General features: G+C 43.2%; 1 protein-coding gene across 1 annotated transcript; it reads right to left on the bottom strand.

Moving 5' to 3' along the window:
- Positions 1-17,198: 17,198 nt before the first annotated feature.
- LOC135540426 (amphoterin-induced protein 3-like) lies at positions 17,199-64,366 on the bottom strand. Its single transcript, XM_064967053.1, has 2 exons — positions 60,501-64,366; positions 17,199-18,489 (listed from the first exon to the last, which is right to left on the bottom strand). Exons 1-2 carry the CDS (start codon positions 62,415-62,417, stop codon positions 18,412-18,414), a joined length of 1,995 nt encoding a protein of 664 aa, XP_064823125.1. The 5' UTR covers positions 62,418-64,366; the 3' UTR covers positions 17,199-18,411.
- Positions 64,367-72,089: the final 7,723 nt, after the last annotated feature.

Below are 72,089 nucleotides of genomic sequence, written 5' to 3'. Positions count from 1 at the left end.
TAATGTGCAGCTATATACAGGAAGTACCAGATTAATGTGCAGCTATATACAGGGAGTACCAGATTAATGTGCAGCTATATACAGGGAGTACCAGATTAATGTGCAGCTATATACAGTAGTACCAGATTAATGTGCAGCTATATACAGGGAGTACCAGATTAATGTGCAGCTATATACAGGAAGTACCAGATTAATGTGCAGCTATATACAGGGAGTACCAGATTAATGCAGCTATATACACAAGTACCAGATTAATGTGCAGCTATATACAGGGAGTACCAGATTAATGTGCAGCTATATACAGGGAGTACCAGATTAATTGCAGCTATATACAGGGAGTACCAGATTAATGTGCAGCTATATACAGGAAGTACCAGATTTGCAGCTATATACAGGGAGTACCAGATTAATGTGCAGCTATATACAGGGAGTACCAGATTAATGTGCAGCTATATACAGGGAGTACCAGATTAATGTGCAGCTATATACCCTCAGATTAATGTGCAGCTATATACAGGGAGTACCAGATTAATGTGCAGCTATATACAGGGAGTACCAGATTAATGTGCAGCTATATACAGGGAGTCCAGATTAATGTGCAGCTATATACAGGGAGTACCAGATTAATGTGCAGCTAACACGGTACCAGATTAATGTGCAGCTATATACAGGGATTACCAGATTAATGTGCAGCTATATACAGGAGTACCAGATTAATGTGCAGCTATATACAGGGAGTACCAGATTAATGTGCAGCTATATACACGAAGTACCAGATTAATGTGCAGCTATATACAGGGAGTACCAGATTAATGTGCAGCTATATACAGGGAGTACCAGATTAATGTGCAGCTATATACAGGGAGTACCAGATTAATGTGCAGCTATATACACGAAGTACCAGATTAATGTGCAGCTATATACAGGGAGTACCAGATTAATGTGCAGCTATATACAGGGAGTACCAGATTAATGTGCAGCTATATACAGGGAGTACCAGATTAATGTGCAGCTATATACAGGGAGTACCAGATTAATGTGCAGCTATATACACGAAGTACCAGATTAATGTGCAGCTATATACAGGGAGTACCAGATTAATGTGCAGCTATATACAGGGAGTACCAGATTAATGTACAGCTATATACAGGGAGTACCAGATTAATGTGCAGCTATACACATTGAATGATGTTATGATGGACATCTTTTAGAACCAAAACATACACCCTCTGCTCAACAAACGAACTAGAGAAGACAGTTAGCGAACAATATTAAGTCAGAAGTTTTGACAACAGTCAAGCAAATGGACTCATTATTACACAATCATTGCGCCACAACTAGATTTAGTTTCAAATGGTTCAATAAAGAATCTTATTTGCATGAGCTAGCAATCAACAAATGTACGTCTTCCCAGTTCCAACAAGCCCCTCATGTGAACGAATCACTACTATATTTACAGGGTTTTCAGTTCATCGTTCACCAGTAGTGGGTCCTGCGTGCTGTGGGTATTACTGACTCAAACGAATGAAACGAGTCAAATCAAATCAAATCAAATGTTATTTGTCACATACACATGGTTAGCGGATGTTAATGGAGTGTAGCAAAATGTTTGGTAAGAAAAAACATGTAAAAGTCGAAAGATTTGTTATTTTGACTAAACAAATCAGTAAAAATAGAGTTGATAATATCTGAGTCAGTCATTTAGACCACTAGTCACTACTACTGAGTCAGTCATTTAGACCACTACTCACTACTACTGTGTCAGTCATTTAGACCACTACTCACTACTACTGAGTCAGTCATTTAGACCACTACTCACTACTACTGAGTAGTCATTTAGACCACTGCTCACTACTACTGAGTCAGTCATTTAGACCACTACTCACTACTACTGAGTCAGTCATTTATACCACTACTCACTACTACTGAGTCAGTCATTTAGACCACTACTCACTACTACTGAGTCAGTCATTTAGACCACGACTCACTACTACTTCACTACTGAGTAGTCTAAATTAAACACCTCTCCCCTTTCTCCTCTCAACTCAACAACTAAGGAAGGGAAAAGGCTGTGTGAAAAATGGACCCGCCCACCACCATCCTCTTCTTCACCCTCACTGTCATAGATTTTTCTGTTGTGTTATAGACTGTACATTTGTTTATGTGTAACTCTGTTGTTGTTGTTGTTTGTGTCAGACTGCTTTGATTCATCTTGGCCACAATTGTAATTGAGAACTTGTCAACTAACACCTGGTCAAATAAAGGTGAAATTTCCCCATCCCCACCACTAACACTTCAAGCTCCCACCCCTCATATCCTCTAGTGTACGGGAGAAGATCAATGGAGGTAATTGTGTTCCGTTATTGCTGCCTAAAAGGCTTTAGATGCAGCTAACTGAGTGCTAAGCTAATCTTAATGCGTTTAGTGAGGATAGCTGGGGTTAGTTGGGGGATCACATTATGCTATCCCACAGTAGGCTATCCCACAGTGCTAAGCTAATCTTGGTAATGCGTTTAGTGAGGATAGCTGGGGGACCCACTTACATTATGCAAGTAGGCTATCCCACAGTGCTGGCAAATCAGATTGTTCCGCATTTAGTGAATGCAAGTTGGGGGATGTGGATTTTCATTATGCTATCACACAGTAGGTTATCTTGTTATCTCAGTAGGCTATCCCAGTGTGCTATCCCAGTAGACTATCCCACAGTAGGCTATCCCACAGTAGGCTATCCCAGTAGGCTATCACACAGTAGGTTATTACACAGTAGGCTATCCCAGGAGGCTATCCAAGTAGGCTATCACACATTAGGCTATCCCAGTAGACTATCCCACAGTAGGCTATCCCACAGTAGGCTATCCCAAATATCCCACAAGGCTAAGGCTATCAGACGGAGGTTATCACACAGTAGGCTATCCCAGTTATCCAAGTAGGCTATCCCAGGCTATACAGTAGGTACACAGTATTACATTGATATCCGACTGAAAGAAGAGGGGATCCTTCCTATATAAACCTACACTTGTGGGCAGTCAACAGTTCCTGTATTGGCCTAACAATGCAGTAATTCATGTGCAACACGGCATACTATTGTCTCACAACACGGCACACTATTGTCTCCCAACATGGTACACTATTGTCTCCCAAGCATACGATTGTCTCCCAACATGGCACACTATTGCCTCCCAACACGGTACACTATTGTCTCCCAACACGGTTACTATTGTCTCCCAACACGGTGCACTATTGTCTCCCAACACGGTACACTATTGTCTCCCAACACGGTACACTATTGTCTCCCAACACGGTACACTATTGTCTCCCAACATGGCATACTATTGTCTCCCAACACGGCACACTATTGTCTCCCAACACGGTACACTATTGTCTCCCAACACACACTATTGTCTCCCAACACGGCTACATCAACACGGTACACTATTGTCTCCCAAGACAGTACACTATTGTCTCCCAATACAATTGTCTCCCAACACGGCACACTATTGTCTCCCAACACGGTACACTATTGTCTCCCAAGACGGTACACTATTGCCTCCCAACACGGTACACTATTGGTGCATACTATTGTCTCCCAACACACTTACATTGACCTATTGTCTCCCAACAGATTGTCTCCCAAGACAGTACACTATTGTCTCCCAACACGGTACACTATTGTCTCAAACACGGTACACTATTGTCTCCCAACACGGCATACTATTGTCTGGCATACTATTGTCTCACAACATTTATTGTCTCCCAACAATTTGTCTCCCAACACGGCATACTATTGTCTCCCAACAAACTATTGTCTCCCAACCAGCACTATTGTCTCCATTGGGTGCACTATTGTCTAACGGTACACTATTGTCTCCCAACACGGTACACTATTGTCTCCCAACGGGTACACTATTGTCTCCCAACATGGATAAATCACTATTTAGAATATGTCTCCCAACATTCATATTGTCTCCCAACAGTACAATTGTCTCTCAACATGCACATTTTCCCAAGACAGTTATTTCTCCCAACACGGTACACCATTGTCTCCCAACAGGCACACTATTGTCTCCCAAGTTAAGAACAATTGTCTCCCAAGACGTTACACTATTGCCTCCCAACACGGTACACTATTGTCTCCCAACAATACTATTGTCTCCCAAAACATACATCACAACAACAGACACTACAAACACGGTACAATTGTCTCCCAAGACAGACACTATTGTCTCCCAACACGGTACACTATTGTCTCACAACACGGTACACTATTGTCTCCCAACACGGCATACTATTGTCTGGCATACAACAACATGATTGTCTCCCAACATACTATTGCATGGTGGCATACTATTGTCTCCCAACACGGTACACTATTGTCTCCCAACACGGCACACTATTGTCTCCCAACACGGTACACTATTGTCTCCCAACACGGTACACTATTGTCTCCCAACACGGCACACTATTGTCTCCCACGGCACCCTATTGTCTCCCAACACGGCATACTATTGTCTCCCAACACGGCATACTATTGTCTCCCAAAACGGCACACTATTGTCTCCCAACAACACTACACACATACTATTGTCTCCCAACAACATTGTAGCAACACTATTGTCTGACAACAACATTGTCTACGGCACACTATTGTCTCCCAACACAACTATTGTCTCCCAAACGGCATACTATGGTAGCACGGCACCGTCTTCAGTACTCTGACAACAAGAAACGCCTTTCATCGGTGGAGCTTTTCCATTAAAAAAATGTCTGGATATTTGACCTGAAACATTTTAATTGACCGGATATTTGAGAAATGTACCAGACCCATTGGGTGCTTAACCTGATTAGGGCGTCTACCTAACGGTCCTCATAATGATAAATCACATTTAGAATATGGTCATTCATATTAACAGAACATGCACATTTTTGTTATTTTATTTAACTAGGCAAGTCAGTTAAGAACAAATTATTATTTATACCGACGGCCTGGGGGGCTGGGATTAAAAATAAAAACACACATCACAACAAGAGAGACACCACAAACATGGAACTAGACAACATAGCATGGCACAAACATGACAACAAGCATGGTGGCAACACAACATGACAACAACATGGTAGCAACACAACATGACAACAACATGGTAGCAACACAACATGACAACAACATGGTAGCAACACAACATGGGAGTTGCAAAAACATGGGACAAACATTATTGGAAACAGACAACAGCACAAAAGGCAAGAAGGTAGAGACAACAATACATCACGTGAAGCAGCCACAACTGTCAGTAAGAGTGTCCATGATTGAGTCTTTGAATGAAGAGATGGAGATAAAACGGTCCAGTTTGAGTGTTTGTTGCAGCTCGTTCCAGTCGACAGCTGCAGCAAACTGAAAAGAGGAGCGACTCAGGGATGTTTGTGCTTTGGGGACCTTTAACAGAATGTGACTGGCAGAACGGTTGTTGTATGTGGAGGATGAGGGCTGCAGTAGATATCTCAGTTAGGGGGGAGTGAGGCCTAAGAGGGTTTTATGATGACCAGTTTACAGATGAGTATAGGGTGCAATGATGTGTCCTATAAGGAGCATTGGTGACAAATCTGATGGCCGAATGGTAAAGAACATGTAGCCGCTTGAGATCACCCTTACCTGCCGATCTATAAATTACGTCTATCTATCATGGGTAGGATGGTAATCTGAATCAGGGTTAGTTTGGCAGCTGGGGTGAAAGAAGAGCTACTACTATAGAGGAAACAGTGTACCTTCTAGCCATACTCCCAATTACTTATATGAGGTGACTACCTCAAGCTCTAAACCCTCAGAGGTAGTAATCACACCAGTGGGGAGAGGGGAATTCTTCTTACCAAACCACATTACCTTTGTTTTGGAGGTGTTCAGAACAAGGTTAAGGGCAGAGAAAGCTTGTTGGACACTAAGAAAGCTTTGTTGTAGAGCATTTAACACAAAATCCGGGTGGGGGGCAGCTGAGTATTGGACTGTATGATCTGCATATAAATGGTTGTGAGAGCTTCTTACTGCCTGAGCTATGTTGATGGTGTAAATTGAGAAGAGCGTGGGGCGTAGGATCAAGCCTTGGGGTACTCCCTCGGTGACAGGCAGTGGCTGAGACAGCAGACGTTCTGACTTCATACATTGCATTCTTCGAGAGAGGTAGTTAGCAAACCAGGCCAAAGACCCCTCAGAGACACCAATACTCCTTAGCCGGCCCACAGGAATGGAATGGTCTACCATATCAAAAGCTTTGGCAAGTCAATAAAAATAGCAGCACAACATTGCTTAGAATCAAGGGGAATGGTGACAAAATGTTAGACCTTGAAGGTTGCAGTGACACATCCATAACCTGAGCAGGAACAAGATTGCATACCAGAGGGAATACTATAGACATCAAGAAAGCCAGTCAGTTGATTGTTTACATGTTTTTCCAGCACTTTTGATAAACAGGTCAAAATAGAAATAGGCCTATAACAGTTAGGATCAGCCTGATCTCCCCTTTTAAATAAAGTATGCACTGTGGCTGCCTTCCAAGCAATGGAAACCTCCCCAGAGAGGAGAGACAGGCTAAAAAGGTCAGAGGCTCGGTGTTGATAGGGGGCAGCATCTGACCCAGATGTTTTTCTAAGGGTCCATTTTAAAGAGCTCCTTTAACACCTTGGACTCAGTGACCACCTGCACTGTGAAACTTTGTAGCGGGGCAGAGGGAAAAGAGGGAGGAGCATCGGGGCTAGTCGCATTTGAAGGGGTGGGAGATGAGGACACGTTGGACGGGCAAGAAGGCTGGCTGGAGGCAACGATGTCAAGGATGCAACAATGTGTGGCTCTTAAACAGATTCTGATGTGTAATTTGAACATGTTAGAATAACTGTCCACGTTTACATTTCCTCAGCCAACAAGATGAGTAACGAACAGCAAAAATCACTAACCTATATTCATCTACAATAGTATAAAGGTTTAGTCTTCCTATTCTATTGGTCAGCTTGTCGAGAAAGAAATGGCCAAACTGATTGTATGTAACGGCATTCATAGAAAGAAGGTGAGGACCAAGGTGCAGCGTGGTATGTGTTCATATTATTTATTCGAAACTGAACACTAAATAGAAAAATAACAAAATCAATAACCAAAACAGTTCTGACAGGCGATACAAACACTCAACACAAATCAACAACCCACAAAACCCAGGTGGGAAAAGGCTACCTAAGTATGGTTCTCAATCAGAGACGACGATAGACAGCTGCCTCTGATTGAGAACCACACCGGCCAAACAACAAAGAAATCCAAAACATAGAAAATTAACATAGAATGCCCACCCTAGTCACACCCTGGCCTAACGAAAATAGAGAATAAAAGCCTCTCTATGGCCAGGGCGTGACATTGTAGGACAGTTGTGGGACAATAGATCCCAAATTCATACATCCAGTAGGTCTAGGCTACATAAGAAGCAACAAATCTGAACATTTAGCTTAAAATATTGATCAACTCTTATTTCTTCAGATTATATGCGCACATGGCAGTAGGCTACATTTTAGGTTCTCTCAACGTTCTGCTCTAATTACACAATCCAAATTCTTTGAAACCTCTGGAAGTAATTATGGTCCGTCACATGACCCCATTACTGCATCCCAAATGTTGCCCTATTATATATGTTGTGTGCTACCTTTGACCAGAGCAGTAGTGAACAGGGTTCCATTTGACCAGAGCAGTAGTGAACAGGGTTCCATTTGACCAGGGCAGTAGTGAATAGGGTTCCATTTGACCAGGTCAGTAGTGAACAGGGTTCCATTTGACCAGAGCAGTAGTGAACAGGGTTCCATTTGACCAGGTCAGTAGTGAACATGGTTCCATTTGACCAGAGCAGTAGTGAACAGGGTTCCATTTGACCTGGACAGTAGTGAACAGGGTTCCTTTTGACCAGAGCAGTAGTCAACAGGGTTCCATTTGACCAGAGCAGTAGTGAACAGGGTTCCTTTTGACCAGAGCAGTAGTGAACAGGGTTCCATTTGACCAGAGCAGTAGTGAACCGGGTTCCATTTGACCAGAGCAGTAGTGAACAGGGTTCCATTTGACCAGAGCAGTAGTGAACAGGGTTCCATTTGACCAGAGCAGTAGTGAACAGGGTTCCTTTTGACCAGAGCAGTAGTGAACAGGGTTCCATTTGACCAGAGCAGTAGTGAACCGGGTTCCATTTGACCAGAGCAGTAGTGAACAGGGTTCCATTTGATACACAGACCTTGTTATTCCTGACTGCGATGACAAGCCCTCTTCTCTTCGCTACTAGCGGTCACAAAGACATCAGAGAGGCTTTGAATGACACTGACTGTAACTCCAATCCAACGGCATCGTCACTGATCATCTGAAATTAGCCCTCTTATCGGTCTTCATTTCACAGTCGCATCAACCATCACCCCACTGTAATAACCCTGATCTTCTCCCTGTCATCAACCCTCTCTAATGGCAAAGTGTGTGTGTGTGTGTGTCTCTCTCTCTCTCTCTCTAATGGCTATGAGCCTGCTGCCCTATCATCAGTAGAGGCTCAGTCATGTTTTGATGGGAGGTCACCCCAGATGCTAATCCAGTGAGTTAGACACTGACACTGTTATTAATGGAATTATTATCTGGGCCACCTGGGTCTGACACCATTATTAATGGTATTATTATCTGGGCGACCTGGGTCTGACACCGTTATTAATGGAATTATTATCTGGGCGACCTGGGTCTGACACCGTTATTAATGGAATTATTATCTGGGCGACCTGGGTCTGACACCGTTATTAATGGTATTATTATCTGGGCGACCTGGGTCTGACACCGTTATTAATGGAATTATTACACCGTTATTAATGGTATTATTATCTGGACGACCTGGGTCTGACACCGTTATTAATGGTATTATTATCTGGGCGACCTGGGTCTGACACCGTTATTAATGGTATTATTATCTGACCTGGGTCTGACACCGTTATTAATGGCTGGGTGACCTGGGTCTGACACCGTTATTAATGGTATTATTATCTGGCCGACCTGGGTCTGACACCGTTATTAATGGTATTATTATCTGGGTGACCTGGGTCTGACACCGTTATTAATGGTATTATTATCTGGGCGACCTGGGTCTGACACCGTTATTAATGGTATTATTATCTGGCCGACCTGGGTCTGACACCGTTATTAATGGTATTATTATCTGGGCGACCTGGGTCTGACACTGTTATCAATAGTATTAGCTGTGATGTGTTTGATTGAGCCTGTTGCAAAGCAATAAATGCAAGCTCAGAAGTATTTAAAAAAAAGTCAAATACTATGTCACGCCCTGGTCGAAATATATTATGTTTATTCTTCATTTATTCGGTCAGGCCAGGGTGTGACATGAGTTATTGTGGTGTGTTTTTGTCTTGGGGTTTTGTGGGATGGCTAGCATTAGTCTATGGCTGCCTGTGGCGGTTCTCAATCAGAGTCAGGTGATTATCGTTGTCTCTGATTGGGAACCATATTTAGGCAGCCATATTCTTTGAGTGTTTCATGGGTGATTGTTCCTGTCTCTGTGTTTAGTTTCACCAGACAGGCTGTATAGGTTTTCACGTTCCGTTTGTTGTTTTGTATTTTTCATGTCTCGTTCATTTTTTCATTAAAGAACATGAGGAACCACCACGCTGCATTTTGGTCCGCTCCTTCAACAGAAGAAAGCCGTTACATACTATTTGAACCCACGTCTATTAGCTGGTACAGTATCAGTGTGTAATAGAGAATTCAAAAATAAGATGACCTTCACTCCTCGCAGCAGCAGAAGAGAATTGGATTAGATGACATTCATATTGAAGTGACCATTGGTTATGTGTTACCACTCAGTAATACATAGATAGCAGTCATCTCTCTCCTCTCTGTCTCTGTTTCGCACTGTCTCTTCTCTCTACCGTCCCCCTCCCTCTCTCTCTCTATTTTCTCTGTACCCCCATCTCTCGCTCTCTCTCTCTCCCTCTCTCTCTCCCTCTCTCTCTCCCTCTCCTCTCCCTCTCCCTCCTCTCCCCTCCCCCCTCTCTCCCTCTCCCCCTCTCTCCCTCTCTCCCTCTCCCTCTCCCCTCCCTCTCCCTCTCCCCTCTCTCCCTCCTCTCTCTCTCTCTCTCTCTCTCTCCCTCTCTCTCTCTCTCTCTCTCTCTCTCTCATGGCCAGTCAGTAGACCACAGGGGCAAGGGAAAATATGGGCAGCATATGTTGTGCTACAGCATTATGTTGTGTTAAAGCATTATGTGGTGTTATTGCATTATGCAATAACAGGAGGCTGAAGAAATGTGACTTGTCACCTAAAACCCTCACAAACTTTTACAGATGCACAATTGAGAGCATCCTGTCGGGCTGTATCACCACCTGTTACAGATACTGCACAGCCCACAACCACAAGGCTTTCCAGAGAGTGGTGCGGTCTGCACAGCACATCACCGGGGGCAAACTACCTGCCCTCCAGGACACCTACAGCACCCAATGTCACAGGAAGTCACATCAACCACCTGAGCCATTGCCTGTTCACCCCGGGACCATCCAGAAGGCGAGGTCAGTACAGGTACATCAAAACTGTGTCTATCACTGACAGAGGGAGGATGCTGCCTACGTACAGACTTTAAATCATTGGCCACTTTAATAAATGGATCACCATTAAGGACTGTTCAATGTTGATCTGAGAAATTGGAATCTATGCTTCAAGGTTTGTTTTGATCACGCGTACTAGAAAATGTTTTGGGTTTCTTCTGAGTATCAACGTAGACACTGACTCCAGTGGCAGTCGGTCCCGCTCAAGATGAGGGAGGGCTATTATTTTTGTTAATGATCATGGCCTTATTTCTATTACGGCATATTGGATGACTGTCATTCATATTCCATTCTCCCATTTCACGGATCCCTCCGGGCCCCCATTCACACTAATTGTATTCGTATATATGTGCCCTTTGGTTTCCATTGTGCCATCGATTATTGTTACAATGTCCGTTGGTGCGTGTGAGTACCTGTGCTGTGTGTTTTGGGTTTTCGTGCCATTGTGGATTGGGAATTTATTCGAGGTACTCCTCGCACTTTTGTTTGGGTTTCAACCCTGTGTTTTTCTAACGTGTTTGTTTGGTCTTCGTCCCCTTGTCCTTATATGGCACGCCGTAATTTGGGTGAAATAAAAACCCATATTACGCATTGCTGTGCCTGTCTCCCGATCCTTCATACCAACGTGACAACTCAGTCAAATGTAACATCGATAGGTTTTGGCTTCTACATGACACACATATTTTCCCTATACCCATCATGAGGTTGCTACAACCTAGCCTATGAATGACAGTTTCCAAAGTAAGTGCACACAATTCAAGAGAGAATTGAGAATTGAGGAGCCTCCACTGACTGACTCTGTGACTGGGTTTATCAATACGTGCATAGAGGATGTTGTTCCCACTGTGATAATTATAACTTATCCAAACTAAAAACCATTGATAGATTGCAGCATTTGCCCATAACTGTGCAAAACATTGCATTTAACCATGTGACCAGGTGACTGGGAACATGGACGTGTACAAACAGACCACCTTTGCCCTCTGCAAGGCAATCATAAAGGGGACAAAGTGGAACAAAGTGGACAGTGAGAGGAGTGGAGTCGCAATTAAATGGCTCAAACACGAGACGTACAGTTGAAGTTGGAAGTTTACATACACTTAGGTTGGAGTCATTAAAACTTGTTTTTCTAACACTCCACAAATTTCTTGTTAACAAACTACACTTTTGGCAATGACACAAGCATTTTTTTAAACAATTGTTTCAGACAGATTATTTAACTTATAATTCACTGTATCACAATTCCAGTGGGTCAGAAGTTTACATTCACTAAGTTGACTGTGCCCTTAAACAGCTTGGAAAATTCCAGAAAATTATGTCATGGCTTTACAAGCTTCTGATAGGCTAATTGACATCATTTGAGTCAATTGGATGTGTACCTGTGGATGTATTTCAAGGCCTACCTTCAAGCTCAGTGCCTCTTTGCTTGACATTTACATTTACATTTACATTTAAGTCATTTGGCAGACGCTCTTATCCAGAGCGACTTACAAATTGGTGACATCCAGTGGAACAGCCACGTTACAATAGTGCATCTAAATCATAGACCTCCACAATTCTGGTTCATCCTTGGGAGCAATTTCCAAACGCCTGAATGTACCACGTTCATCTGTACAAACAATACTAAGCAAGTATAAACACCATGGGACCATGCAGCAGCCGAAAGGAGACACGTTCTGAGATGAACATACTTTGGTGCGAAATGTGCAAATCAATCCCAGAACAACAGCAAAGGACCTTGTGAAGATTTTGGAGGAAACAGGTACAAAAGTATCTATATCCACAGTAAAACGAGTCCTATATCGACATAGCCTGAAAGGCCGCTCAGCAAGGAAGAAGCCACTGCTCCAAAACCGCCATAAAAAAGCCAGACTACGGTTTGCAACTGCACATGGGGACAAAGATCTTACTTTTCGGGGGAAATGTCCTCTGGTCAGATGAAACCGAAGAACACTTGAACTTGCAAGAACACCATCCCAACCGTGAAGCACGGGGGTGGCAGCATCGTGTTGTGGGGGTGCTTTGCTGCAGGAGGGACTGGTGCACTTCACAAAATAGATGGCATCATGAGTTTGGAAAATGATGTGAATATATTGAAGCAACATCTTAAGACATCAGTCAGTTGAAGCTTCCTGACTCGCAGATGGGTCCAAATGGACAATGACCCCAAGCATACTTCCACAGCTGTGGCAAACTGGCTTAAGGACAACAAAGTGAAGTTATTGGAGTGGCCATCACAAAGCCCTGACCTCAAAAGAAAATTTGTGGTCAGAACTGAAAAACTGAAAAAGCGTGTGTGGGCAAGGCCTGTAAACCTGACTCAGTTACACCAGCTCTGTCAGGAGGCCTGTAAACCTGACTCAGTTACACCAGCTCTGTAAGGAGGCCTGTAAACCTGACTCAGTTACACCAGCTCTGTAAGGAGGCCTGTAAACCTGACTCAGTTACACCAGCTCTGTAAGGAGGCCTGTAAACCTGACTCAGTTACACCAGCTCTGTCATGGAGGCCTGTAAACCGACTCAGCACTTTACACCAGCTCTGCTGTTGGCTGGGCCCTGTAAACCTCCAGACTCAGTTACACCAGCTCTGTAAGGAGGCCTGTAAACCTGACTCAGTTACACCAGCTCTGTAAGGAGGCCTGTAAACCTGACTCAGTTACACCAGCTCTGTAAGGAGGCCTGTAAACCTGACTCAGTTACACCAGCTCTGTCAGGAGGAATGGGACAGAATTCACCCAACTTATTGTGGGAAGCTTGTGGAAGGCTATCTGAAACGTTTGACCTAAGTTAAACAATTTAAAGGCAACTCTACCAAACACTAATTGAGTGTATGTAAACTTCTGACTCACTGGAATGTGATGTAAAAAATAAAAGCTGAAATAAATCATTCTCTCTACTATAATTCTGACAGTTCACATTCTTAAAAAAAAGTGGTGATCCAAACTGACCTAAGACAGGGAACTTTTACTAGGATTAAATGACAGGAATTATGAAAAACTGAGTTGTTTAAATGTATTTGGCTAAGGTGTATGTAAACGTCTGACTTCAACTGTATGTGGCAGGGACTCCAGACAATCACGGACAATAAAGGGAAAACCAGCCACGCCGCAGACTCCTTGCTCATAGATAAACTAAACACCTTCTTTGTGGAAAACAACATTGAGCCACCGACACGGGCCCCCTCCACTCATGAGAACTGTGTGCTCTCGTTCTCCGTGACCAATGTGATTAAGTCATTTAAGCGTTTTAACCCTTGCAAGGCTGCCGGCCCAGACGGCATCCTAAAATGCGTCCTCAGAGTCCAGACCAGCTGGCTGGAGTATTTATGGACATATTAAATCTCTCAATATCCAAGTATGCTGTCCCCACATCCTACAAGATGTCCACCATTGTTCGTGTACCCAAGAAAGTGAAGGTAACTGAACTAAATTACTATCGGCCCGTAGCACTAACTTCTGTCATCATGAAGTGCTTTGAGAGGCTTTAAGGACCATATCACCTCCACCTAGCAACCTAGACCCACTACGATTCGCAAACCGCCCCAACATGTCCACAGTTGAGGCAATCACCATTTCACTGCACACTGCCCTTCATGGACTAAAGCGCAGCCTTCAACACCATAGTGTACTTCCAGCTTATTACTAAGCTCAGCGCCCTGGGTCTGAACTCCTCCCTGTGCAACCATCTTGGTCTCATATGTAACATCTGGAACATATGATACTCTACTTCTACAATATCGGTGGGTCTCCTGTGGGACGGTTGAGCTAACATGGGCTAATGTGATGAGCATGAGGTTGTAAGTAACAAGAAAATTTCCCATGACAAAGACATATCTGATATTGGCAGAAAGCTTAAATTATTGTTAATCTACCTGCACTGTCCAATTTACAGTTGATATTAGAGTGAAATAATACCATGCTATTGTTTGAGGAGACTGCACAGTTATTAACTCGAAAATGTATTCATAAACCAACAAGGCCCATTTGGGCAGTCTTGATACAAAATTCTGAACAGGAATGCAATGGTTCATTGGAAAAGTCTAAAACTTTGCACATACACTGTTGCCATCTAGTGGGTAAAATCTAAATTGCGCTTGAGCTGAAATAATACATTATGGCCTTTCTCTTGCATTTCAAATATGATGGTACAAAGAAAATACAAAAGAACACATGTTTTTTCTTTGTATTATCTTTTACCAGATCTATTGTGTTATATTCTCCTACATTAATTTCACATTTCCTCAAACTTCAAAGTGATTCCTTTGAAATGGTATCAGTAATATGCATATCCTTGCTTCAGGTCCTGAGTTACAGGCAGTTAGATTTGAGTTTGTCATTTTAAGTGAAATTTGAAAAAATGGGCGTATCTTTTTTTACGTTTGGCATGGTTATATAAGACAGAAGGTTACTTAAAGGAACACTCCACCCAAACGTCTGAATGTCTAAGAATGGAATTTTATATACAACAGACTATGGTTGAGTTACAGTAACATGGTGCAGGCCAGACTCCCAGTGGAGAGTTAACATGGTGCAGCCCAGACTCCCAGTGGAGGCTAAGTGGAGACTCCCAGTGGAGAGGATCAGGCCTGTACTAATCAACAACACCAGTGAGAGAGAACGTGAAGGAATCCATCCTAACACCAACGTCCTTGGTCAATCATTCTAACACCAACGTCCATCCTTGACTCGACTTACTTATTACAGAGGCACCTGTGTTGTCGTGAATGATTGAATTACAATCTGCTCAGTAATAGAACATGCTGGGTGATACATTTTTCATTTGTTATTGGCTTTGGTAAGTTAGATGGACACTTGACTCCTGAGATCGGCAGTCAGGATACACATACAAACCTAGGTAACTACACTCTGTCAAAGGGACACTTCAGGTTTTTTGGCAATGGAGTCCTTATACTACTTCGACTTCCCCAGAGAAAGATGATCTTATGTTTCTGCGTTTAATTTGAAGGGAGTTGCAAACTAGCGTTAATTAGTATTAGCAACTAGCGTTAGCGCAATGACTGGAAGTGTATGGTAACTGCTAGCACAAGCTGCGTCACAAATGGCACCCAGTTCTCTAAATTGTGCACTACTTTAGACCAGAGCCCTATGGGTAGTGCACAACTTTAGACCAGAGCCCTATGGGGTAGTAGGGCACTACTTTAGACCAGAGCCCTGGTAGTGCACTACTTTAGACCAGAGCCTTATGGGTAGTGCACTACTTTAGACCAGAGCCCTATGGGTAGTGCACAACTTTAGTCCAGAGCCCTATGAGTAGTGCACTACTTTAGACCAGAGCCCTTGTTTCAAAAAAAAATTAAATGTGAAAACAGAAAAGTGGTGTGTGCATATGTTTTCACCCCCTTTGCTATGAAGCCCCTAAATAAGATCTGGTGCAACCAATTACCTTCAGAAGTCACACAATTAGTTAAATAAAGTCCACCTGTATACAACCTAAGTGTCACATGATCTCAGTATACACACGCACACACACAAAACACACACACTCAAAACACTCACCTTAGTTTATATTGTTGTTTTTCTCCATGTGCCTATCTATTAATCTTCTTTTGCTCGGTTGTCTGAGAAGAATATGATAAGTTGACAGCTTCAGCAGGTAGACACAAGGACATGATAGTGAGAGCATAGTCAGTCAGTCATTCTATCTTCTCAGTGGACAGGTTTTGCCTACCGAAAAGAAGAACTCTGTCCTCTACATTTTTGATACATTTATATTGGGGCTAGAAATACCTGAAATGTGTTGTGTTTCGATCCCTCAAATTCAAATCTGGACCTAGAAGCCAGTTCCACTGCTTTTCCCCCCATCCTTCCCCTTTAATCAGGGATGGATTTAGAACTAGGACACCAGGTGGGTCATTATCAGATGGTGGTTCAGAGAAGATAGAGAGAGAGACGGATAGACAGACAGAGAGAGTGATCGGGTTCAGAAAAGAGAGAGAGAGAGAGAGAGAGAGAGAGAGAGAGAGGGGGGTGGAGAGATAGAGAGAGAGAGAGAGAGAGAGAGAGAGAGAGAGAGATGGGTGTGGATTTTTTTGGGGGGGTTATTACACCCAATAGTTTGGAGAAAATGTCCTTTCTATTTCATTCAGCTGTGTTCAATTGTATTCTTCATACTATAAAATAATATACAATAATGCCATGGAATTCTAAGCTAATCTTGTCTGCTAAATGAACTAGACCACAGCCACATGGTATAGCCAGAACAGGGCCAAACATAAGGACAACTCAGTTTGCTCTTCTGTTCTTCTGAAATAGACCCGTCTAAAATAAACAATGGATTTATTGTAATGGTGTATATTACATGTATTTATGTATATGTTCCTAAGGTCTGCATCAGTGGCTTGTCGGCTGTGTGGAAGGCAGGAGATGATAAATGTGTTTATGTTCATTAAGGGTCCATTACAGAGTTATTTGCTTTTGAAGTCACCGTCTGACAAACAGTCATGACCGCCACAGCCCCAGTTGTGATAGTAAATCGTATGTTTTCTACCACTTAATGCAAGGAGCACATGATCATCATTCATAGTCAGAAAAAAAGGAATATGTAGATGTTAAATATATTTTATTTATCTGATATATTCAAGCAATTTCTCCATTTCATCACATTTATTTATTGCCCATCCCCTGCTCACCCAACCCCATCTTGTCCCAAGTATCTACTGAATCTACAAAGATTCTACACTAACAAATCTGCAAATAACCTACATTAAATTATCTGCAAATAATCTACACTAAATAATCTACAAATAATTTGCACTAAATAATATACACTAAATTATCTGCACTTAATTATCTGCAAATAATCTACACAAAAAATCTGCAAAATCTACACTAAATAATCTACAATTAATCTACACTAAATAATCTACAATTAATCTACACTAAATAATCTACAATTAATCTACACTAAATAATCTACAATTAATCTACACTAAATAATCTACAAATAATTTGCACTAAATAATATACATTAAATTATCTGCACTTAATTATCTGCAAATAATCTACACGAAAAATCTGCAAAATCTACACTAAATAATCTACAATTAATCTACACTAAATAATCTACAAACAATCTGCACTAAATAATCTACAAATAATCTACACTAAATAATCTACAATTAATCTACACTAAATAATCTACTAATAATCTACACTAAATAATCTACAATTAATCTACACTAAATAATCTACAAACAATCTGCACTAAATAATCTACAATTAATCTACACTAAATAATCTACAAATAATCTACACTAAATAATCTACAATTAATCTACACTAAATAATCCACAAACAATCTGCACTAAATAATCTACAAATAATCTGCACTAAATAATCTACAAACAATCTACACTAAATAATCTACAAACAATTTTCAGTAAATAATCTACAAATAATTCTGCACTACTATAGGTCAGTCATTCTATATTGTGTTATTCTAGACTACTTTCACTATCTACATAATAATGTTTCAAATGATTGCTAATAGTGTCCTCTTTGTCACCGTGCTATAGCCTAACAATACTGATATATTTGGCCTAGTGGCTCCGTTAAAAGCATTACAATTCACAGTGATTGAGTGAGATGTGCATAGGTAGTTAGTTGGCTCTTGTTTGTGGTGTACGGAGAAACCGCTCTGTGCCTATACAGGAGACACTGGTCTTTGTTGACGCTGGTTATAGAAGACTATTCAGTCCTACTTTAAAGACTTTAGTCTTCTCTCTTGTTGTTGTTGTTGTTGTGGTTTTTGTGACATCATCCGGAGTCGGCCTCTGTCGGTTGCCCTGCCGTCTGATGTTACCGTGGTGATGGAAGATTGTTCCATGCTCCCAGACGAGGAGTTTGATCGGTGATAGTAAAGGTAGATTCACACATCTGGAGAAAGGGAGAAAGGGAGAAAGGAAGGGAGAGAGAGAGAGAGAGAGAGAGAGAGATGCAGGGAAGATAGAGAGAGAGAGGGAGGGGGATGGTGTAGAGAAGATAGAGAGAGAGAGGGATGGTGCAGAGAAGAGAAGGTGCGAAACAGAGACAGAGAGGAGAGAGATGTCATACTTGGGTGAGAAATGACGGAGACTCTTTGCTACATTTGAACTATATCAGCAGACAGTTTGCAAAGATATGATGTTTTTGGTTTAGCAGACACTTGTCAGTAAAGGATGGTGTTCCACATGGCTCCCTATTCTCTATTAGCCCTGGTCTAAAGTAGTGCACTATATAGGGGATAGGGTCCCATAGGGCTCTGGCCTAAAGTAGTGAACTATATAGGGGATAGGGTCCCACAGGGTTCTGGTCTAAAGTAGTGCACTATATAGGGGATAGGGTCCCATAGGGCTCTGGTCTAAAGTAGTGAACTATATAGGGAATAGGGCTCTGGTCTAAAGTAGTGTACTATATAGGGAATAGGGCTCTGGTCTAAAGTAGTGCACTATATAGGGAATAGGGTGCCATTTGGGATGCAAGGGGTGTTTGGAAAGCATTAGCTTCTTCCCACATTGGTTTACCCTTTATCTAACTAGGCAAGTCAGTTAAGAAGTGAAGAACATTAAGAACACATTGTTATTTACAATGAAGGCCTACTCCCCCCCCCCCGGCCAAACCCGGACGTCGGGGCCGACACACATGGGTAGTTGTTGTTTACCGTGATGCTACTGTTGACATCTCGATCTGGCCTTCCACCCATCTGAGAGAGCGCTCAGTTTGCAGCTTTAAAGCTTATGTTCTGCAATTCTGTACCCTTTGCCATGGGATGTAGAGAACATGTTGCCGTTTAAATTTCCTGCTCTTCTCCAAATTTTGCCATGTCTCATGTGCTATCTGAGAGACCTAAATATCACTACAAAATAAATGTGCTTTAAAAGAAAAACGAGCTAAAATCATAGGCTGACATGGGGCTAGTTCAGGGCCTTGCAAAATGATTCACCCCCTTGGCGTTTTTCCTATTTTGTTACATCACAACTTGTAATATACATTTATTTTTATTTGGATTTCATGTCATGGACATACACAAAATAGTCCAAATTAGTGAAGTGAAATGAAAAAAATAACTTTTTTTAAATGTAAAAAAAAAAAAAAAAAAAAAAATGTTGTGTGCATATGTTTTCACCCCCCTTTGCTATGAAGCCCCTAAATAAGATCTGGTGCAACCAATTACCTTCAGAAGTCACATAATTAGTTAAATAAAGTCCACCTGTGTGCAATCTAAGTGTCACATGATCTAAGTGCATATATACACCTGTCCTGAAAGGCCCCAGCGTCTGCAACACCACCAAGCAAGCGGCACCACCAAGCAAGCGGCACCACCAAGCAAGCGGCACCACCAAGCAAGCGGCAACACCAAGCAAGCGGCAACACCAAGCAAGCGGCAACACCAAGCAAGCGGCACCACGAAGCAAGCGGCACCACGAAGCAAGCGGCAACACCAAGCAGGCGGCAACACCAAGCAGGCGGCAACACCAAGCAGGCGGCAACACCAAGCAAGCGGCAACACCAAGCAAGCGGCAACATGAAGACCGAGGAGCTCTCTAAACAGGTCAGGGACAAAGTTGTGGAGAAGTACAGATCAGGGTTGGGTTATAAAAAAATATCAGAAACTTTGAACATCCCACTGAGCACCATTAAATCCATTATTAAAAAATGGAAAGAATATGGCACCACAACAAACCTGCCAAGAGAGGGCCGCCCACCAAAACTCACAGACCAGGCAAGGAGGGCATTAATCAGAGAGGCAACAACGAGACCAAAGATAACCATGAAGGAACAACAAAATCGGAGAAATGCCAAAGGGGGTGAATACTTTCGCAAGCAACTGTAAATATGGAGAAATATTTATCTTCTGCTCACATTGTGAGTTAGGCTATAGGCCTTTGCCTAGATATTTAATTAGTGGAGTTGCCTGATGACTCACTACGAATTACGTTTTGAAACTGTTTTAATTCGGCTTTAAACTGATTATCCTACATGTCGTTTGTGCTGATGTCAAAATGAGGGGCGTCGTTCAAAGAAACTCTTGGATCGACTCTAACCAATCAGACTTTCAAAAACCAATGACGTGACTCATGATTTGTGTAGGAGGATGTGTGTGTGGTTACAAGAGAAGAGCCCAGTGCAGGCCGACTGTCCATTAGACCAACACAATGACCAACACAAGCTGGTAATTCTTGATGGCTATGGTTTTGCCACTGTTTTTGATATTTTATTTGTTTAAAAATCTAAATGTATTCATCACAGGATACCGGAGCTGTAAAAATGCTACAGTGAAATGCTCTCAACAAAACAAATAGCAATGATGTGACGGAGAAAAAGATAATTTTCTTTTTTTCTTTTTTCTGAAAGCCTCTTTTCGTGATGAGCGTCTAACTGCTAAATTGGATATAAATATATTGTAATTTGCATCAGGATGAGTATGGTAGACCTGAATGATAATCCACTCATAAGTACGGGTCCTATTGCGCACATAGGCAGGTACATACTAGTCCCAGAAACCTGTTAGCGGTTTCTAGATGAATTGACAGGTAAGTCGTGTTACTGTTGGCGTCATGATGGGTGAATTGAACAAATCCGTCTTTGAGATGTTACTCTGGACTTTCTGCTAACAGACCCCGTGTGTACCCAATGATGGCAAAAGGAAGTAATCAGTTTGTTGGACGTATGAGTTTGAATGGTTAGCATTCTCTAGGTGTACACAATGTATAGTGTTCATAGGATTTAGAGGACAATCTATCGCAGACCGCCAGATGTGTCTTGTTTTGATAACGGTCAGAATGAAGAAAATGATCATCAGTCTGTTGGATCACAGATGTATGAAGGCTGTTTATATGATCTGAACATCATGTTTCTAGCCCCCCAGATGCCAGGTTTCAGGTGCCAGGTAAGAGGTGCTAGGTGCCATGTAAAAGGTGCCAGGCAGTGTGTGTTGTTTGGGATTCCCGTGGGGAGAGAACACACAAAGTGTAATTATAGCCCAGGCCAGCTACAGGGACGTCTCCTCTGCCACGTAGTCATTATTAAGTCAACAGGCACAGGTGTCATGGGTCCTCTTTGTGTTCTCTAACTCTGTCACAGATTGGATGTTGGTGTGTGTGTGCTTCGTCAGCAGTCTGCTACATAGGAAATCAGACGTTCTGACTCTTAGACACACCCCGTCTAGCTACCCAGCAACGTGCCAGCCACATAGAAATAGTGACAAAAAGCACACATTTAATGCTAAACCTTTTTTGCTTTTATTTCCTGCTTGTATCCATGGTTACACTCAATACGGCAGTAAGACTTGAGTAAGAACGTCCGTTCTAGTCATTCCACTTCTATGTCCAGCCACAATCAGCCGGTTCCCCCTCACAGGCTTACTGACTGACTGAGCTGGCAGGCTTGACCTGGCCTGAATGACTGGCTCTGACTGGCAGGCTCTATCCAGCCACTACTGACTTGGCAGCTGGTTCAGCCCCTCTGGCAGGCTTGCTGGCTGGCTGGTTGACTGGCTGACTGACTGATGGAATGACAGGCTGGCTGGCTTCCTGGCTGACTGAATGCCTGTCTGACTGCCTGGATGACTGCCTGGCTGAATCTCTGGGTACCTGACAAAATGACTGTCTGACTGAATGCCTGACTGGCTGGCATGCTGAATGACTGGCTGGCATGCTGAATGACTGACTGGTTTGCTGAATGACTGACTGGCTGGCTGGCTTGCAGACTGAGTTACTTAATGCCTGGCTGACACTCTGGGTACCTGACTGAATGACTTGCTGAGTGACCGGTTGACTAACTGACTGGCTGACCTATGTTTCATGTTGAGCCTATTTAGTTTAGTGTAGCCTATTTAGGTTTAGTGTTTATGTCCCAGGCAGGCTGGGGTAGTGTGCTGTGTCTCTGACCTTGGTTTAGTGTTTATGTCCCAGGCAGACTGGGGTAGTGTGCTGTGTCTCTAACCTTGGTTTAGTGTTTATGTCCCAGGCGGGCTGGTGTAGTGTGCTGTGTCTCTGACCTTGGTTTAGTGTTTATGTCCCAGGCAGACTGGGGTAGTGTGCTGTGTCTCTAACCTTGGTTTAGTGTTTATGTCCCAGGCAGACTGGGGTAGTGTGCTGTGTCTCTGACCTTGGTTTAGTGTTTATGTCCCAGGCAGGCTGGGGTAGTGTGCTGTGTCTCTGACCTTGGTTTAGTGTTTATGTCCCAGGCAGACTGGGGTAGTGTGCTGTGTTGACCTTGGTTTAGTGTTTATGTCCCAGGCAGACTGGGGTAGTGTGCTGTGTCTCTGACCTTGGTTTAGTGTTTATGTCCCAGGCAGGCTGGGGTGGTGTGCTGTGTCTTTGACCTTGGTTTAGTGTTTATGTCCCAGGCAGGCTGGGGTAGTGTGCTGTGTCTTTGACCTTGGTTTAGTGTTTATGTCCCAGGCAGGCTGGGGTAGTGTGCTGTGTCTCTGACCTTGGTTTAGTGTTTATGTCCCAGGCAGACTGGGGTAGTGTGCTGTGTCTCTAACCTTGGTTTAGTGTTTATGTTCCAGGCGGGCTGGGGTAGTGTGCTGTGTCTCTGACCTTGGTTTAGTGTTTATGTCCCAGGCGCGCTGGGGTAGTGTGCTGTGTCTCTGACCTTGGTTTAGTGTTTATGTCCCAGGCAGGCTGGGGTGGTGTGCTGTGGGTTTATGTAGTGTGCTGTGTCTCTGACCTTGGTTTAGTGTTTATGTCCCAGGCAGGCTGGGGTAGTGTGCTGTGTCTCTGACCTTGGTTTAGTGTTTATGTCCCAGGGTGGTATGTGCTGTGTCTCTGACCTTGGTTTAGTGTTTATGTCCCAGGCGCGCTGGGGTAGTGTGCTGTGTCTCTGACCTTGGTTTAGTGTTTATGTCCCAGGCAGGCTGGGGTAGTGTGCAGTGTCTCTGACCTTGGTTTAGTGTTTATGTCCCAGGCAGACTGGGGTAGTGTGCTGTGTCTTTGACCTTGGTTTAGTGTTTATGTCCCAGGCAGGCTGGGGTGGTGTGCTGTGTCTTTGACCTTGGTTTAGTGTTTATGTCCCAGGCAGGCTGGGGTGGTGTGCTGTGTCTTTGACCTTGGTTTAGTGTTTATGTCCCAGGCAGGCTGGCGTAGTGTGCTGTGTCTTTGACTTTGATCTATCTGTTCTAGTTGCGTAAGACGAAGAAGCTTTTATTTACTGTAGTCTTTCATGAATCTTTAATGGAAAACACTTTAGATGGCAGAGAGAGGAGAGAACATCTTCCTTTTGGATGGAGTTACATTAGTGTTAGTATTGGGGTGGAGAAGAGGAGCTAACTGTGCCTGTGATCTAACAATACTGTCTACAGTAGAGGTCGACTGATTATGATTTTTCAATGCCGATACCGATTATTGGAGGACCAAAAAAGCTGGTACCGATTAAACGGAAGATTTTTATTTATTTATTTGTAATAATGACAATTACAACAATACTGAATGAACACTTATTTTAACGTGATATAATACATCAATAAAATCAATTTAGCCTCAAATAAATAATGAAACATTTTCAATTTGGTTTAAATAATGCAAAAACAAAGTGTTGGAGAAGAAAGTAAAAGTGCAATATGTGCCATGTAAGAAAGCTAACGTTTCAGTTCCTTGCACAGAACATGAGAACATATGAAAGCTGGTGGTTCCTTCCATGAGTCTTCAATATTCCCAGGTAATATTCCCAGGTAAGAAGTTTTAGGTTGTAGTTATTATAGGACTATTTCTCTCTATACCGTTTGTATTTCATTAACCTTTGACTTTTGGATGTACTTATAGGCACTTTAGTATTGCCAGTGTAACAGTATAGCTTCCATCCCTCTGCTCGCTCCTCCCTAGGCTCGAACCAGCAACACAACGACAACAGCCACCATCGAAGCAGCATTACCCATGAAGAGCAAGGGGAACAACCACCCCAAGGCTCAGAGCGAGTGACGTTTGAAACGATATTAGCGCACTAACTATCTAGCCATTTCACTTTGGTTATACCAGCCTCATCTCGGGAGTTGATAGGCTTGAAGTCATAAACAGCGCAATGCTTGACGCACAACGAAGAGCAGCTGGCAAAACGCACAAAAGTGCTGTTTAAATTAATGTTTACGTGCCTGCTTCTGCCTACCACCGCTCATTCAGATATTTGTATGCTTGTATGCTCAGTCAGATTAAATGCAACGTAGGACACGCTAGATAATATCTAGTAATATCATCAACCAAATAGTGATTGATTGATTGTTTTTTATAAGATAAGTTTAATGCTAGCTAGCAACTTACCCTGGCTTTACTGCATTCGCGTAACAGGCAGCTTCCTTGTGGAGTGCAACGAGAGAGAGGCAGGTCGTTATTGCGTTGGACTAGTTAACTATAAGGTTGCAAGATTGAATCCCCGAGCTGACAAGGTGAAAATCTGTTGTTCTGCCCCTGAACGAGGCAGTTAACCTATTGAATCTATGGGGGCGCTATTTCATTATTGGATAAAAAAAAACGTGCCCGTTTTAAGCGCAATATTTTGTCACAAAAAGATGCTCGACTATGCATATAATTGACAGCTTTGGAAAGAAAACACTCTGACGTTTCCAAAACTGCAAAGATATTATCTGTGAGTGCCCCAGAACTGATGATACAGGCGAAACCAAGATGAAACTTCAAACAGGAAATGAGCAACATTTCTGTTTTCCAATTTTTCCTTATATGGCTGTGAATGTGACAGGAATGAGCCCACAATTTCTGCCGTTTCCCCAAAGTGTCTGCAGCATTGTGACGTATTTGTAGGCATATCATTGGAAGATTGACCATAAGAGACCACATTTACCAGGTGTCCGCCCGGTGTCCTGCGCCGAAATTGGTGCGCAAACCTCAGCTGTAAGTATTTTTCCATGTGATTCAGAGAAGAAAGCAGGCTTCCACGAACAATATATCAATGAAGAGATATGTGAAAAACACCTTGAGGATTGATTCTAAACAACGTTTGCCATGTTTCAGTCGATATTATGGAGTTAATTTGGTGACTGAATTTTCTGGGTTTTTTGGTAGCCAAAAGTGATGTACAAAACGGAGCATTTTTCTCCTACACAAAGAATCTTTCAGGAAAAACTGAACATTTGCTATCTAACTGAGAGTCTCCTCATTGAAAACATGCAAAGTTCTTCAAAGGTAAATTATTTTATTTGAATGCTTTTCTGGTTTTTGTGAAAATGTTGCCCGCTAAATGCTACGCTAGCTATCAATACTCTTACACAAATGTTTGTTTTGCTATGGTTGAAAAGCATATTTTGAAAATCTGAGATGACAGTGTTGTTAAGAAAAGGCTAAGTTTGAGAGATAGCATATTTATTTCATTTCATTTGCGATTTTCATAAATAGTTAACGTTACGTTATGCTAATGAGCTTGAGGCTATAAATAGGATCCCGGATCCGGGATTGCTCGACGCAAGAAGTTAACCCACCGTTCCTAGGCCGTCATTGCAATTAAAATTTGTTTTTAACTAACTTGCCTAGTTAAATAAAGGTATAAAACACTATTTTTTAAATCGGCAAATCGCCGCCCAAAAAATACCGATTTCCGATTGTTAAGAAAAATTGAAATCGGCCCAACTTAATCAGCCATTCCGATGAATCGGTCGACCTCTAGTCTACAGATAGATAATATAACACAATGCAACACAACACAGGCAGACAGACAGGCAGGCAGACAGACAGACTAACAAAATACAGACAGACAGAATAACACAATAGTACACAACACAGACAGACAGAATAACACAATACAGACAGACAGAATAACACAATACAGACAGACTGACAGAATACAGACAGACAGAATAACACAATAGTACACAACACAGACAGACAGAATAACACAATACAGACAGACAGACGCAAATACAGAATATAGTACAGACAGAATAACACAATACAGACAGAAATAACACAATAGTACATAATACAGACAGACAGAATAACACAATACAGACAGACAGACAGAATAACACAATACAGACAGAATAACACAATACAGACAGAATAACACAATAACACAATACAGACAGAATAACACAATACAGACAGAATAACACAATACAGACAGACAGAATAACACAATACAGACAGACAGACAGACAGACAGAATAACACAATAGTACATAATACAGACAGACAGAATAACACAATACAGACAGACAGACAGAATAACACAATACAGACAGAATAACACAATAACACAATACAGACAGAATAACACAATACAGACAGAATAACACAATACAGAATAACACAATACAGACAGAATAACACAATACAGACAGACAGAATAACACAATACAGACAGACAGACAGACAGACAGAATAACACAATACAGACAGAATAACACAATACAGACAGACATAATGTGACTGTTGTTTTCAGAGTAGTAGGTTAATACTCTTTTCCAAACCTCACTGTGAGACAGACAACCTTTCTATGTAATATCACAGCTATGAGGATGAGGATGATGACCCCAGTATATAATCTCAATGAGGATGAAGATGACCCCAGTATATAATCTCAATGAGGATGATGACCCCAGTATATAATCTCAATGAGGATGAAGATGACCCCAGTATATAATCTCAATGAGGATGAAGATGACACCAGTATATAATCTCAATGAGGATGATGACCCCAGTATATAATCTCAATGAGGATGATGACCCCAGTATATAATCTCAATGAGGATGATGACCCCCGTATATAATCTCAATGAGGATGATGACCCCCGTATATAATCTCAATGAGGATGAGGATGATGACCCAGTATATAATCTCAATGAGGATGATGACCCCAGTATATAATCTCAATGAGGATGAAGATGACCCCAGTATATCATCTCAATGAGGATGATGACCCCGTATATAATCTCAATGAGGAATGACCCCAGTATATAATCTCAATGAGGATGATGACCCCAGTATATAATCTCAATGAGGATGATGACCCCAGTATATAATCTCAATGAGGATGATGACCCCAGTATATAATCTCAATGAGGATGAAGATGACCCCAGTATATAATCTCAATGAGGATGAAGATGACCCCAGTATATAATCTCAATGAGGATGATGACCCCAGTATATAATCTCAATGAGGATGAAGATGACCCCAGTATATAATCTCAATGATGAAGATGAAGATGATCCCCAGTATATAATCTCAATGAGGATGATGACCCCAGTATATAATCTCAATGAGGATGATGACCCCGTATATAATCTCAATGAGGATGATGAGATGACTCAATGAGGATGATGACCCCCGTACATAATCTCAATGAGGATGATGACCCTCGTATATAATCTCAATGAGGATGATGACCCCCGTATATAATCTCAATGAGGATGAAGATGACACCAGTATATAATCTCAATGAGGATGAAGATGACCCCAGTATATAATCTCAATGAGGATGAAGATGACCCCAGTATATAATCTCAATGAGGATGATGACCCCAGTATATAATCTCAATGAGGATGAAGATGACACCAGTATATAATCTCAATGAGGATGAAGATGACACCAGTATATAATCTCAATGAGGATGAAGATGACACCAGTATATAATCTCAATGAGGATGGAAGCTCTGAGGATGGAAGCTCTGAGGATGGAAGCTCTGAGGATGGAAGCTCTGAGGATGGAAGCTCTGAGGATGGCTATTAAGGTTATAGAATGTGGTGAAGGCCCTGATTTATTTCCTCTTTGCCTAGTGCCTTCCTCTCTCCTACGTCTCTTCAGAGAGTTTTGAACCACACTTTCCTGTGTTCAATGCTGGCTGAAGACCTAACTAGCCAGTAACTAGCTAACACCAGACACAGATGAAGACCTAGCTAGCTAATAACTTGTTAACACCAGACACAGATGAAGACCTAGCTAGCCAGTAACAAGCTAACACAAATGAAGACCTAGCTAGCCAGTAACTAGATAACATCAGACACAGATGAAGACCTAGCTAGCTAGTAACTAGCTAACACCAGACACAGCTGAAGACCTAGCTAGCCAGTAACTAGCTAACACCAGACCTCTGGATAACAGCGTCTACTAAATTACTAAAATGTGAAAATGTTTGTGCATGTTTTAAACTGTTTGATCAAAGCTCCACAAGACAACTACTTTCCAGCTTCTGTATATGGCATTGGTCAAAACACACACACACACACACACACACACACACACACACACACACACACACACACACACACACACACACACACACACACACACACACACACACACACACACACACAGAGAGTTAGTGGTGACAGACCACTGTAATCAGTCCACTGAGTAGGCAACCAATTAAGTAGACGGAGAATCTAAAGGCTATTTCCTTATTAGTACCGCAATAAAATATACCCCCATAAATCTAGCTGTGTTAAAACACTGTTAGAGCTGGTTAGGCCTAAACACTAAACACACAGGCAGTGAGAAGTGGCAGCGGAGTGTGTATGTGTGTGTGTGTTTGTGTGTGTATAGACAAATGAGAGCAATGGTCTGGCTTAGATCAAACATTTTAGCAAGCACAGATTTTTACTTCGACATTTTAGTGTGTGTGTGTGTGTGTGTGTGTGTGTGTGTGTGATCTAGCAAAATACAGTTCAGCCATCACTCGGTGACAGTGGGACCATTCAGCCATCACTCGGTGACAGTGGGACCATTCAGCCATCACTCGGTGACAGTGGGACCATTCAGCCATCACTCGGTGACAGTGGGACCATTCAGCCATCACTCGGCGACAGTGGGACCATTCAGCCATCACTCGGCGACAGTGGGACCATTCGGCCATCGCTCGGTGACAGTGGGACCATTCAGCCATCACTCGGTGACAGTGGGACCATTCAGCCATCACTCGGTGACAGTGGGACCATTCAGCCATCACTCGGTGATAGTGGGACCATTCAGCCATCACTCGGTGACAGTGGGACCATTCAGCCATCACTCGGTGACAGTGGGACCATTCAGCCATCACTCTGCGACAGTGGGACCATTCAGCCATCACTCTGCGGCAGTGGGACCATTCAGCCATCACTCGGCGACAGTGGGACCATTCAGCCATCACTTGGTGACAGTGGGACCATTCAGCCATCACTCGGTGATAGTGGGACCATTCAGCCATCACTTGGTGACAGTGGGACCATTCAGCCATCACTCGGTGATAGTGGGACCATTCAGCCATCACTCGGCGACAGTGGGACTCAACGTGAAAGAGGACATAGCAAGGTATACAGGTAGAAAGTGGAATACTCTACTAAGTGATTGACATTTTTATGAACAATAGTGCCTATCCCAGTCCCTCGCCCAGTACTAGTAATGATGCTAAGGTACATGACAAACGTCCTCGTCTGATAGTGTACCACTGACCACAGTCAAATTATTAACACGGTAGAACCAGACTATTTCCCAGACACATTACATTTCACCCTTGAAGAGGTAGATCATGTTTTGTCTTCCCTAACACAACAAAGGCAATTGTTACAGATGGTGTCATCTACGAGACACTAAAGTGCAGTGTTCTATGAAAGACACAGTGAAGGTAAACGGTACAAGTCTACAATTAATAAACCCCCAGCAGTTACACTAATGAACAAACCAATCGGAGATTTCTCTCATCACGGTAAATATAGTTATCTCGGCACATAAACTCAGCAAAAAAAAAAGATGAAGTCCTCTCACTGGCAACTACGTTTAATTTTCAGTGTGTAAATATTTGTATGAACACGGAATGAGCAGTATGGCTGGTGGCATTGTCATGCTGGAGGATTAAGTCAGGATGAGCCTGCAGGAAAGGTACCACATGAGGGAGGAGGATGTCTTCCCTGTAAAGCAGTGTTGAGATTGCCTGCAATGACAACAAGCTCAGTCCGATGATGCTGTGACATACCGCCCCAGATCATGAAGAACCCTCCACCTCCAAATCGATCCTGCTCTAGAGTACAGGCCTCGGTGTAACGCTCATTCCTTCGACAATAAATGTGAATCCGACCATCACCCATGGTGAGACAAAACTGTGACTCGTCAAGGAAGAGCACTTTTTGCCAGTCCTGTCTGGTCCAGCGATGGTGGGTTTGTGCCCATAGGCGACGTTGTTGGCGGTGATGTCAGGCCTACAAGCCTTCAGTAAAGCCTCTCTCAGCTTATTACGGACAGTCTGAGCACTGATGGAGGGATTGTGCATTCCTGGTGTAACTCGGGCAGTTGTTGTTGTCATATTCGGATGTACCGTTCCTGTGCAGGTATTGTTACATGTGGCCTGCCACTGCGAGGATGATCAGCTGTCCGTCCTGTCTCCCTGTAGCGCTGTCTTAAGTGTCTCACAGTACGGACATTGCAATTTATTGCCCTGGCCATATCTTCAGTCCTCATGCCTCCTTGCAGCATGCCAAAGGCACGTTCACGCAGATGAGTAGGGACCCTGGGCATCTTTATTTTGGTGTTTTCAGAGTAAGTATAAAGGCCTCTTTAGTGTCATAAGTTTTCATAACTGTGACCTTTAATTGCCTACCGTCTGTAAGCTGTTAGTGTTTCAACAAACTTTCCACAGGTGCATGTCCATTAATTGTTTATGGTTCATTGAACAAGCATAGGAAACAGTGTTTAAACCCTTAACAATGAAGATCTGTGAAGTTATTTGGATTTGTACGAATTATCTTTGAAAGACCGGGTCCTGAAAAAAGGGACATTTCTTTTTTTGCTGAGTTTACGTTTAATGTTGCTGGCGACTGTGGGGGGGGAGGACAAGTTAATGAGGTTCTCAGTAAGTATTCAACAATGCTTGATATAATTAACATTTCCCCTCTGCTAGAAGCTTTTTTTTCACCTTTATTTAACCAGGTAGGCTAGTTAAGAGCAAGTTCTAATTTGCAACTGCAACCTGGCCAAGATAAAGCATAGCAGTGTGAACAGACAACACAGAGTTACACATGGAGTAAACAATTAACAAGTCAATAACACAGTAGAAGAAAAAAGGGGAGTCTATATACACATTGTGTGCAAAAGGCATGAGGAGGTAGGAGAATAATTACAATTTTGCAGATTAACACTGGAGTGATAAATGATCAGATGGTCATGTACAGGTAGAGATACTGGTGTGCAAAAGAGCAGAAAAGTAAATAAATAAAAACAGTATGGGGATGAGGTAGGTGAAAATGGGAGGGCTATTTACCAATAGACTATGTACAGCTGCAGCGATCGGTTAGCTGCTCAGATAGCACATGTTTGAAGTTGGTGAGGGAGATAAAAGTTTCCAACTTCAGGGATTTTTGCAATTCGTTCCAGTTACAGGCAGCAGAGTACTGGAACGAAAGGCGGCCAAATGAGGTGTTTGCTTTCGGGATGATCAGTGAGATACACCTGCTGGAGCGCTTGCTACGGATGTGTGTTGCCATCGTGACCAGTGAACTGAGATAAGGCGGAGCTTTACCTAGCATGGACTTGTAGATGACCTGGAGCCAGTGGGTCTGGCGACGAATATGTAGCGAGGGCCAGCCGACTAGAGCATACAAGTCGCAGTGGTGGGTGGTATAAGGTGCTTTAGTGACAAAACGGATGGCACTGTGATAATCTGCATCCAGTTTGCTGAGTAGAGTGTTGGAAGCAATTTTGTAGATGACATCGCCGAAGTCGAGGATCGGTAGGATAGTCAGTTTCACTAGGGTAAGTTTGGGGGCGTGAGTGAAGGAGGCTTTGTTGCGGAATAGAAAGCCGACTCTTGATTTGATTTTCGATTGGAGATGTTTGATATGAGTCTGCAAGGAGAGTTTACAGTCTAGCCAGACACCTAGGTACTTATAGATGTCCACATATTCAAGGTCGGAACCATCCAGGGTGGTGATGCTCGTCGGGCATGTGGGTGCAGGCAGCGATCGGTTGAAAAGCATGCATTTGGTTTTACTAGCATTTAAGAGCAGTTGGAGGCCACGGAAGGAGTGTTGTATGGCATTGAAGCTCGTTTGGAGGTTAGATAGCACAGTGTCCAAGGACGGGCCGGAAGTATATAGAATGGTGTCGTCTGCGTAGAGGTGGATCAGGGAATCTCCCGCAGCAAGAGCAACATCATTGATATATACAGAGAAAAGAGTCGGCCCGAGAATTGAACCCTGTGGCACCCCCATAGAGACTGCCAGAGGACCGGACAGCATGCCCTCCGATTTGACACACTGAACTCTGTCTGCAAAGTAATTGGTGAACCAGGCAAGACAGGCAAGGCAGTCATCCGAAAAACCGAGGCTACTGAGTCTGCCGATAAGAATATGGAGTCGAAAGCCTTGGCAAGGTTGATGAAGACGGCTGCACAGTCCTGTCTTTTGTCGATGGCGGTTATGTTATCGTTTAGTACCTTGAGTGTGGCTGAGGTGCACCCGTGACCGGCTCGGAAACCAGATTGCACAGTGGAGAAGGCACGGTGGGATTCGAGATGGTCAGTGACCTGTTTGTTGACTTGGCTTTCGAAGACCTTAGATAGGCAGGGCAGGATGGATATAGGTCTGTAACAGTTTGGGTCCAGGGTGTCTCCCCCTTTGAAGAGGGGGATGACTGCGGCAGCTTTCCAATCCTTGGGGATCTCAGACGATATGAGAGGTTGAACAGGCTAGTAATAGGGGTTGCGACAATGGCGGCGGATAGTTTCAGAAATAGAGGGTCCAGATTGTCAAGCCCAGCTGATTTGTAAGGGTCCAGGTTTTGCAGCTCTTTCAGAAAATCTGCTATCTGGATTTGGGTAAAGGAGAACCTGGAGGGGCTTGGGCGAGGAGCTGCAGGGGGGGGGGCGGAGCTGTTGGTCGAGGTTGGAGTAGCCAGGCGGAAGGCATGGCCAGCCGTTGAGAAATGCTTGTTGAAGTTTTCGATAATCATGGATTTAACGGTGGTGACCTTGTTACCTAGCCTCAGTGCAGTGGCCAGCTGAGAGGAGGTGCTCTTGTTCTCCATGGACTTCACAGTGTCCCAGAACTTTTTGGAGTTGGAGCTACAGGATGCAAACTTCTGCCTGAAGAAGCTGGCCTTAGCTTTCCTGACTGACTGCGTGTATTGGTTCCGGACTTCCCTGAACAGTTGCATATCGCGGGGACTATTCGATGCTATTGCAGTCTGCCACAGAATGTTTTTGTGCTGGTCGAGGGCAGTCAGGTCTGGAGTGAACCAAGGGCTGTATCTGTTCTTAGTTCTGCATTTTTTGAACGGAGCATGCTTATCTAAAATGGTGAGGAAGTTACTTTTAAAGAATGACCAGGCACCCTCTACTGACAGGATGAGGTCAATGTCCTTCCAGGATACCCGGGTCAGGTCCAATAGAAAGGACTGCTCACAGAAGTGTTTTAGGGAGCGTTTGACAGTGATGAGGGGTGGCCGTTTGACTGCGGCTCCGTAGCGGATACAGGCAATGAGGCAGTGATCCCTGAGATCCTGGTTGAAGACAGCGGAGGTGTATTTGGAGGGCCAGTTGGTCAGGATGACGTCTATGAGGGTGCCCTTGTTTACAGAGTTAGGGTTGTACCTGGTGGGTTCCTTGATGATTTGTGTGAGATTGAGGGCATCCTCATAGACGGCAAGCTGTAAGAGAGGTGGCCCTAGAAAAGATTCAGCATCTTCTTGCAAATATGAATATCCCACAGAAAGTTCTAACAAAAGTCAATTTACGTGGTGAAAAAGTGGCTATGCTTAAAGCACTCACACCACACAGGATGTTGTTCTTCCTGAGTCAAAGAGATGCGTGTTTAGGTGTCCCGAATATTAAGTAGATGTAACCTGCTACAGGACATGCTCAACAGTGATGTGACAGTTAGGGAACTAACCAGAGCCTCCCTCCTTCTGGACCTACAAGGGAAGGAAAGTTCCACTGGCCAGAACAACTTCCTGGACTTCAAGAGGAAGGCCAATGGACAATTGGACAGTTTTGCTGCAGGTTTTGGAGACCAGTCAGACTGGCTGGACCTCAATGACCTGTGCAACAGGACTGGAGCTCAGGTGGACACTGACTGATATGCAAACTGAGCCAGTGACTTTTCACTGATGCAGTTGTGGCAGATCGCAGTGTTCTTGTGGAGGCATTATGGAACACTTCATCTTACATCCAGGACAACACTCCTTGGTGTTAGAGAGATGCAGCTACTGTAACACTGGAGGCTGCAGGGGAAACTCACTGCTCTGGACTGTGATGACTCTGGCTCCCATTCCATGTACCAGAATGCTCCCATTGGTGAGGACGTTCTCACGTTTACCATTAAAGCGAGGTTGCAAGTTCTACCAACAAAATATAATCAGGTACTCTGGTACCCTTCAAATCGTGACCCATTTTGTTTTCTACATTGCCCATGATATGAATGGCTGCTGTTCATACAAGGATTGTACATTGCTACACATGTTGACCTGAGAGCCAGCAAGGCGAGACAAGTGGTCTCACCAACAGCCCAGAAACAGTGTTGTGTAGACAGGAATATTACGTGTTTTCCTGTTTGCCAAATAAGCCAGATATTGTTGTTGTGGGGGTTGGCCAGGGGGAGGTGCTCATGTTGTTGTTGTGGGGGTTGGCCAGGGGGAGGAGCTCATGCTGTTGTTGTGGGGGTTGGCCAGGGGGAGGAGCTCATGCTGTTGTTGTGGGGGTTGGCCAGGGGGAGGAGCTCATGCTGTTGTTGTGGGGGTTGGCCAGGGGAGGAGCTCATGCTGTTGTTGTGGGGGTTGGCCAGGGGGAGGAGCTCATGCTGTTGTTGTGGGGGTTGGCCAGGGGGAGGAGCTCATGCTGTTGTTGTGGGGGTTGGCCAGGGGGAGGAGCTCATGCTGTTGTTGTGGGGGTTGGCCAGGGGGAGGAGCTCATTTGTTGTGGGGGTTGGCCAGGGGGAGGAGCTCATGTTGTTGTGGGGGTTGGCCAGGGGGAGGAGCTCATGTTGTTGTGGGGGTTGGCCAGGGGGAGGAGCTCATGTTGTTGTGGGGGTTGGCCAGGGGGAGGTGCTCATGTTGTTGTGGGGGTTGGCCAGGGGGAGGAGCTCATGTTGTTGTGGGGGTTGGCCATGTTGTTGTGGGGGTTGGGGGAGAGCTCATGTTGTTGTGGGGGTTGGCCAGGGGGAGGTGCTCATGTTGTTGTGGGGGGAGACCAGGGGGAGGAGCTCAATTTGTTGTGGGGGTTGGCCAGGGGGAGGAGCTCATGTTGTTGGGGGGGTTGGCCAGGGGGAGGTGCTAATGTTGTTGTGGGGGTTGGCCAGGGGGAGGAGCTCATTTTGTTGTGGGGGTTGGCCAGGGGGAGGAGCTCATGTTGTTGTGGGGGTTGGCCAGGGGGAGGTGCTCATGTTGTTGTGGGGGGGGGAGGCCATTTTGTTGTGGGGGGGAGGAGCTCATGTTGTTGTGGGGGTTGGCCAGGGGAGGTGCTCATGTTGTTGTGGGGGGAGGCCAGGGGGAGGAGCTCATGTTGTTGTGGGGGTTGGCCAGGGGGAGGTGCTCATGTTGTTGTGGGGGTTGGCCAGGGGGAGGTGCTCATTTTGTTGTGGGTGTTGGCCAGGGGGAGGTGCTCATGTTGTTGTGGGGGTTGGCCAGGGGGAGGAGCTCATGTTGTTGTGGGTGTTGGCCAGGGGGAGGTGCTCATGTTGTTGTGGGGGTTGGCCAGGGGGAGGAGCTCATGTTGTTGTGGGTATTGGCCAGGGGAGGTGCTCATGTTGTTGTGGGGGTTGGCCAGGGGGAGGAGCTCATGTTGTTGTGGGTGTTGGCCAGGGGGAGGAGCTCATGTTGTTGTGGGTGTTGGCCAGGGGGAGGTGCTCATGTTGTTGTGGGGGTTGGCCAGGGGAGGAGCTCATGTTGTTGTGGGGGTTGGCCAGAGGGAGGTGCTCATTTTGTTGTGGGGGTTGGCCAGGGGGAGGAGCTCATGTTGTTGTGGGGGTTGGCCAGAGGGAGGTGCTCATTTTGTTTTGGGGGTTGGCCAGGGGGAGGAGCTCATGTTGTTGTGGGGGTTGGCCAGGGGGAGGAGCTCATGTTGTTGTGGGGGTTGGCCAGGGGGAGGTGTTCATGTTGTTGTGGGGGAGGCCAGGGGGAGGTGCTCATGTTGTTGTTGTGGGGGTTGGCCAGGGGGAGGAGCTCATGTTGTTGTGGGGGTTGGCCAGGGGGAGGTGCTCATGTTGTTGTGGGGGGAGGCCAGGGGGAGGTGCTCATGTTGTTGTTGTGGGGGGAGGCCAGGGGGAGGAGCTCATGTTTTTGTGGGGGTTGGCCAGGGGGAGGTGCTCATTTTGTTGTGAGGGGGGTGCTCATTTGACAGCTGCATTGATGAGGCCTTTGCAGAGAAGCTGTTTAAATACCAGCCCCTCGTGTCACGCTTTGACAGCCTCGGGTGGAGGTGCAAGCTGGCTGGAACAGCCTCGGGTGGAGGTGCAAGCTGGCTGGAACAGCCTCGAGTGGAGGTGCAAGCTGGCTGGAACAGCCTCGAGTGGAGGTGCAAGCTGGCTGGAACAGCCTCGGGTGGAGGTGCAAGCTGGCTGGAACAGCCTCGGGTGGAGGTGCAAGCTGGCTGGAACAGCCTCGGGTGGAGGTGCAAGCTGGCTGGAACAGCCTCGGGTGGAGGTGCAAGCTGGCTGGAACAGCCTCGGGTGGAGGTGCAAGCTGATGGCTCTGATAATCGGCAGTCTCGGCCACGTACACAGGCTTGAAGAGCATGGGCTCCAGTTTGTGTTCTGACAAAATCTATAGCAAAGCAATTGGCTAGGTACTGCTCTGTTTCATCTGTCGTGGGCAGTCATATTGTTTGGAGAAGGAGGTGCTTACTGTACTCTTTAGTTCCATGCAGACAGAGACCTTTGAAATGTTTGGATCCTTTTTTTGAACAGTTGATTGGTGGATTTAAATAACTGGACAGGTTCAGCCAAGCCATGGTCCTCATTAGTCTACACACACACACACACACACACACACACACACACACACACACACACACACACACACACACACACACACACACACACACACACAGAGAGACACACAAACACACACACACACACACACACATACAGAGAGGGAGAGACACACACACACAAACACACAGAAACACACACACACACACACAGAGAGACACACAAACACACACACACACACACACACATACAGAGAGGGAGAGACACACACACACACAGAGAGAAACACACACACACACAGAGAGAGACACACACACACACACACAGAGAGACACACAAACACACACGCACACACACACACACACACACACACAGAGAGGCACACAAACACACACACTCCGCTGCCACTTCTCACTGCCTGTGTGTTTAGTGTTTAGGCCTAACCAGCTCTAACAGTGTTTTAACACAGCTAGATTTATGGGGGTATATTTTATTGCGGTACTAATAAGGAAATAGCCTTTAGATTCTCCATCTGCTTAATTGGTTGCCTACTCAGTGGACCGATTACAGTGGTCTGTCACCACTAACTCTCTGTGTGTGTGTGTGTGTGTGTGTGTGTGTGTGTGTGTGTGTGTGTGTGTGTGTGTGTGTGTGTGTGTGTGTGTGTCTTTTTTTAAATTTCAGGAACATTTACACCAAAACAATAAACATAATGTCTCCTTCCCACTGTTACTGACACACACTAACACACGCTAACTCACTCACACCAACACACTGACACACACGCTGACACACAAGCCAACACACTGACACACACACAAACACACAAACACACAAACACACTGACACACACACACACAAACACTGACACACACACACAAACACACTGACACACACACAAACACACAAACACACAAACACACTGACACACACACACAAACACACTGACACACACACACAAACACACTGACACACACACACAAACACACTGACACACACACACAAACACACTGACACACTGACACACACACACAAACACACTGACACACACACACACAAACACACTGACACACACACACACACACACACACAAACACACTGACACACACACACACACACTAACACACACACACACACACACACACACTGACACACACACACAAACACACACACACACACACAAACACACTGACACACACACACAAACAAACACACTGACACACACACACATAAACACACTGACACACACACACAAACACACTGACACACTGACACACACACATAAACACACTGACACACACACAAACACACTGACACACTGACACACACACACTAACACACAGACACACACACACAAACACACTGACACACTGACACACACACAAACACACTGACACACACACAACACACAACACACTGACACACACACACAAACACACTGACACACTGACACACACACTGACACACTGACACACACACAAACACACTGACACACACACAAACACACTGACACACTGACACACACACTGACACACTGACACACACACAAACACACTGACACACACACTGACACACACACTGACACACTGACACACACACACAACACACTAACACACACACACACACAACACACAAACACACTAACACACACACACACTAGCCAGCGGTAAAACGTATTTGTTTCCCCACTTCATAACAAGTCTGAGCTATGCTAAGATGAGAGAAGGTTTTTTATTGGAACAAAAGACAGCTCCTGCTTGAATTTTTGAGTCCGAACACTGTCCTCTAGTACACTCAGATCACTGTCCTCTAGTACACTCCCAAACACTGTCCTCTAGTACACTCCGAACACTGTCCTCTAGTACACTCCGAACACTGCGAACACTGTCCTCTAGTACACTCAGATCACTGTCCTCTAGTACACTCAGATCACTGTCCTCTAGTACACTCCGAACACTGCGAACACTGTCCTCTAGTACACTCAGATCACTGTCCTCTAGTACACTCAGATCACTGTCCTCTAGTACACTCCGAACACTGTCCTCTAGTACACTCCGAACACTGTCCTCTAGTACACTCCGAACACTGTCCTCTAGTACACTCCGAACACTGTCCTCTAGTACACTCCGAACACTGTCCTCTAGTACACTCAGATAAATGTCCTCTAGTACACTCCTATCACTGTCCTCTAGTACACTCCTATCACTGTCCTCTAGTACACTCCTATCACTGTCCTCTAGGCCTACCGGTTTCTGAAATGTTTCAAGTTGGTCTTGTAGACAGTAAGAAAGTATTGTCGAAACCAGCAAGAACAATAGTTAAAGGGAATATATTTCATATTATAATGACCACATGAGACAAGCATACCTGTAGGCCTAAGTATAACCAAAATACGGCTTTGAATTTTCCTTTGATGGCTGTTAGTCCCTCTATATAAAGTGAGTTTCTGAAACTCTCTACTTCTTTGCTGATGTGAAGAAGAAACTGAATGAAAGAGAGTCCAGCGAGGAGAGGGAGTGGAAAAAGACCTGAGCTACTTCATTTATTTATGAAATGGACATTCACGCCACAATTTACAAACGGATAGAATCATAGCTCGGCTAGGTGTGAAAAATCCCCCAATTTGCGCCACGGTTTAGGCGACCGATAGATGCTGATGTCAGTCAAAATTCAGAATCAAATCAAATCCAACTTTATTGGTCACATACACATGGTTAGCAGATGTTATTGTGAGTGTAGCAAAATGCTTGTGAAATGCTTCAGAGTTGAGTCCTATTGTAAAGCCTAAAGGACAAAACGGGGATTCACTTACAATTTATTCGAGGATTAAGTGCTCTAAAGTTTTACATTTCTAACTGAAATATCACAGACCTGAAGAAAAATGCAACAACCCCTACAAATATACAAATGTATTATAATCCAAATAGTAATTGCTAAAGACAATCAGAAATAATGTGTCATTTACTCAGCATTACAATTTAATATATTAATTTAGGCGTGACCTATTTAGTAGGCTATTTTGCAGGATAAATCTATAATTGTCTGCATTATGCTGACTGACTCACTCATTTGTGGCTTTGGATCAAAATAAATAAGTACCAACATATGGTTTTTAATAAAGAAATATTTTGACCAAGTTAATCTACTTATGTTGTGTGTCTGTTAAATTATTTGTAAAATGGAGGTTTACAATGAAGAATTTAAACTAAATAAATCCAATACAATACAATACATAATGAATAATCAATAATAAATAATCAGAATACGTGTTGCAAGCTTTTTTTTTGTACAATTTTATTTTTGATTTTTTGACAAAAACATACTGTTAAGTTTCCCAATTTCTGTGTTGTGTGTGTGTGTGTGTGTGTGTGTGTGTATTTCAGTAAATGGAATTCTGGATTCTTCAAACAGCTGATTGGTCGGCCCCATCTGATTGGAGCTCTGAACCCTCCCGCTCGTCGGGGGAAACAACTGTCGTCCATCACCAACTCCTTCTCCAGCTGGATAAAAACCAATGATCCTTTGCCAGGAGAGAAAGTTTAATGTCCTGTGTTGGTTGTTACATTTACATTTACATTTAAGTCATTTGGCAGACGCTCTTGTTAGTCTGTGAAAGTTTTGTTGGAAGTATTTTGTAGCTGCTACTTCTGAGGTATGTGTGTGCCAATAGGACTCAGTGCTTTTGATTATTGAAATTGTTCACTTTAACTTAGTAATTATTCTGTTTCATTTGTTCCCAGCGGGGGAAGGGGAACACACCTTAGGAGTGTTTAGGCAAGAGGCCTGTAGGCATTCATAGACCCGCAGTATGTTCTCTGTCTATGCACACTAGGTAAGACCTGGGTGGAGCACCCCCTGTATTTTGGTTAACACGCCAGAAGGTGCAAAAAGATTAGGTAAGTAGTTGGTAGTTAAAGTAGGAGATGGTACTCTTGAACTTTGACTTTCTTTGCCTTGGTTCTTTCCAGCCCCATTTCCCCACAATACCGTGTTAGGAATAATAAATCCCCTGTAAACGGTCATTTTCTCTGCCTCTGTCGTCCTTCCCACCTACGAACACATACCTTTTTCACTCCACGGGGAGTTGAGTTGTAGCAGGGTGTTGAGTTCCCTCCGCCAAGAGGCGTATGTACCATACACATACAAACAACAACTACATCACCCCTATCCAGACACACCTGGTCACACCCCCATCTCCATCACTCTTCGCCACCTGGCCTCAAACTCCACCATGTTCTTTCTCCCCTTTCTCCCCGAGCGATACCATAAGCAGAATACCAACTGGGATGGATCCCGAGGCCTCTGGGTGTTCATCATTAATACTGTGTCTCTTACCAGTGAACCTCTGGGTGTTCATCATGAATACTGTGTCTCTTACCAGTGAACCTCTGGGTGTTCATCATTAATACTGTGTCCCTTACCAGTGAACCTCTGGGTGTTCATCATGAATACTGTGTCTCTTACCAGTGAACCTCTGGGTGTTCATCATGAATACTGTGTCTCTTACCAGTGAACCTCTGGGTGTTCATCATTAATACTGTGTCCCTTACCAGTGAACCTCTGGGTGTTCATCATGAATACTGTGTGAACCTCTGGGTGTTCATCATCTTACCAGTGAACCTCTGGGTGTTCATCATGAATACTGTGTCCTTACCAGTGAACCTCTGAGTGTTCATCATGAATACTGTGTCTCTTACCAGTGAACCTCTGGGTGTTCATCATGAATACTGTGTCTCTTACCAGTGAACCTCTGGGTGTTCATCATGAATACTGTGTCTCTTACCAGTGAAATCTTACCAGTAAACCTCTGGGTGTTCATCATGAATACTGTGTCTCTTACCAGTGAACCTCTGGGTGTTCATCATGAATACTGTGTATCTTACCAGTGAACCTCTGGGTGTTCATCATGAATACTGTGTCTCTTACCAGTGAACCTCTGGGTGTTCATCATGAATACTGTGTCTCTTACCAGTGAACCTCTGGGTGTTCATCATGAATACTGTGTCTCTTACCAGTGAACCTCTGGGTGTTCATCATGAATACTGTGTCTCTTACCAGTGAACCTCTGTTCATCATGAATACTGTGTTCATCATGAATACTGTGTCTCTTACCAGTGAACCTCTGGGTGTTCATCATGAATACTGTGTCTCTTACCAGTGAACCTCTGGGTGTTCATCATGAATACTGTGTCTCTTACCAGTGAACCTCTGTGTTCATCATGAATACTGTGTCTCAGAAGTTTCTGTTCATGAGTGATGCAACCCGAAAAAAACATTAAAAACAGAGTTAATGAGTACTTGAGTTCACCGATAAAGTCTGGACATGGCCTGCTCTCCCTTATGTAAGGAATTAGGCACTTTACTATGTTTACTATATAGACTACAGTAAACATCTCATTGTCCTGATGGTTTTTGTCAGACTGCACAGTAGCCTTATACACATATACATTTTTAAATATATTTTTTTATCAAATACAGTAATATATTTGTACAACTGTAGATGATGTGTTTAGATTTTTAGAATACAGTTCTCGGTTTACTGTAGTATTGGACAGCTGGAGGCATTTTGAAAACATGTTTGCAAACACTTGTTTATGACAAGTGTAGTTAGGTTGTGAACTCTGCAAGCAACGTTTCCACTCTGAGAAAGAGAACGGTAAATGACTGTAATTAATTACATCCATTCAATACATTGGAATACAAAAGAAGCCATGCACCATGATGGGCTATTAGCAGAATAATATACTTTCGCCAAGTAGAAGTTCAAGGAGGATTCCAAGAAGGAGATCAAGAAACAGATCAAGGAGGAGATCAAGGAGGAGTTCAAGAAGGAGATCAAGGAGGAGTCCAAGAAGGAGATCAAGGAAGAGTCCAAAAAGGAGACCAAGTAGGAGAGCAATTAGAAGATCAAATGAGGAGATCAAGAAGGAGACCAAGGAGGAGTCCAAGAAGGAGACTATGAAGCAGTCCGAGGAGGAGTTTGAATTTTTTTTTATTTCACCTTTATTTAACCAGGTAGGCAAGTTGAGAACAAGTTCTCATTTACAACTGGGACCTGGCCAAGATAAAGCGTAACAATTCGACACATACAACAACACATGGAATAAACAAAACATACAGTCAATAATACAGTAGAACAAAATAAAACAAAAAGTATATATACAGTGAGTGCAAATGAGGTAAGTTAAGGAAATAAATAGGCCATGGTGGTGAAGTAATTACAATATAGCAATTAAACCCTGGAATGGTGGATCGGCAGAAGATGAATGTGCAGGTGGGGTGCAAAGGAGCAAAATAAATAAATAAATACCAGTATGGGGATGAGGTAGGTAGATAGATGGGCTGTTTACAGATAGGCTAAGTACAGCTGCAGTGATCTGTAAAATGCTCTGACAGCTGGTGCTTAAAGCTAGTGAGGGAGATGTGAGTCTCCAGCTTCAGTTTGCAATTCGTTCCAGTCATGGGCAGCAGAGAACTGGAAGGAAAGACGACCAAAGGAGGAATTTGCTTTGGGGGTGACCAGTGAGATATACCTGCTGGAGCGCGTGCTACGAGTGGGTGCTGCTATGGTGACCAGTGAGCTGAGATAAGGCGGGGCTTTACCTAGCAGAGACTTGTAGATAACCTGTAGCCAGTGGGTTTGGCGACGAGTATGAAGCGAGGGCCAACCAACGAGAGCGTACAGGTCGCAATGGTGGGTAGGGTATGGGGCTTTGGTGACAAAACGGATGGCACTGTGATAGACTGCATCCAGTTTGTTGAGTAGAGTGTTGGAGGCTATTTTATAGATGACATCACCGAAGTCGAGAATCGGTAGGATGGTCAGTTTTACGAGGGTATGTTTGGCAGCATGAGTGAAGGATGCTTTGTTGCAATATAGGAAGCCGATTCTAGATTTAATTTTGGAATGGAGATGCTTAATGTGAGTCTGGAAGGAGAGTGTACAGTCTAACCAGACACCCAGGTATTTGTAGTTGTCCACGTATTCTAAGGGCCGTCCAGAGTAGTGATGCTGGACGGGCGAGCAGGTGCGGGCAGCGATCGATTGAAAAGCATGCATTTAGTTTTACTTGCGTTTTAAGAGCAGTTGGAGGCCACGGAAGGAGAGTTGTATGGCATTGAAGCTCGTCTGGAGGTTAGTTAACACAGTGTCCAAGGAGGGGCCAGAAGTATACAGAATGGTGTCGTCTGCGTCGAGGTGGATCAGAGAATCACCAGCAGCAAGAGCAACATCATTGATGTATACAGAAAAGAGAGTCGGCCCTACAATTGAACCCTGTGGCACACCCATAGAGACTGTCAGAGGTCCAGACAACAGGCCCTCTGATTTGACACACTGAACTTTATCAGAGAAGTAGTTGGTAAACCAGGCTAGGCAATCATTTGAGAAACCAAGGCTGTCGAGCCTGCCAATAAGAATGTTGTGATTGACAGAGTCGAAAGCCTTGGCCAGGTCGATGAATACGGCTGCACAGTAATGTCTCTTATCAATGGCGGTTATGATGTCGTTTAGAACCTTGAGCATGGCTGAGGTGCACCCATGACCAGATCTGAAACAAGATTGCATAGCGGAGAAGGTATGGTGGGATTCGAAATGGTCAGTAATCTGTTTGTTAACTTGGCTTTCGAAGACCTTAGAAAGACAGGATTGGATAGACATAGGTCTGTAGCAGTTTGGGTCTAGAGTGTCACACTCTTTGAAGAGGGGGATGACCGCGGCAGCTTTCCAATCTTTGGGAATCTCAGACGATACGAAAGAGAGGTTGAACAGGCTAGTAATAGGGGTTGCAACAATTTCGGCAGATCATTTTAGAAAGAGAGGGTCCAGATTGTCTAGCCCGGCTGATTTGTAGGGGTCCAGATTTTGCAACTCTTTCAGAACATTGGCTATCTAGATTTGGGTAAAGGAGAAATGGTGGGGGCTTTGGCGGGTTGCTGTGGAGGGTGCCGGGCAGTTGACCGGGGTAGGGGTAGTGATGTGGAAAGCATGGCCAGCCATAGAGAAATGCTTATTGAAATTCTCAATTATAGAGGATTTATCAGTGGTGACAATGTTTCCTAGCCTCAGAGCAGTGGGCAGCTGGGAGGAGGTGCTCTTATTCTCCATGGACTTTACAGTGTCCCCAAACTTTTTTGAGTTAGTACCACAGGATGTAAATTTCTACAGGATGCAAAGTCCAAGGAGAAGATCAAGAGGGAGATTGAGGAGTCCAAGAAGGAGAACAAGAAGGAGATCAAAGGAGGAGACCATGAAGGAGACCGAGGAGATCAAGGAGAAGTCCAAGAAGGAGAACAAGAAGGAGATCAAAGGAGGAGACCATGAAGGAGACCGAGGAGATCAAGGAGGAGTCCAAGAAGGAGTCCAAGAAGGAGATCAAAGGAGGAGACCATGAAGGAGACCGAGGATATCAAGGAGAGTCCAAGAAGGAGAACAAGAAAGTCCAAGAAAGACATCAAGTAGGAGAACAAAGGAGGAGTCCAAGAAGGAGACCAAGGAGGAGTCCAAGAAATATTTATATATATATATATATATATATATATATATTAAATAATATTAAAAACAGTCAAATACATTTGTGAATTCAAACGCTTTAGCCGAAATATTGCAGTTTATTCATCGTTTAATTATTATTGTGATAATTGCGTTGTTTAATCTATAACCTGTTAGTTCATATGCCTTGACACCGTGATATATAGGCATAAAGGCTGAGACAATAAGAAGACACAGTGGCAGAATAAATTCAACCACACCTTTTGTTTTTTCACAAATCTGGATAGCAACTGGATAGCAACCTCTGTCCAGTGAAGTCCAGAAATCATATTGAATGTACAGTAACCTGCAGCACGGTCAAACAAGTTAATGTTCCCCGATATCTTCGGACCACTTATCACCACTATTGATTTAGAACCACAGAGTTAACCGCAAGTCACAAATAAAACAGGAGCCGACTCCACTGTTCCAGCACTATTTCAACTTCAACATTTCAACATCATCAAATCACTTCTGCTTAGCTTAATACAGTGACAACTAAAAGATACCAAGAACAATTTAGTCCAATCAACGTAAACTGGGTTCGTGCTGAACATGTTGACTCACCCTACTTGTAGAGAAACGCCAATGCCATCCTCCTCTCATGTTGACGAAACAGTCTATCACTGTCGTAGGGTACACACTTTAATTTGTTGTTGTCCTAGGCTACCTGGCTAAAATCCTTGCTCGCTAGCCTATCTTCCACTCATGGTCAATGTTAGCTAGTTAACATTAGCCTTCTACATCTAGATACATGTTGAACTTCCATCCTCTCAGACCAGGGGCACAACAATGTAGGAATTGTATAATCTTGCCATTATAATCGTTGACCAGTATGGAGAATTAAGTAAAAACAGTCCAAGTCCAAGTCCCTATCTCCATCCATGGCTAATTTAGGGAAAGGCTAGCTAGCCACCGGGGAACAACAGCACAACGAGATGCAACAATTCAAGTTTTTCTTGACGTCCATGACGTTGGCTCTCAATGGGAATTGACAGGAGGGACTTCCCATGACACTTTGTTTTGGTGCGCCAGGACCATTCACAGTTGAGCTCACTCAGTTTAGCTCGACGCTGATTGACACATTTATTTATTTTTGTCTGGGGAGGCCCGATGCTCTCTGATAGGCACAAAGGCAATATATAGCAATGGGGTTTTGTTCTTCTTCTCCCGGGTCAATTGGCCAGCGGCAATTTTACTTATCAGGTTTTCAACAACATCAACAACAACAACAACAACAAACTGACAAAAGCTGGCTATCAACAGCTAACGGAAACCCTGACACACACATTCTGGGCTAACTCTGAGGAAAAGATGTATGTCTATGAATAACAGGAAGGAGGGAGGAAATTAAAATGGCAGCCTGGTGGAGATAGAAGTTGATTTATCCTCTGTTGTTCTGCTACGATGGCGTTCATACTTTCTGTCTGAATTGCCCATTGGTAATGGATGGAGTGCAGAGACCAGACTACTGGGTCTATTTATCAATGGGAGTAAACATAGGTAGAATGGCTCTATTTATCTTTGAGAGTAAATATAGCTAGAATGGCTCTATTTACATTGTTATCAATGAGAGTAAATATAGGTAGAATGGCTCTATTTACATTGTTATCAATGAGAGTAAATATAGGTGGAATGGGTCTATTTATCATTGAGAGTAAATATAGGTAGAATGGCTCAATTTACATTGTTAACAATGAGAGTAAATATAGGTAGAATGGGTCTATTTATCTTTGAGAGTAAATATAGGTAGAATGGGTCTATTTATATTGTTAACAATGTTAGTGAGGAGGAGGTGCAGGGGGCTGGCTGGCTGCTGGGAGGTTGTATTGAAGGATACTGTTTGTGGGGAGGAGGAGGAGGTGCAGGGGGTTGGCTGGCTGCTGGGGGGTTGTAATTAGAGATACTGTCTGTGGGGAGGAGGAGGTGCAGGGGGCTGGCTGGCTGCTGGGGAGTTGTATTGAGGGATACGGTCTGTGGGGAGGAGAAGGAGGTGCAGAGGGCTGGCTGGCTGCTGGGGGGTTGTGGGGGGGAGGGGCTGGCTGGCTGCTGGGAGGTTGTATTGAAGGAGAAGGGGGTTGGCTGGCTGCTGGGGGTTGAGGTGTCTGTGGGGAGGAGGAGGTGCAGGGGGCTGGCTGGCTGCTGGGGGGTTGCTGGCTGCTGCTGGGGGTGGGGATACTGTGTGTAATGAGGGATACTGTCTGTGGGGAGAAGGAGGAGGTGCAGGGGGCTGGCTGGCTGCTGGGGGGTTGTAATGAGGGATACTGTCTGTGGGGAGAAGGAGGAGGTGCAGGGGGCTGGCTGGCTGCTGGGAGGTTCTATTGAGGGATACTGTCTGTGGTGAGAAGGAGGAGGTCTTTATTTAGTTGTTGAACGCTATAGTGATGTATCATTTGTTGATTGTCCTCTGCAGTTCTGTGTTGACTAGCAAACCACTTTATCATTAATAAATAGACCCATTCTACCTATATTTACTCTCTATGATAAATAGAGCCATTCTACCTATATTTACTCTCATTGACAACAATGTAAATAGAGCCATTCTACCAATATTTACTCTCATTGACAACAATGTAAATAGACCATTCTACCTATATTTACTCTCTATGATAAATAGAGCCATTCTACCAATATTTACTCTCATTGACAACAATGTAAATAGAGCCATTCTACCTATATTTACTCTCTATGATAAATAGAGCCATTCTACCTATATTTACTCTCATTGACAACAATGTAAATAGAGCCATTCTACCTATATTTACTCTCATTGACAACAATGTAAATAGACCATTCTACCTATATTTACTCTCATTGACAACAATGTAAATAGAGCCATTCTACCTATATTTACTCTCATTGACAACAATGTAAATAGACCATTCTACCTATATTTACTCTCTATGATAAATAGAGCCATTCTACCTATATTTACTCTCATTGACAACAATGTAAATAGACCATTCTACCTATATTTACTCTCTATGATAAATAGAGCCATTCTACCTATATTTACTCTCATTGACAACAATGTAAATAGAGCCATTCTACCTATATTTATATTTACTCTCATTGACAACAATGTAAATAGACCATTTATACCTATATTTACTCTATGATAAATCAGCCATTCTACCTATATTTACTCTCATTGACAACAATGTAAATAGACCATTCTACCTATATTTACTCTCATTGACAACAATGTAAATAGAGCCATTCTACCTATATTTACTCTCATTGACAACAATGTAAATAGAGCCATTCTACCTATATTTACTCTCATTGACAACAATGTTGACCACAACAATGTAAATAGAGCCATTCTACCTATATTTACTCTCATTGACAACAATGTAAATAGACCATTCTACCTATATTTACTCTCTATGATAAATAGAGCCATTCTACCTATATTTACTCTCATTGACAACAATGTAAATAGACCATTCTACCTATATTTACTCTCTATGATAAATAGAGCCATTCTACCAATATTTACTCTCATTGACAACAATGTAAATAGAGCCATTCTACCTATATTTACTCTCTATGATAAATAGAGCCATTCTACCTATATTTACTCTCATTGACAACAATGTAAATAGAGCCATTCTACCTATATTTACTCTCATTGACAACAATGTAAATAGAGCCATTCTACCTATATTTACTCTCTATGATAAATAGAGCCATTCTACCTATATTTACTCTCATTGATAACAATGTAAATAGAGCCATTCTACCTATATTTACTCTCTATGATAAATAGAGCCATTCTACCTATATTTACTCTCATTGACAACAATGTAAATAGAGCCATTCTACCTATATTTACTCTCATTGACAACAATGTAAATAGACCATTCTACCTATATTTACTCTCTATGATAAATAGAGCCATTCTACCTATATTTACTCTCATTGACAACAATGTAAATAGAGCCATTCTACCTATATTTACTCTCATTGTTGACAACAATGTAAATAGAGCCATTCTACCAATATTATTTCATTGACTCAATTGACAACAATGATAAATAGAGCCATTCTACCTATATTTACTCTCATTGACAACAATGTAAATAGAGCCATTCTACCTATATTTACTCTCTATGATAAATAGAGCCATTCTACCTATATTTACTCTCATTGACAACAATGTAAATAGACCATTCTACCTATATTTACTCTCATTGACAACAATGTAAATAGACCATTCTACCTATATTTACTCTCTATGAGCCATTCTACCTATATTTACTCTCATTGACAACAATGTAAATAGACCATTCTACCTATATTTACTCTCTATGATAAATAGAGCCATTCTACCTATATTTACTCTCATTGACAACAATGTAAATAGAGCCATTCTACCTATATTTACTCTCATTGACAACAATGTAAATAGACCATTATACCTATTTACTATGATAAATGCCATTCTAGTATATTTACTCTCATTGACAACAATGTAAATAGACCATTCTACCTATATTTACTCTCATTGACAACAATGTAAATAGAGCCATTCTACCTATATTTACTCTCATTGACAAAATGTAAATAGACCAACCTATATTTACTTCATTGACAACAATGTAAATAGACCATACCAACATTGACAACAATGTAAATAGACCATTCTACCTATATTTACTCTCATTGACAACAATGTAAATAGACCATTCTACCTATATTTACTCTCTATGATAAATAGAGCCATTCTCTATATTTACTCTCATTGACAACAATGTAAATAGACCATTCTACCTATATTTACTCTCATTGACAACAATGTAAATAGAGCCATTCTACCTATATTTACTCAATTGACAACAATGTAAATGAAAAATTTGGTGTGACAACAATGTAAATAGACCATTCTACCTATATTTACTCTCATTGACAACAATGTAAAAGTTAATTTACTTTAAATAGACCATTCTACCTATATTTACTCTCTATGATAAATAGACATTCTACCTATATTTACTCTCATTGACAACAATGTAAATAGACCATGTCTACCTATATTTTTTGACAACAATGTAGACCATTCTACCTATTTTTCTCCCATTCCATTCCTTGCATTCTAATTTACTCTCATTGACAACAATGTAAATAGACCATTCTACCTATATTTACTCTCATTGACAACAATGTAAATAGAGCCATTCTACCTATATTTACTCTCATTGACAACAATTTGACCATTCTACCTATATTTACTCTCATTGACAACAATGTAAATTTTACCTATATTTCTTTCATTGACAACAATGTAAATAGACCATTCTACCTATATTTACTCTCATTGATTCAGGTCTACTTTGATTTTCTCATTGACCATTCTAGAACACCTGGATATTTTCATTGACAACAATTTAGAGCCATTCTACCATTCTCATTGACAACAATGTAAATAGATTTACCTATATTTACTCTGTTTTGGACCATTCATTGTCTTGACAACAATGAAGACCATTCTACCTATATTTACTCCATCTCACAACAATGTTAGACCATTCTACCTATATTTACTCTCTATGATAAATAGAGCCATTCTACCTATATTTACTCTCATTGACAACAATGTAAATAGAGCCATTCTACCTATATTTACTCTCAGGTATTTTGAGCCATTCTCCTATATTTACTCCATTGACAACAATGTAACTCTCATCCATTCTATCATATTTTTATTGACCATCATTCTACCTATATTTCCCTGCTGAAGAAATGCAGGCCCAAACCATGATGCTGCCACCACCTATATTTATGTTTGACAGTGACCAGATATATTTACTTCATTGACAACAATGTAAATGAGCCATTCTACCATATTTACTTCATTGACAACAATGTTGACAACAATGTAAATAGACCATTCTACCTATATTTACTCTCATTGACAACAATGTAAATAGAGCCATTCTACCTATATTTACTCTCATTGACAACAATGTAAATCAGACCATTCTACCTATATTTGTGTCTCCCATTGGTGGCTTGTGGCAATTTACTCATTGAAACAATGTAAAACACCATTTTTATGGATATCTCATTGACAACAATGTAAATAGGCCATTTACCTTCATTGACAACACCATTCTTCCATAAATTGACCAATTTGTGCAATATGACAACAATGTAAATAGACCATTCTACCTATTTTACTCTCATTGACAACAATGTAAATAGAGCCATTCTACCTATATTTACTCTCAGACAACAATGTAAATAGATTCTCTATATTTACTCTCATTGACAACAATGTAAATAGACCATTCTACCTATATTTACTCTCATTGACAACAATGTAAATAGACCATTCTACCTATATTTACTCTCATTGACAACAATGTAAATAGACCATTCTACCTATATTTACTCTCTATGATAAATAGAGCCATTTACCTATTGTATCTCATTGACAACAAGTTAGAGCCATACCATATTTTCTATGATAAATAGAGCCATTCTACCTATTTCTCATTGACAACAATCTGACCATTCTACCTATATTTTCCATTTGTAAATAGACCATTCTACCTATATTTACTCTCATTGACAACAATGTAAATAGACCATTCTACCTATATTTACTCTCATTGACAACAATGTAAATAGACCATTCTACCTATATTTACTCTCATTGACAACAATGTAAATAGACCAACCTATATTTACTCTCATTGACAACAATGTAAATAGACCAATTATACCCATACAGTGCCTTGCGAAAGTATTGGCCCCCTTGAACTTTGCGACCTTTTGCCACATTTCAGGCTTCAAACATAAAGATATAAAACTGTACTTTTTTGGAAGAATCAACAACAAGTGGGACACAATCATGAAGTGGAACGACATTTATTGGATATTTCAAACCTTTTTAACAAATCCAAAACTGAAAAATGGTGTCAGAATTATTCAGCCCCTTTTTAATACTTTGTAGCGACCTTTTGCTGCGATTACAGCTGTAAGTCGCAGGTATGCATCAGTTTTGCACATCGAGAGACTGAATTTTTTTCCCATTACTCCTTGCAAAACAGCTCGAGCTCAGTGAGGTTGGATGGCATTTGTGAACAGCAGTTTTAGTTCTTTCTACAGATCGATTGGATTAGGTCTGGACTTTGACTTGGCCATTCTAACACCTGGATATGTTTATTTTTGAACCATTCCATTGTAGATTTTGCTTTATGTTTTGGATCATTGTCTTGTTGGAAGACATATCTCCGTCCCAGTCTCAGGTCTTTTGCAGACTCCATCAGGTTTTCTTCCAGAATTGTCCTGTATTTGGCTCCATCCATCTTCCCATCAATTTTAACCATCTTCCCTGTCCCTGCTGAAGAAAAGCAGGCCCAAACCATGATGCTGCCACCACCATGTTTTGGAGATTTGTTCAGGGTGATGAGTTTGAAATATCCAAACATAACATTTTGCATTGTTGCCAAAAAGTTCAATTTTGTTTCATTGACCAGAGCACCTTCTTCCACATGTTTGTGTGTCTCCCAGATTCTTGGCAAACTTTAAACAAACTTTTTATGGATATCTTTAAGAAATTTTATATCTTGCCACTCTTCCATAAAGGCCAGATTTGTGCAATATACGACTGATTGTTGTCCTATGGACAGAGTCTCCCACCTCAGCTGTAGATCTCTGCAGTTCATCCAGAGTGATCATGGTCCTCTTGGCTGCATCTCTGGTCAGTCTTTCCTTGTATGAGCTGAAAGTTTAGAGGGATGGCCAGGTCTTGGTAGATTTGCAGTGGTCTGATACTCCTTCCATTTCAATATTATCGCTTGCACAGTGCTCCTTGGGATGTTTAAAGCTTGGGAAATCTTTTTGATTCCAAATGCTTTAAACTTCTTCACAACAGTATATCGGACCTGCCTGGTGTCTTGTTCTTCATGATGCTCTCTGTGCTTTTAACGGACCTCTGAGACTATCACAGTGCAGGTGCATTTATACGGAGACTTGATTACACACAGGTGGATTGTATTTATCATCATTAGTCATTTAGGTCAACATTGGACCATTCAGAGATCCTCACTGAACTTCTGGAGAGAGTTTGCTGCACTGAAAGTAAAGGGGCTGAATAATTTTACGCCCATTTTTTCAGTTTTTGATTTGTTAAAAAAGTTTGAAATATCCAATAAATGTCTTCCACTTCATGATTGTGTCCCACTTGATGTTGATTCTTCACAAAAAAATACAGTTTAATATCTTATGTTTGAAGCCTGAAATGTGGCAAAAGGTTGCAAAGTTCAAGGGGGCCGAATACTTTCGTATTTACTCTAATTGACCAATAGGCACTGTATTTACTCTAATTGTTAACAATAAATAGAGCCATTCTACCTATATTTACTCTCATTGTTAACAATGTAAATAGAGCCATTCTACCTATATTTACTCTCATTGTTAACAATGTAAATAGAGCCATTCTACCTATATTTACTCTCATTGTTAACAATGTAAATAGAGCCATTCTACCTATATTTACTCAAATTGTTAAATAGAGCCATTATACCTATATTTACTCTCATTGTTAATGCTGTTTAATGTGACGATGTGCCAACGCAGAGTTCCTTTATGCTTGTTTTGCATTATTAAGCAGCTTATTTCCTTTTTTAATTTGTATTCTTTCCTCCTAAGTATTCCCTCTTTTCGTTTAGTTCTCGTCGGTCGTAGATACATTGAGTTAATCGGTTGTGCAATTTCTTAATTTCCTCCAATCACTGTGATGCTAGCCGGAGTATTTCATTTTTCATACCCAATCACGCGGAGCCAGACAGCCAGTAACACACCATCAGCATCCATCTCTAACACAGCCCTTTACCGTCCAGGCCCTGGCTCTGGCGACGTCACACACGATTATATACACTAGTTGGATCAGGAAAACAAGAATGTTTCTTTACGAAAAAGAGAGATGTGAAAATGTAAGCGTTAATTGAAAATATCAGTGTTGAAAATGAATGCAGCACAGAATGTATCTACTTAAAGAGGCAATATAATACACGTGTGTATATATACTCCATCTGGATTCATGGCTGTAGTCTTTATCTTTACCAGGCCACTGAGCTAAAGATGTTTTCTACTGGAGACCAGAGAATAGGAGATGGAGAGGATAGAGGGAGAGGAGTGGAAAGAGGGAGGAGACAGAAGAGGAAAGTGGGACCAGAGAGGAGACAGAAGAAGGGAGAGGAGAGGAGACAGGAGGGAGAGGAGAGAGGGACAGGAGGGAGAGGAGAGAGGGACAGGAGAGGAGAGAGGGAGAGGAGAGGAGACAGGAGGGAGAGGAGACAGAAGAGGAAAGAGGGAGAGGAGAGGAGACAGGAGGGAGAGGAGAAGAAAAAGTGAGGAGACAGGAGGGAGAGGAGAGGAGAGAGGGAGGAGACAGGAGGGGGAGGAAAGGAGAGGGAGAGGAGAGAGGGAGAGGAGAAAGGAGGGAGAGGAGAGAGGGAGAGGAGAAGAAAAGGGGAGGAAACAGGAGGGAGAGGAGTGAGGAGTGAGGAGACAGAAGAGGAAAGAGGGACAGGAGAGGAGAGAGGGGGAGGAGAGGAGAGGAGAGGAAAAGAGAGCTGAGGAGAGGAGACTGAGATGACTGAGGCACTGAGCTCAAAACCTGAAAGGACAGGAGGAGAGTCTCTCTCTCACTCAACACAGCTCAAATGGTCAATAACCAGATCTCCTCACACACGATCTGTGGCTCAATTTCAAGTCCCGCTGAGACTGTTCAGCCAGCCATGGAACCATCTCACTGGGTTGACAAATGTGTGATCTCGATTGTGTCTCTCTCTTTTGGAAGTAGCAGACAACAATCTACTTTTTAGTGGGCCGTGTGTTGTGTTCATGTCTTTACCTCTGTTTGTTTGAGAGGAGGCCAGAGCAGGCCAGGCACTACTGTAAAGCATCCAATAATGTGTGGGTTTAGTACACGTGGGTTTAGTAAATGTTGGTTTAGTAAATGTGGGTTTAGTAAATGTGGGTTTAGTAAATGTTGGTTTAGTAAATGTTGGTTTAGTAAATGTGGGTTTGGTAAATGTGGGTTTGGTAAATGTGGGTTTAGTAAATGTGGATTTAGTAAATATGGGTTTAGTAAATGTGGGTCTAGTAAATGTGGGTGTAGTAAATGTGAGTTTAGTAAATGTGGGTTTAGAAATGTGGGTTTAGTAAATGTTGGTTTAGTAAATGTGGGTTTAGTAAATGTATGTCTAGTAAAAGTAAATGTATGTCTAGTAAATGTGGGTCTAGTAAATGTGGGTTTAGTAAATGTTGGTTTAGTAAATGTGGGTCTAGTAAATGTGGGTCTAGTAAATGTGGGTCTAGTAAATGTGGGTTTAGTACATGTGGGTTTAGTACATGTGGGTTTAGTAAATGTTGGTTAGGTAAATGTGGGTTTGGTAAATGTGGGTTTAGTAAATGTTGGTTTAGTAAATGTGGGTTTAGTAAATGTGGGTTTAGTAAATGTGGGTCTAGTAAATGTGGGTTTAGTAAATGTGGGTTTAGTAAATGTGGGTCTAGTAAATGTGGGTTTAGTAAATGTGGGTTTAGTAAATGTGGGTTTAGTAAATGTGGGTCTAGTAAATGTTGGTTTAGTAAATGTGGGTTTAGTAAATGTGGGTTTAGTAAATGTGGGTTTAGTAAATGTGGGTTTAGTAAATGTGGGTTTAGTAAATGTGGGTTTAGTAAATGTTGGTTTAGTACATGAGGGTTTAGTAAATGTGGGTTTAGGAAATGTGGGTTTAGTAAATGTGGGTTTAGTAAATGCTACACTACTCTTTCCTGTTCTCACCCAGACACAGAAACACACTCACACACACACACACACACACACACACACACACACACACACACACACACACACACACACACACACACACACACACACACACACACACACACACACACACACACACACACACACACACACAGTATGGATCATCATAACCTCTGCTTCAAGTATGGCTACAACATGAGACAGAAAGTTAGTTAGGCTATTCTTCCTTCTAGCCAATCCCCAGCACTCCCATCGCCTCTCATTCTTATCCAGAGTAACGTGTGTGTGTGTGTGTTTGTTTTGTGTGTGTATATGCACTTAAGTACGTGTGTGTGCGGCATAATTGCATGTGTGTGTTGGGTGTCATTGTGGGACAGTATATTGACCTGGTTGGTCATTATCTTGTGTGGCAGTATATTGACCTGGGTGATCATTATCTTGTGTGACAGTATATTGACCTGGGTGGTCATTATCTTGTGTGACAGTATATTGACCTGGGTGGTCATTATCTTGTGTGACAGTATATTGACCTGGGTGGTCATTATCTTGTGTGACAGTATATTGTGGTCATTATCTTGTGTGACAGTATATTGACCTGGGTGGTCATTATCTTGTGTGACAGTATATTGACCTGGGTGGTCATTATCTTGTGTGGTCAGTATATTGACCTGGTTGGTCATTATCTTGTGTGGCAGTATATTGACCTGGGTGGTCATTATCTTGTGTGACAGTATATTGACCTGGGTGGTCATTATCTTGTGTGGCAGTATATTGACCTGGGTGGTCATTATCTTGTGTGGCAGTATATTGACCTGGGTGGTCATTATCTTGTGTGGCAGTATATTGACCTGGGTGGTCATTATCTTGTGTGGCAGTATATTGACCTGGGTGGTCATTATCTTGTGTGGCAGTATATTGACCTGGGTGGTCATTATCTTGTGTGGCAGTATATTGACCTGGGTGGTCATTATCTTGTGTGGCAGTATATTGACCTGGGTGGTCATTATCTTGTGTGGCAGTATATTGACCTGGGTGGTCATTATCTTGTGTGGCAGTATATTGACCTGGGTGGTCATTATCTTGTGTGGCAGTATATTGACCTGGGTGGTCATTATCTTGTGTGGCAGTATATTGACCTGGGTGGTCATTATCTTGTGTGGCAGTATATTGACCTGGGTGGTCATTATCTTGTGTGGCAGTATATTGACCTGGGTGGTCATTATCTTGTGTGGCAGTATATTGACCTGGGTGGTCATTATCTTGTGTGGCAGTATATTGACCTGGGTGGTCATTATCTTGTGTGGCAGTATATTGACCTGGGTGGTCATTATCTTGTGTCAGTATATTGACCTGTGGTCATTAATATATTGACCTGGGTGGTCATTATCTTGTGTGGCAGTATATTGACCTGGGTGGTCATATTGTCCTCCGATTATCTTGTGTGGCAGTATATTGACCTGGGTGGTCATTATCTTGTGTGGCAGTATATTGACCTGGGTGGTCATTATCTTGTGTGGCAGTATATTGACCTGGGTGGTCATTATCTTGTGTGGCAGTATATTGACCTGGGTGGTCATTATCTTGGCAGTATATTGACCTGGGTGGTCATTATCTTGTGTGGCAGTATATTGACCTGGGTGGTCATTATCTTGTGTGGCAGTATATTGACCTGGGTGGTCATTATCTTGTGTGGCAGTATATTGACCCTATCTTGTGTGACCATATTGACCTGGGTGGTCATTATCTTGTGTGGCAGTATATTGACCTGGGTGGTCATTATCTTGTGTGGCAGTATATTGACCTGTGGTGGTCATTATCTTGTGTGGCAATATATTGACCTGGGTGGTCATTATCTTGTGTGGCAGTATATTGACCTGGGTGGTCATTATCTTGTGTGGCAGTATATTGTCCTGGGTGGTCATTATCTTGTGTGGCAGTATATTGACCTGGGTGGTCATTATCTTGTGTGGCAGTATATTGACCTGGGTGGGTGTGGGTGTGGTCAAAAAGTGATTGAAATCAAATGGAATGACCCCATATAGACATAGCAGGTTACTGAAAGAACATCACTTTGAGCACTTGGCAAATATGTTCAAATCAAATCAAAAATGGGTGTGGTCAAAAAAGGATTGAAATCAAATGTAAATTACCCTTTTATCAGCAGTAGAAATCATACAGTCCGTATCGCATCTCAAAAAGACAACCAGCTGAACAATCTCTGTTTCCGTCTTCGCATATCATATTATATCTCGTAAAGACTTATAAACACAAGACAACACACACACACACTCACCCCTAATCTTTGACCACAGACACGTGATAATAACAAGGCAGAAGACATTTACCTCTGCGGTCCAAGAAGCTTTATTAACTAATATGAATTTATTATTAAGTAAGATTTATTAACTGATTGAAAAAGAAAGTATGCAAGAGAGAGAGAGAGAGAGAGAAAGAAAGTAGGGAAAGAGAGAAAGTAGGGAGAGAGAGGAAGTAGGGAGAGAGAGGAAGTAGGGAGAGAGAGGAAGTAGGGAGAGAGAGGAAGTAGGGAGAGAGAGAAAGTAGGGAGAGAGAGGAAGTAGGGAGAGAGAGGAAGTAGGGAGAGAGAGGAAGTAGGGAGAGAGAGGAAGTAGGGAGGGGGAGAAGGGAGCTGGGGTACGTGGTGATAGAGGAAGTAAATAATTCCAGTTGGAAAACAACAAGCTGTCTGTTTTGGAAAGTCCTTTTCAATCTAGCGACACATTTACCATAACTTTAGTTAGTTGGCACTTTGTCGCTCAATATTCTGTATTTTTCAGTTGTGTAGCAACCAACATGGCTGAACGTCAATAAGAAACTTGTTCAACAGCAACAATCCCCTCTATCTCCTCTCATTGTAATCACAGCAGGTCTGCTGTTCAACCGTTCTGCACACGTACTGATTATTCTGATAATAATCTATAAAAATAAATAAAAATCAAGATGTACAACTATGGCTGATTGATTTTATGTTTCTAGACAAAGCATCAATAACAGTAGATAGGCTTTATTAAAGGGTACAAGCTGTGCTAAGAGGGACAGCTCTATCCTGTTTTGTTTAATTATAGATATTCCCTCTGTGTTGGGATCCAAAATTCAGGTAATATTCCATGAATTCCCTGATTTTTTTTTTCTCCAGAAATCCTGGTTAGAGAATTCCCTGATTTCCTGCGTATTCCCCCTCGTAATTCCAGGAATCTTCAAATCTGGATTTCTGAAAAACCACGGCACTTTGGGAAAGACACCCTAACCTAGTGTCTCTGTTTCTCACTCAGTATGCAGGCTCCATGCAGCTTTACTCCTCTGAAAAGGCAGTCCAGTCAAACCTGTCTGGGCCAGTTGAGTTTATGCTGGGTTTTCATTTCTCTGCCCTCTTTTGCTGTCTTGCTTTCTGTCTCCCTGCCTCTCTTCCTGTCTCTATTTCTGTCTCTCTGCCTTTCTCCCTACTCCCTCTCTTTATCTCTGCTGCCTTACCCCTACAATGAGAGGCAGTGTCTAACTCCCTGCCTGGTGGGTAGCCAAACAAACCTTCTCTGGGAGTGGGGTGGAGTAGAGGAGGAAGGTGTTGGGTAGAGGGAAGGTACAGTAGAAGATGGCTGTCTGTCTGGTGTTATGGCACAATGGGTGAGTCAGAAGACTGAGGTGATGGGGTGCCTCGAAACTAAAAACCGCCCTTAGCCAGCCGTGCTACACCTCTTTGATGGGCTCCAGAAACACCACATGCTTGTTGTTACTGACCTTGCGGCCTGGGCCCTCTGTGGTGCTGGGTGGGGGGGAGGTCAGGATCGAGGACTGGTCGTTGGCGGGGCTGGGGGTACCCGGCGGCAGGGGGTGCTTGCAGCACCAGCAGCGGCAGGGGGTCAGGTAGAGGTACATGAGGACCAGGACGAGGGTCGTCACGCACCCTATGAGGGTCGTAAACCCCGTGTTGAAGGGCTCAGCCTCGTCGTGCCGCATCAACACCGTCACGTTGACCTCCCATGACTCGTTCTTCTTGACTGTGTCGAAGACCTTGCACCAGTACACGCCGGAGTCCTCAGCCTGCGCTGATACGATCTCTAGGCTGCCGTTGGCGTGCATGCGGAGAGTGCCGTTGTTCTCCGGCGGAGCACCGGCTCCATGGTGAGGTGACACCCACAGGTAGGTCAGGTGCTGTCCTCTGAGCGTGGTGTGACAGTCCAGAACCACGCCATCTCCTTCGTACACCAGCAGGCTGCCCTCAGGCTCCCTGACAGCTCCAGCCACCGCCGAACTGCAGTTTAAGTTCAGTTCAAAGAAGCGTCTGTGCTGGAAAAACTTAACGGAGGCCTTGCGTTCCCCGTACACCAGGCAGGTGTATTCCTCACGAAAATCCCTGACTGAGGTGAATCCCTTCTGTTCCCAGCGCCGGAACATATTGTACATTTCGCACTCGCAGATCAGGGTGTTGTTGTGGAGGAAGAGTCCGCTCTGCAAGGCCGCCGGCAGGGTCTCGATGTCCACCAGGGGGAGTTTGGACATGCTGTTGGAGGACAGGTCCATGGTGGCCAGGAAGGGGTGGCTGTCCTCCTGGATGGAGAAGAATGGGAAGTCCGTGAGGTGGTTGTGGCTGACGTAGGCCTTGCGCAGGTTGCCGAGCGCCGCAAGGGCCTTGCTCTCCACCCGAACGATGCGGTTGTTGAAGAGCAGCAGCTCCTCCAATCCTGTCAGCTCCAGAAAGTAGTGCACCTCCACTTTGTCTAGCTGATTGGACGACAGGTCCAGTTGCCGTAGCGATCTGCTGTTCCGGAAGGTTCCGGCCTCGAGGCATTTCAGCCGGTTGTGAGCCAGGCGGAGGGACTCCAGACGGGGCAGCGCAGCAAAGCTTCCCTCCTTCAACTCAGTCAGGTGGTTGTGGTTGAGGTCTAGGGTGGTGATGTACGCATGCAGCTCAGAGGGCAGCGCCTTCAGACCCTGGTCGGCGCAGCTGAGGATGTCGGAGCAACACAGGCATCCCTTGGGACAGCTGCTGACCTCAGCCTCAGCCTCACTAGCCCCGACCTCAGCCCCATCCTCGGCCTCACTAGTCCCGACCCCAGCCAAACAAGCTCCGATACTGGTCTCAGCCCCAAGTCCGGCCTCAGCCCCAGTTCCGGCCTCAGCCCCAGGTCCGGCCTCAGCCCCAGGTCCGGCCTCAACCCCGACCTCAGTCACAGTCTCAGCCCCAACCCCAGCCCTGACCTCAGCATTAGCCCTGACCCAAGCACCGACCCCAGAATCAGCCCCGACCTCAGTCCCAACCCCAGCCTCAGTCACAGCCTCAGCCCCAACCCCAGTCTTAGCCCTGACCTTAGCCTTAGCCCTGACACCAGCCTCAGTCACAGCCTCAGCCCCAACCCCAGCCTTAGCCCTGACCTTAGCCTTAGCCCTGACCCCATCCTCAGTCACTGCCTCAGCCCCGACCTCAGCCTTACCCCTGACCCCAGCCTCATCCCCGACCTTGGCCTCAGCCCCAACTCCAGCATCAACCCAGACCCCAACCCCAACCCCGGCCTCTGCTCCGATCCCAGCATCAGCCCCTATCTCGGCCTCAGCCCAGACCTCAGCCTCAGTTACCTGCTGTTGCAGCAGCAACACTAGGAGGAGAGGGTTCAACACCAGCACCAGAGGGGCAGCTACACCCTGAGACCAGAACATGGCGCCGATGGGACGAGAGAGTGGCCAGAGTGTCACCAGGCGTAGAATCTATACGTCCGTCCGTGGGGCTTGATTTGGTGCACGGTCTCTGTTTTGGTGAGAGTAATGTCTCTCTATGTCTCAATAGGAGTTTGGTTAGTGCTTTCTCTCTCTCTCTCTGTCTCTCTCTGTCTTCCTCTCTGTTTCCAAATGGGAGTGGAGTTGGGAGTTGTTGTACTGTTTCTGTCTCAACAGGAGCTTGGATTGGTTGGGGTATATAGCAGCTACAGCCGTAGATTGACAACTGCCAGAACGGCCTTTCCACTTGGCCGGAAAAACAGAGAGGAGAAAATAACTAGTTCAATAGCCCCAAAGGTCACTCAGTCGCTGCCCTGGTTGGGTTTGATCCCTGACGAAAGCCCATGATCATTATTTGGCTCTGGGGATGTACTGTACATCTGCATCACAGTTCAGTGATAGCTGAAAGTCGATTAGGGTTAATGTACTTCTGCATCACAGTTCAGTGATAGCTGAAAGTCGATTAGGGTTAATGTACTTCTGCATCACAGCTCAGTGATAGCTGAAAGTGGATTAAGTTTATACTTCTCACCTACTCAAAGTCCATAAATATCACGTCAGTGTCTCATGAACTGTTGCTGTGGCAGTACTCATCAGACACCCTGTTTAAACTGTACGCTGGTCTGACGACTTCCTCTCTCTTCAGAGCTATAATAAAAACACGTGGAAAGGCTGAGTCCTACTGGAGTCCTCTCTCTTAATGGTCCTCGGAAAGCTTTATAGACAATCAATTCCGTTGTAGTTCTTTCTCCATTTAGAAGAAGAATACTTTATTGTCCATTTATTATCTTTACGGTCCACAGAAATGGACAGTTGTAGTTCTCTTGTGAGCTGAAGAAATCAGCTTTAAAGAGTCAACTTATTGTCCGATACAGTTCATCTTAGCTTTTTTTTTCTTTTTTCTGAAAAATGTAACACCTGTTTTGATGTCAACACCATGTCTGGGGAAGCCGTAGTCCACTGCAGTCTCTTCTCCTTTTTCTTTACGTTATAATCTAATGTCCTTTTATCCAGTCAGACGAGTCACTAACCCAGCTGTCTGCGACTGATAGCACGGGCACAGAGAGAACGAGGGGACGGTTTTGGAAAAAATAAATCAGCATTCTGTCCAGCCCACTTAACACATTTATATAGCCAGCTGCACATACAGGCAGTTCAAGTTTCACTCACCCCTCTCTCTCTCTCTTGGTCAATACAAAACAATCTTCTCTCTCCTTGAGCTGACGGATGATTTATCGAAACGAAGCCCAATATTACTTATAGAAACATCCTCCTCGGGATCCCAGTATCCGTTATAGAAAAAAGACTCATTCTCCTTGATAGTAGGCAGGTAACCTCCAACCAAAACCTCCAGAATCGTCCGTCCTCCCGTCTTCTCCTCCGATCACACAGGGAGGAGTCTTTAGAAAATATAAGCCGCACACTCTGTGGGAATAAACTTAATTAATGATCGAGTCCATCGTCAGGGTTTCATCTGAGACACCGGTGTCCAAAAAGAAAAGTTGTAAAACTAGTTGAGTATTTTTTGCTCAGGTTGTCTGTAGTATGCTACAGTTTAAGATGATGATATGCTGTAGTATCCAGTGAGACATCTATGATAGGACAGGTTGCTGTAGTATCCAGTGAGACATCTATGATAGGACAGGTTGCTGTAGTATCCAGTGAGAAGAGTGTGATGGAGGGTTGTGACTTCGTCTCTGTGTGGCTGCTCTGCGTTGTGTCGCGTGTGGAGCTTCTTCTGGTCCTATCCCACCGCTACACTACGCATCTGACTCTCTCTCTAGCTCTCTCTCTCTTGCCGTCTTTCACTCTCTCTCTCGCGCTGTCTCTCTTGTCGTCTTTCACTCTCTCCCTTTCTCTCTCATATTTAATCCTCCCTGCGTTTGAGTCTGTCCCTCCCGCTTTCCACCCCATTCACTGGGAAGTTTGACTGCTTTCAGCCTAATGTGGCGCCTCCTTCCCCCTCTCTCTCTCTCTCTCTCTCTCTCTCTCTCTCTCTCTCTCTCTCTCTCTCTCTCTCTCTCTCTCTCTCTCTCTCTCTCTCTCTCTCTCTCTCTCTCTCTCTCTCTCTCTCTCTCTCTCTCTCTCTCTCTCTCTCTGTCTCTCTCTCTCTCTCTCTCTCTCTCTCTCTCTCTCTCTCTCTCTCTCTCTCTCTCTCTCTCTCTCTCTCTCTCTCTCTCTGTCTCTGTCTCTCTCTCTCTCTGTCTCTCTCTCTCTCTCTCTGTCTCTGTCTTTCTCTCTCTCTCTCTCTCTGTCTCTGTCTTTCTCTCTCTCTCTCTCTCTCTGTCTCTGTCTTTCTCTCTCTCTCTCTCTCTCTCTCTCTCTCTCTCTCTCAAATTCAAAGGACTTTATTGGCATGGGAAGCATATGTTTACATTTCCAAAGCAAGGGAAATAAATAATAAACAAAAGTGAAATAAACAATCAGAAATTAATAGTAAACATTACACTGACAGAAGTTCCAAGGTAATAGAGACATTTCAAATGTTATATTATGGACATGTACAGTGTTGTAACAATGTGCAAATATTTAAAAATAAATTAACATAAATATGGGTTGTATTTACAAAGGTGTTTGTTCTTCACTGGTTGCTCTTTTCTTGTGGCAGCAGGTCACAAATCGTGCTGCCGTGATGTCACACTGTGGCATTTCACCTAATAGATAATGGAGTTAATCAATGTTTGATTTGATTTCAAATGCTTTGTGGATCTGTGTGATCTGTGGGAAATATGTGCCTCTAATGTGGTCATAAAATTTGTCAGGAGGTTAGGAAGTGCAGCTCAGTTTCCACCTCATTTTCTAGACAGTGGGCATATATCCTGTCTTCTCTTGAGAGCCAGGTCTGCCTATAGCAAGGCTATGCTCACTGAGTCTGTACATAAGTCAAAGACTGTTCTTAATTTTGGGTCAGTCACTGAAGAACGCTGCAAAGCCAATACATCTGCATAAGCCTAACCTAATCCCTGATGCAATGAAAATAATGACAAAGAAAAGAAAAATGAAGTAAGCTTTCTGCAACCTCTTTTTCCAGTGTACCTTTTGTTAGTCTGGATGTGCAGGTTTTACTCACCATCCAATCTTATGGGAGAGCTTTATGGTCCCCTATTGGCTGGTTTTACTCATCATCCAATCTTATGGGAGAGCTTCATGGTCCCCTATTAGCTGGTTTTACTCACCATCAAGCTTATGGGCTGGTTTTACTCACCATCCAATCTTATGGGAGAGCTTTATGATCCCCTATTGGCTGGTTTTACTCACCATCCAATCTTATGGGAGAGCTTCATGGTCCCCTATTAGCTGGTTTTACTCACCAGCCAATCTTATGGGAGAGCTTTATGGTCCCCTATTGGCTGGTTTTACTCACCAGCCAATCTTATGGGAGAGCTTCATGGTCCCTTATTGGCTGGTTTTACTCACCATCCAAGCTTCTGGGAGAGCTTTATGGTCCCCTATTGGCTGGTTTTACTCACCAGCCAAGCTTCTGGGAGAGCTTCATGGTCCCCTATTGGCTGGTTTTACTCACCAGCCAAGCTTCTGGCAGAGCTTCATGGTCCCCTATTGGCTGGTTTTACTCACCAGCCAACCTTATGGGAGAGCTTCATGGCCCCTATTGGCTGGTTTTACTCACCAGCCAAGCTTCTGGCAGAGCTTCATGGTCCCCTATAGGCTGGTTTTACTCACCAGCCAAGCTTCTGGCAGAGCTTCGTGGTCCCCTATAGGCTGGTTTTACTCACCAGCCAACCTTATGGGAGAGCTTCATGGTCCCCTATTGGCTGGTTTTACTCACCAGCCAATCGTATGGGAGAGCTTCATGGCCCCCTATTGGCTGGTTTTACTCACCAGCCAAGCTTCTGGCAGAGCTTCATGGTCCCCTATAGGCTGGTTTTACTCACTAGCCAACCTTATGGGAGAGCTTCATGGTCCCCTATTGGCTGGTTTTACTCACCAGCCAAGCTTCTGGCAGAGCTTCATGGTCCCCTATAGGCTGGTTTTACTCACCAGCCAACCTTATGGGAAAGCTTCATCGGTCAGTCACAGTGGTCAGGTATTCTGACACTGTCTACTCTCTTTTTTTAGCATTCCAATTTGCTCCATTTTTAAGTTGATTATTTCTGGTGTATCAAATAGGGTTATGGGTTATGGGTTCAATTGTATGTGAAAAGATAGTGAATCCTTATTATAGGAACGGTTAATTTATTCTAAATTCATGAATGGACAACTGCTTAGCGACTGAGATCACTTGGGTCTTTCTAAAAATAAAGGGGCCAATGTGTGACAATGTGGGATCAACATCTCTAACTGGTTTGAAACAGATTGTTTTATTCCTGTTACAAAAAGTGCACTTAGAATAATAAAAGTAAAATATATACAAATTAGACCTTAACGCCATCTATACAACCACACAGGCTTTGGGCCATCTTGCTGGCAAATGAAATTCAAGGACTTTTCAGGGACTTTTTCAAGCACTTCATTGTAATTTTCAGGGACCTAAATGTTATACAATTGTAGAATTTATATAATTGTAAATATATAGGGCCTAATATATATTTTATATAACTTTATTTAACGAGGCAAGTCAGTTAAGAACATATTCTATTTTACAATGACAGCATAGGAACAGTTGGTTAACTGCCTGTTCAGGGACAGAATGACAGATTTTTACCTTGTCGATCTTGCAACCTTTCGGCAACTAGTCCAACGCTCTAACCACTAGCCTACCTGCTGCCCCAATATAGTAACCCTCTCCTCCAAAAAAGTTATTGCCACTTTATATAATAATATTAATATTATAATTTTATTATAATATAAATTTTAATGATTTTTTTTTAGGCCTTGATTTTCAAACTATATATATACAGAAGTATGTGGACACCCCTTCAAATTAGTGGATGTGGCTATTTCAGCCACACCTGTTACTGACAGGTGTATAAAATTCAGAACACAGCCATGCAATCTCCATTGACAAACAATGGCAGTATAATGGCTTTCCTGAAGAGCTCGGTGACTTTCAACATGGCCCACCATCATAGGATGCCGCCTTTCCAACAAGTCAAGTTAGTCAACTTGCTGCCCTGCTAGAGTTGCCCCGGTCAACAGTAAGTGATTTTATTGTGAAGTGGAAACGTCTAGGAACAACAGAAGCTCAGCCACAAAGTGGTAAGCCACACAAGTTCACAGAATGGGACCGGCGAGTGCCAGAGCACGTAACACGTACAAATCGTCTGTCCTCGGTTGCAACACTCACTACAGAGTTCCAAACTGCAACGTAATAATTATTGTTCATTGGGAGCTTCCTGAAATGGGTTTCCTAAGATCCCAATGAGCAGTGCGTCGGCAAGAGTGGTGTAAAGCTCGCCTTTATTGGACTCTGGAGCAGTGAAAACACGTTCTCTGGTGTATTGATTTACACCATTAAAGAATTTTTTTTATTTTACCTTTATTTAACTAGGCAAGTCAGTTAACCTCTTACATCTATGGGGGCGCTATTTAATTTTTGGATGAAAAACGTTCCCGTTTTAAACAAGATATTTTGTCACAAAAAGATGCTCGACTATGCATATAATTGATACCATTCGAAAGAGAAAACACTCTGACGTGTCCAGAAATACCAAGATATTCTCTGTGCGTGCCCTAGAACGTGAGCTTCAAGCAAAACCAAGATGAGATGGCATCCAGGAAATGACAAGGATTTTTGAGGCTCTGTTTTCCATTGTCTCCTTATATGGCTGTGCGAGAGGAATGAGCCTGCCCTTTCTGTCGTTTCCCCAAGGTGTCTGCAGCATTGTGACGTATTTGTAGGCAGATCATTGGAAGATTGACCATAAGAGACCACATTTACCAGGTGTCCGCCCGGTGTCCTGCGCCGAAATTGGTGCGCAAAAGTCACCTGCCAGTATTTTTCCTTGGGATACAGAGAGGAAAGCAAGCTTCCACGAACTGCATATCAATGAAGAGATATGTGAAAAAACACCTTGAGGATTGATTCCAAACAACGTTTGCCATGTTTCGGTCGATATTATGTAGTTAATCCGGAAAAAGTTTTACGTTGTAGGTGACTGAATTTTCGGTTCGTTTCGGTAGCCAGACGCAATGTAGAAAACGGAACGATTTCTCCTACACACAGACGCTTTCAGGAAAAACTGCCATTTGGTATGTAACTGAGAGTCTCCTCATTGAAAACATCAGAAGCTCTTCAAAGGTAAATGATTTTATTTATTTGGTTATCTGGTTTTTGTGAAAATGTTGCGTGCTAAATGCTACTCAAAATGCTATGCTAGCTTTGCATACTCTTACACAAATTAGTCAATTTCTATGGTTCAAAAGCATATTTTGAAAATCTGAGATGACAGTGTTGTTAAGAAAAGGTTAAGCTTGAGAGCAGACGCATTATTTTCATTTTATTTGCGATTTTCAGAAATCGTTAACGTTGCGTTATGCTAATGAGCCTGAGGCTTTAGTCACAAAACCGGATCCGGGATGGGGAGTTTCAAGAAGTTAAGAACACATTCTTATTTACAATGACAGCCTAGGAACAGTCAGTTAACTGCCTTGTTCAGGGGCAGAGCGACAGATTTCTACCTTGTCAGCTCAGGGATTCAATCTTGCAACCTTTAGGTTTCAAGTCCAACGCTCTAACCACTAGGCTACCTACCGCCCCAGTTGACAGACAAATCTGGGTTTGGAGGATGCCAGGAGAACACTACCTACTCCAATGCATAATGCCAACTGTAAAGTTTGGTGGAGGACAAATAATGGTCTGGGGTTATTCTTCATGGTCCCGGCTAGGCCCCTAAGTTCCATTGAAGGTAAATCTTACCGTTACAGCATACAATGACATTCTAGACAATTCTGTGCTTCCAACTTTGTGGCAACAGTTTGGGGAAGGCCCTTTCCTGTTTTAGCATGACAGTGCATAAAGCGAGGCCCATACAGAAATGGTTTGTCTAGATCAGTGTGGAAGAAGTTGACTGGCCTGCACAGAGCCCTGATCTCAACCCTATCACACCTTTGGGATGAATTTGAATAACTGAGCCATGCCTAATCGTCCAACATCGGTGCCCAACCTCACTAATGCTCTTGTGGCATAATGGAAGCAAATCCCCGCAGCAATGTTCCTACATCTAGTGGATAGCCTTCCCGGAAGTGTGGGGGCTGTTATAGCAGCAATGTTCCAGCATCTAGTGGAAAGCCTTCCCAGAAGAGTGGAGGCTGTTATAGCAGCAATGTTCCAACACATCTCCCAGAAGAGTGGAAAGCCTGTTCCAACATCAGAAGAGTGGAGGCTGTTATAGCAGCAATGTTCCAACATCTAGTGGAAAGCCTTCCCAGAAGAGTGGAGGCTGTTATAGCAGCAATGTTCCAACATCTAGTGGAAAGCCTTCCCAGAAGAGTGGAGGCTGTTATAGCCAATGTTCCAACAAGTGGAAAGTCCCAGAAGAGTGGAGGCTGTTATAGCAGCAATGTTCCACATCATGGAAAGCCTTCCCAGAAGAGTGGAGGCTGTTATAGCAGCAATGTTCCAACATCTAGTGGAAAGAAGAGTGGAGGCTGTTATAGCAGCAATGTTCCAACATCTAGTGGAAAGGAAGAGTGGAGGCTGGCAGCAATGTTCCAACATCTAGTGGAAAGCCTTCCCTGAAGATGGAGGCTGTTATTAATGACCATAATGGTCATTTTTCTGTAGCCTATATGGCCGATTCAGGCACACATAATAAAGCCATGCATAGCGGTAGCATTAATCTCACCATGGCTGCTTTTATAATGAGAAAGAGACCAATAACCAGGCTCCTGTTTTTATAGAAAGCTAAGTTGAAGACAACATTAGCTGTTGTCAGTCCTCATAATAACCGCATGTGATTTAGCGCAAACACCATCCAATTGAAGCAGTGGAAAACAAACGAAAGTGGCCACATCTCTTACAAGAAAAATGTAATCATGGATAATTATAACAGAGCGGGAGAACTTATAAAATGGCTACAATAATTGCAGTCTTTTCAAGCACCAAATTGAGGAGATGTACTTGTACTTTTCTGATCTAAAAATTCAAGTTCAAGTAGGCTACTTCAAGTCCCTTGTATTGTCTACAATTGCAGGTGTAACATGGAGAAACAATGTATTTGTCATGTTATTTTATGAATTAGCCCACGAGGCTTTTTAATTGGTTATCTAGAGTCGTTCATAGAAATAGTGTTTGGTGTTGCGCAACTAGTCTATCCTAGTCTATCCTACATGATTGCACACAGTCGACTCTGTCCAATTCAAGGGAAACAAAAACACATGAACTCATTACCTTCAACGTTTCCTCTGTTAAATCTAACGACACCCTGCTGTAAATCAAGCAGACAACAACAGATGACCAACATCAATTTACGAGGGATATTAGATCCAGCGTGGATCCAAGCACAACTGTCTTCGCCGGTGTAACGAACGAGACACCAAAATATTCTAGACATTCCTCGCAGCATCCTCGATCACAACAGCTGTTGTCATTCGGGGAAAATTCCTGGATCAGACGATGATGTGTGGAAATATCACATCGTAATTAAACAGTTCGACACCAAATCCGCATTCAACAAAGTAGTATTCATAATTATTGATGACTCACGTTGACATCATTATCAATTTAAGTTGTAAATATCGTGGAAGGGTGACTCTTTCGGATAGAAGCATTCCATTTTTCAATCGCAGTATAATTGTGGATTTGTGTGAATGAAAACGGTTTTAACCACGTAGAGACACAAAATGTTGGGCATTTCTGAGATCTCTATACAAACAAAAACTGTTCCGAAAGCTAGATCCAGGATTCGTACATGGTTCCAGGTCAATGTCTTATTTAAGTGATTAATGCCTAATCTACTTTGTTGTAGGGTCCTGTGTGGCTCAGTCGGTAGAGCATGGCGCTTGCAACGCCATGCGTCGTGGGTTCGATTCCCGCTGGGGCCACCCATATGTAAAAAAAAAAAAGTAGTGGCCCCAGCCGACTTGTAAGTCGCTTTGGACAAAAGCGTCTGCTAAATGGGATATATTTATTTATATTTGTACTGTAATGACAATTTATACTGCCATAAATGCCAGGACAGAAAAGTTATGTTTTAATGCCACATGATTTTGGACAAGACAGGAACCATGATAAAGGGTTAAACATACGTTTTAAATCAACTCGTGAATTGTATTGAATATAGCTACGACCCCCCTTATATCGGATTGTAATGACATTACTTTTTTTTTTTTTGCAGATTATTATCAATCTCTTATCAAGTTGTCCAGTATAGGAAATCCTCACCGGTACCCTAGTTTCCGGAAAGACCCACATATGACTAATACAACTAGAATCTCTCGAGCTAAATTGTACATGTTGCCCTCAAAACATTTAATTTAGTTACATATCAATTCCCATATATTAGTATTAGAAATTCAATTGAGTGAAACATTTACATTATATGTACTGTATAGAAAGAAAATGTTGTTAATTTTAGAGGGGTATTCCCTGCCTCTGTTCTCTATTTCTCTCTGCTATGTAAGTGACTAAGTGAGATCTGCAGTGGCCGAGTTGGGTTGAGGAGTCAGATCAGGACGACTTGGGCCCTCAGCCTCCCTTCCCCTCCCTCGCTCCCA

Source organism: Oncorhynchus masou, chromosome 5 (genome assembly GCF_036934945.1).
Source record: "Oncorhynchus masou masou isolate Uvic2021 chromosome 5, UVic_Omas_1.1, whole genome shotgun sequence".
Taxonomy (NCBI): Eukaryota; Metazoa; Chordata; class Actinopteri; order Salmoniformes; family Salmonidae; genus Oncorhynchus; species Oncorhynchus masou.
Note: the sequence above shows the minus strand (reverse complement) of the source record. Positions and strands in the feature narration are given on the sequence as shown.

Coding starts and splice junctions, on each gene's coding strand:
- LOC135540426 (XM_064967053.1), bottom strand. CDS start 62,417: ATGTTCTGGTCTCAGGGTGTAGCTGCCCCTCTGGTGCTGGTGTTGAAC. Junction 18,490..60,500: donor CAGAGGGCCCAGGCCGCAAG/GTCAGTAACAAC, acceptor CCCTTTCTCCAG/ATGTGTGAATCTACCTTTAC.